Here is a 71,372-nt window from a genome sequence, read left to right on the forward strand (position 1 = left end):
CATTCCTCTTCCACAAGCTTGCTATCTCTATTCAAAGATATTTCCTGTCAACTTTCTAAATTTTCTTAGATTGGAAAAATGTATCACCCTGATCTTTTGTTAGCTCGGCTACTTCAAAATTTGATTTAAGGTGTGATTTTAAAATTTGGAGAAGAATATTTAGAGAATTCAGTTGAGTGGTGTCAGATCTTCCTTCCTGGCTCCAACCCCCCCCCCCATCTCCCTTATTTTCAGTTTCTGTCTATTTTCTACCTCCCTACTATCTACAAATATACTTATATCACATCCATCCTTAAAAAAAATCCTGATCCACCCATTCCTTCTATCATCCTATATTACATCTCACTTTTTGTACCTAAACTTCTTGGGAAGGACATCCACAATAGGCATCTATACTTTCTTGGTCTCACTCTCTTAACTCTCTACAAGTATCTTTTGTCCTCATCATTTGTTGTCTGATGAATGGGGGTCACCAATAAAGTGTGTAGGATAAAAATCCACTTTAAAAAATAGAAACTCAGGGGTGGAGCCAAGATGGTGGTATGAAGGTAGCATTTCCTGGGAACTCCCCCCCCAAAAAAACTCCAAAAGCCATCAAATTATGATGCTAACCAAAACTTAGAGGGGCAGAACCCACAGAAAGACTGAGTGATACATTTTCCCAGTTCAAGATAACTTAGAAGTTATGTGGGAAAGGTATGTTTCACCAGGACCAGGAGTTGGAAAAAGCACCAGTCACAGTGAAGCCCAGGAACAGCTTGAAGGGGAGGTGAGAGAATTCTGCTACACCATAATGAGTGTGGAGTAAGGAGCACTGGCTGCAGAACCTGCAGCAAGAGAAACCAGCCTGCACCTCCAGAGCATAGCCTACAGATGGAAAGGGGGCCAGGGAAAACTGCAGAAATTTCTCTGCTCTCCTTGGGGGCAGGACTCTGCTGTTTGCCCATGCTCAGATCCAGGTTGCAGTTTGGGCTTCCATACTAAGATAGCCAAGCAGGGCCCCTCCTTATGGCTCTAGGGCAGAGGGAAGTGCTGTGGTTATCTACATATCAAAGCACATGCAAGAGAGCATAAGACCTTGGAGGAATAAAGGTCCCAATGGGGTGTCCCCCCAAAAAAACCCCAAAGCCTTGGAAGTGCTGTAAATTAGTCTTGGGCTGAGGAAATGAGTAAACAACAGAAAAAGAAGAATCTGACCATACAAAATTATTTTAGTCCTATGGAAGATCAAAACACATACTCAGATGTCGACAAAATGGAAGCTTCCATATACAAAACCTCCAAGAGAAATAGAAAATGGGCTCAGACTATGCATGAGCTCAAAAAAAGACTTCAAAAAGCAATTAAGGGAGATGGAGGAAAAATTGGGAGGAGAAATGAGAGTGATGCAGAAAAATCATGAAAACCAAATCAGCAGAATACTGAAAAAAATATGTTAGAAACCACTTTGGGTCAAATGAAAAAGAAAAGCAAAACAAAAGGCAAATGAGGAGAAGAATGCCTTAAAAAGCAGAATTGGCCAGCTGAAAAAGGAGATAAAAAAACTCTTTGAAGAAAACAACTCCTTAAAATGCAGAAAGGAACTAAAGGAAGCTGAAGACTTTGCAAGAAATCAGGAAGAAATAAAACTCTTCCAAAAAAGCCCCAAATTAGAAGAAAATGTGAAATATCTCATTGGAAAAACAACTGACTTCAAAAATATATCCAGGAGAAATAATATAAAAATTATAGGGCTACCTGAAAGCCATGACCAGGAAAAGAGCCTAGACTTCATTTTTCAAGAAATAATACAGCAAAATTGCCCTGAGATCCTAGAAGCAGATGGTAAAATAGAAATGGAGGGAATTTACCAGTCACCTCCTGAAAGAGATCCCAAAAGAAAAACTTCCAGGAATATTATAGCTAAATTCCAAAACTCCCAAATCAAAGAGAAAATTCTAAATTCTGTCAAAAACAAACAATTCAACTACCAATGCTCCATAATCATGATTACACAGGATCTAGCAGAATCTACATTAAGGGCTCCTAGGGATTGGAATATGATATTCTGGAAGGCAAAAGATCTTGGTTTATAACTGAGAATCAACTACCCAGCAAAACTGAACATCCTCTTTCAATGAAACAAGGGACTTTCAAACTTTCCTATTGAAACAACCAGAGCTGAACAGAAAGTTTGATCTCCAAGTACAGGATTCTGGTGAACCATAGAAGGGGTGGATGAGAAGGACTAACTATGAGGAACTTAATAATATTGAACTGTTTGTATTCCTGCATGGGAAGAAGATATTGATAACTGATATGAACTTTCTCACTTATAAGAATTGTTAGTCAATGGGTAATAAAGGAAGGGAGGAAGGGAAAGGATATGAAGAAGAAGCTAAGAAATTTCACATAAGAGTCAAGAAAAAACTTTTTCAATGGAGTGGAACAGGGGAAGGCAAGGGGGGATGAGTGAACCTTCATTCTCATCAGAAATGGCTGAGAGAGGAAATAGCATACACACTTAATAGGGTGAGGAAATTTATCTTACCCTAGAGAAAAATGAGAAGAAAAGGATGGGATAAGGGGGAGTGGGGGGAGGGAAGGGGGGAATAGGTGATAGAAGAGAGGGAAGATTGTGGGAGAGGGTACTCAGCTACAGCACACTTTTGGACAGAGCCAGGATGAAAGGAGAGAGAATAGAATAAATGAGAATTGAAGCAACTTCTCTGGTGGACTTATGATAAAGAAAGCAATTCACCCCAGAGACAGAGCCAATGGAATCTGAACACAGACTGAAGTACATTTTTTTCTCTCTCACTATTCTTGAGGTTTCTCATCTTTTTTGGGGGGAGGGTGGTTTATGTTTACCCTTATAACAAAATTATTGTAATAATATAAAATAAATAAATCTAGATCCTTCATTGAAGAAAAAAAAAGAAAACCCACTCTTTGAATGGCATATAAACTGTGAGCCCATCACCATGAGGGGTCTTTGGGGGGGGGAAAAACACACACAAAAAATAAAGAGACTCCTCTGAGCAAAAAAAAAGAAATTTTTTTTGGCTTTTCTTGAGAAAAGGGCATATTCCAAGTCTCATAAAGGTAGTGAAGATCAAGGAGTTGCCCTGAATTGACAGTCAAGCAAGATTATATGGCCTAAGGCAATCCTCTCCTCCTCCCTATCATCCCTCTCTGGCTACTCATTGGTTAGTCTTCAGAGTTACATTATATTTGTGAAAATCTATCCCAACAACAAAGCAAAGGATGAAAGGTTTTCATAAAATATTACCTCACCATCCAGATGGTAAGAATAACCTTCAGGATTATCTTATTGAAATAACAGTTACTTATCAAATATGAGGTGTCTTATGAGCTTTGTTGGAATGCAAAATTTTTCTCATGGGAACAGTCTACTGTTCTCTCAGTTAAGATAGTTTTATCATCAAATAGGTGACTAACTAAAAATGCAAAGTCTCTCTGGAAATAGTCCACTATACCCCCCCCCCCCCCCAACAGAAAAGGGAAGATGTCTGGCTTGGAATGCAAGGTCTCTCTCCCTCTTTCTTCTAAGAATAGTCTAAGAGTAATAGTCTGTCTTTGTTGTAATGATTTTTAACCCTGAGAGGACTTCACTAGGAATATTAACTCTTTTTTTTAGATTTTTTCAAGGCAATGGGGTTAAGTGGCTTGCCCAAGGCCACACAGCTAGGTAATTATTAAGTGTCTGAGGCTGGATTTGAACCCAGGTACTCCTGACTCCAAGGCCAGTGCTCTATCCACTGGGCCACCTAGCCACCCCTGGAATATTAACTCTTAAGAGGGAATATCCCACTCACCAATTATAATTGAGAGATGAAGACTGAGATGTTTTTTGAATAGTGAAAGAATTCATGTATATCCCTGGAATTCAAAACTGCTCAGGATTTATTATAGGTGGCTGCAAAGTATACAACTTTTCTCCTCCTAGAGAAAAAGCAGCAGGTATTTTGAGGACAGAAGTGAATAAAAAAAGACTAGGCTAGGTTTGAGAGATAGAGACAGAGACAGACAAAGAGACAGAAGATAGGAAGCCATAAGGGCTGACTTAAGCCTGGCCACATGACATAGGGGGCCCATGGTTCTCCAGCAGGCCTAGGCCAGGAACATGTGGTCTATCTAAGAAAGAGGGAGAGAGATAGCCATTCTTGCAAGGTGAAGCTAAGGTGAAGAAGAGTGGAAAAAAAAGGGGCACCAGTACATCTCTTCCAGACTTAAATGTACTTCTATAGTGGGTTGAACAAAGGTGGTGCTTGGGCAATGGTCTAGCATCCGGTTCCAGGTGTTCTCCCATAGGCAAAGCTACATATTGGTCCTTCCTGTCCTAAGGTGCATGACCTCTAAGTTCAACATGTCAGGCCAGCAGAAGTTCGATGCATTAATGGCCAAGCTCAGGTAGTGGGAAACTGGAAGCTGGAGGAAGGTGAACCATCCAAGGTTCTCCCATCTAGAATGGAGTTACTTTGGACAACAGAGTTCTCTAGAGAGTTACAAGAAATATTTCCTTTCCCAAAATTTGTTTTTAATCATAATATCTGCTATGCCCATAACTCCCTGCATCATATTAGCTCTCTCCAAAGTTACTAATGATCTTTTAATATCAAATTTAATAAATTTTCTTAATCCTCTTTTTTGACCCCTCTTTGACCTATGATAGTGTTCTTCACTTTTTTTTTAGGTTTTTGCAAGGCAAACGGGGTTAAGTGGCTTGCTCAAGGCCACACAGCTAGGTAATTATTAAGTTTCTGAGACCAGATTTGAACCCAGGTACTCCTGACTCTAGGGCCGGTGCTTTATCCACTACCCCACCTAGCCGCCCCAAACTATGCCACCTAGCCATCCTGTGTTCTTCACTTTTATGGTAACTTTGAAGAGAGCAATTTTAGTTGAATCATGAGCTGGGAAGCCAAATTGCAGAGTTTAGAAGAGTGAGAAGAGACACTGATAATAAGTGGCTTTTTCAAGGAGTTTAACTAAGAAAGGGAGTAGAGATTTAAGATGATAATTAGTAACGATGTAGGATCAAGGGAGGGTAAGCTAAACATGTTTGTAGGCATCAAGGAAGGAGTAATTAGGAATGGAAAGATTAAATGTTAGGGTGAGTTATTAGTGAGACTAATAGAGAAGTCAATCCACTGAAGAAGATAGGAGGGGATGGTAGGGAAGATGAATGATAAGAAGGGAGGAGAGTATAGCCAGTGAAGGAGTGATGCCTTGGAAAGTATCAAAGTGTAAAGAACAGTTAAAAGATCAGACTCATCACTCTGAATTCAAAACACCTCCCATTGTATCAAGTTGACTCCCCTAAGTGAGATTCCTGTAGATATTTATTTAGTGAAAGAGCTGTGAGACTTTGAGCCTGGAATAAAGGAGAAGGAAGTCTCTCTTCTGGAGCACTTTCAGAGGAGGAGAGTGAGTTGTTATCCTTGCTTTCTTATCTTTCCTCTTCCTCTTGCCTGTTGAAGGAGGGAAGGCAATGGATTCAATGATCCTTAGAGAGCCTATAGAATTCAGCGGGAAAAATAATCTCATAGTCCACTTCTTTCAGAGAAACCAAATCAAGTACTTGCCATGAGATATTAAACCTTTAGCTTTAATTCTTGGAAGATTCCTCTATTCTCTATACAAGCAATCTGGAATCAGAGATCTAGAGAAAAAATTCAGTTTTACATATGAGTTAACTGAGGCTAAAAGAGATAAAACCTAAAATCACTGCTACTATGGTGACAAACAAACCTAGGAGTAGAACCCAGGTCTCTGATTCCTAGTTCAGATCCCACGCTGTGAATCATTGGTAAAGAAGAGATCATTAAAGCATTGGCAATGGATGAAATTTCCACAGATGAAAGTGAAGAGATGGAACATCAAGGTCTGTGCTTTAGGGGATACCTACACCTAGGGAGCAAGAGCAAAACTACAAGAGAACACTGTAGTAGAATTTAAGAAAAAAGTTTTGGAGAGAGAAAAGGATATTAATAGGACAACATAGAGGTCAATTAGAAGAAAAAGTTTTAATTTGGAAGTCAAGAAGTCATTGTTGTCCTTGTATATAGTTGTTTTTGCTAATGTGATAGTGGTGAAAGCCATACTGAAACTAGTGAAAGTTAAGGAGTGGATGGTGAGGTTATGGAGGCAGTGTACATAGTGTGTACATAGATCAAATGAGATAAAAATTGTAAAGCACTTAGCAAATAGTAAATGCTATGTAATTATTATTGTTTTATTTATTTATATTTATTATTAATAAATTATTTTTCTTATCATTATTCCAACTCCTACCTTCATCACTGGGGACTTCAACAGATCCCCTCAAAGGCCCTGGATCTAAATGAACTTCTTGAAAGGGTTTTCTTTCTGTTCATTGGTATTAGCTTGAAATTATACTCAAAGGACTTTCTTTGTGTCAGTCAAGTAAGAGGCACCATATCATCATCTTTCACTTTTCCTTGGGTTGCTTGAGACCTTCAGTTCACACTTGGTCAAAAAAAAAAATCCTTTCACTTCTACCAAGAAGCCCTATCCTTTTCCCTATTCTTATTCCTTACTCTTCCAAGTGGAAATGTTCCAGGCTTCTTTCCTTCCTCTTCCACCAATCCCATTGTCTTGCCCTTAAAGAGTTGAGCTGGGGGTGAAGCAGCTAGGTGGTGCAGTGGAGAGAGCACCAGCCACTCAACCCCATTGCCTTGCAAAAACCTAAAAGTCAATCAATCAATCAATAAGTAAACAAATAAATAAAAGAGTTGAACTGGAGCAGTAACTACAGAATAGTTGTCAGATCAATTTTTCTCTTACTTGTCTTCCAGCAACTAGTACTGTGACTGTGACTCATTTTTCTTGGACTACCTCCTCCCACAATTCTTTTGGAGTTGAGTTGATAAAAGATTGAGAGGGATGAGTTGTTAAGAATATGGTTTTCAGACCAAAACTTGGAGGAAAATCATCATTTCCAGATGTTAATATACTAGAAAACCTGGAAAATCCTCTACTTTAGTTATAATTCTGACTAGAATACCTGGCACTCTTTTGGGACTCAAGTTCACAGGATGGCTCTGCTGCCCTCTTATGGTTCTTCTAAGTCATGACTGACTGACTCCTGTATTCCAGGTCAATTCAATAAATTGGTTATTAATGAGTCTTCTGTGTACAATACACTGGGCTATGGGATCATAGTTTTGAAGCCAGAAGTAACTTCAAAATTCACCTAATCTCACCCTTTCATTTTACATTTAAGGAAACTGAGACTCAGAGAGGTTTAATAAATTGTTCAATTACAGGAAATAACTGCAATTTAAATTCAGGTCCTCTGGTTAATTCAGTATTTAGCTTCATTATGTTATTCTCATACAACTTCTCCCTTCAGCATCCTTCCCTAACTCTTATCCTGAAGGAACAGAAAAGTCAGAATCAGGGAGGAATAAGACTAAAAGGGTTCTTTTTCCCTGTCCCCTACTACCTTACTCTTTTTTTTTTTTTTTTTTTTTTTTTAGGTTTTTGCAAGGCAAATGGGGTTGAGTGGCTTGCCCAAGGCCACACAGCTAGGTAATTATTAAGTGTCTGAGACCGGATTTCAACCCAGGTACTCCTGACTCCAGGGCTGGTGCTTTATCCACTGTGCCACCTAGCCTCCTACTCCCTTACTCTTTCTTTAGTTGATTTTCTAGCCTCTAGTTTTTGTTTCCTAAAATTACTTCTTACAGGTGAACCCCAATATTCTTTGCTATAAGTCATACATAGTTTGTTTTTTCTGGAGTGTGCAAATGAGAATGTAGTCTTCTAATTCCCATTTTTATAATAGAGAAAGTATAGAGGAAGGAGACCTTGAAATGACAATTAACTAAGTTAGTCAATAAACAGTTATTAAGTGTCTTCAGTAACAGGCACTGTGCTAATTGCGGAGGAAAAAAATATGAAAAAGAAAGGCAGTTCCTGTCCTCAAAAAACTTACAATCCAATTGGGTAATTACCCTGTGTAGGCAACATGGTAGTATTCAAGCCAAGGAGTGCAGCTGAATGGGAAATGAAGTGCCCTTTTTAAATAGATGCTTTCAGAAGGATTTCCCTCTACCCCTCCAATAAGAGGGTACTGCTGAGGATAATAATGTGTCAAGAGAAAGTCTTGCTTCAAAAGTTAACAACTAAAGATTCACCACTACTGTACTGACAAAGTCAAAAGGTTCTCCAATTCCCAGCTCATGGTATTATGTCTTACACTGGGGATCATCCATAAAGAAGGGATCATTAGAGCCATGGCAATGGATCAAATTGCCATGGGAAAGAACTTTAAGGTTCATAAAATCCTTTCTTTGCAAAGAAATGCACCACTTGTAGGTAGTATCAATATTATTAATTTCACTTTACTAGTGAAAAAACTGGAATTGAGATAGGTTAAATAAACTTCTCAAAGTCATATAGTTAATAATGATCAAAGCTAACATCTGGACATGACTTCTAATTCTAAGATCAGTTTTCTTCCCATCTTATTGTCTTATTTTTTGAACATAGGGTACAGAAGCTAAGGAAAGAGAGCAGTTAATCTTAATTCATAGTGAGTGAATTTTATCACACTTTAGGGAAATCTCTTGGAAGAGAAGCGAGGAGGGGAAGAGGGAGAGTGAAAGGAAAATGAATTCTTGCTACAACAGTTAAGTTCAGATCTAGTTAGTATCACAGAAAGTCCTCTCCTGTCCTAGTAAAATACACACTATTGAAGTTGGGATTTTGACTGTAATGACCCTCTCCTGACTCTTTTCAGTGTCTCTACTCCTCACTTTACAGCTTCTAAGACCTTGGACCTTTTTGTAGCCAACTAGTAACTCCTACTGTCCAAGGATCTGAAAACTGTGATTCTAGAATTTGCACTCCCCAGAGTTCCAAGAGTTCCAGATACTTCCAAAGCCAAGGTTGAAACCAGCCATTTACAATCTGTTGTACTGTGTCTCGGAGGGTAGCCAACACTGGAAGGTGGAAATGAAGGGATCCAGGAATGGGAGCTGTGTCCTGGGTGTAGTCTTACAATTTGTATCCCACTAGGGTTTCCTGAATCTCATTCATGAGTCAGGTTTTGGGTATCTCTGGATATTGTGTCCTGAGAGTTCTGAGCTTTCATAGAAATCAAAGCTATGGCAGAACTTACCAACAGCTCTAAGAAAGTGACAGCCTGGACTAGCAAGGTCTTCTTCTACAATGCCAACACTGGCAACCACATTTAAACCTTCCTAGGCTCCTTACTTGGTTGAGTTTTCTTCTTTTTCTGATTCCCTTGACTTGGAGCTACTCAGTCAAATCAAAGAGATACCCATTAGAATCATTTCTGAATGTTGTAGCACTTGGTATTGAGGTTAAACTACTACATTAACTTTGTTCTATCCTTTAGGCCTCCTAGGCTCAGCCTAGACATAGTCTAGTCTTTTTTTCCTCCCCCAACCTCTAGGCTCAGCAAACCTCATATGTACTCAATTATCAGGGGGGCTTCTGGAGACTGCAATAAGAATCAGGGTTAGTTTTCTAAGAAAACCTATGATATTTTTCTTTATTGGGTTTTCTGTTTTCTAACTCCTGAATCCTGGAGCCTAGTTCAACTTGGGACTCAGAGAGACAAGCCCATCTGGCCTCTGACTGTCCCTGCCACTACTATTACTCTGGGATTCCTAAGAGAGTCTGGTAGTGAGAGGAATTTCTATTAGTACTAAGGCTTCCTTTTTTCTTTCTTTTTTTTTTTTTTTGCATGGCAAATGGGGTTAAGTGGCTTGCCCAAGGCCACACAGCTAGGTAATTATTAAGTGTCTGAGGTTGGATTTGAACTCAGGTACTCCTGACTCCAGGGCCAGTGCTCTATCCACTGCACCACCTAGCCGCCTCTTAAGGCTTCCTTTTCAGTCTATATTTTCCCATTTTTCTAGCTTTTGAATCTCAGGATTCAGCTCACTTAAAGCTCCTTTGTGAAAAAATCATTTTGTAGATGCAGCAGTTGGTGGGATTAAATTTTTAGATTTATGAGAATGATACTGCTGAAAGATTGGGACCAGCTGAATGGTGAGCATGAGGATGTAAAGGGATAGAAGGTGTGATATAGCCATGGGAAGATTTTAGCTCTTTTCTAGGTCTTGCAACTCAACAAACAAGTTCATCCTAAGTCCCAGAAAGATGTTTCTTCCACATCAAACTCAAAATCTGTCTTGTTGGATCAAAGTTAGACCCAAAGAAGAACTGCCCTTATTTCCCAGGGCAGGGTCTTTGGAGAAAGGATGGATAGCAAAAGAAGAGAAAAGAACATGGAGGTTAGGGGATGGACAAGATGATTTACAGTGGAGCTAGATCCAAGGAGCATGTGCCTGATTTACAAAATGATTCTAGACTTCTTAACATTTTTTTTTTACTCACTACCCTGAGGCAAATGTGTAAGTAAATCTAGCCATAGAGTGTGAAGGAAATAGAGAGGAAGCTCCAAAAGTTTTTACAGCAGCTTGTTGGTGTTCAGAGATTTTCAGATAATAGGTGAAGTTCAGGGCCCAATTTATGGGCAGCCTAGCACGTGACACTCCCATGGAAGGGCTGGACTAACAGAGGGATGAGGAGTTGAAAGGTAGGAATGTGCCAACACCCAGAGCAGAGATTCTTGGAGTCAAGAGTCACACCCTAGCCCAGCTCCCCCTTCCAGTTCCTCCAGTCGCCAGTTTGACGCCAACTTACATAAGGTTTCAGGTTGAACAGATGCCTGGCATATAGTAGACGCTTCATAAATGTTGGTTGGTTGGTTGGTTAGGGAGAGGAATAACGAAGACTTGGGAACTCTGAAATACCCTTTTCAATACACCTTCCAGTTTGAACCTCCATGCCTTCCCTTCCCTCAGTCATATCCACAAAGCGGGGGTAAAGATTGGGTCTGGGGGGAAACAAATAAACAAAAAAACCAAACCCCTCACATTGAAGTCATCTATTAGAGATATTTGGATAGAAAGCCTCGGAGTAAGGAAAATCTAGGTTCAAGTTCTGTCCCTGAAACACATTGGCTGTGTGGTCTTGGACAATCAGTTAACTTAATTCCTTATCTTTGTGCCCAAATCTTTCCCTCTTCTTAACTTCCTTATTATTGTAGAGGGTACCACCATCCTCTCAATCACTATCATTCAGATTCTGACATTTCTACCTTTCCAACAACTCTCACAACCTTTCTAGGCCCTGACATTGCTTCCAACTTGATTCAGGTCCTTATTTCCTCATGAAATAGCAATAGTTTTCTGATTGATCTCCCCACCTTAAATTTCTCTCTTCTTCAGTTCATTCTCCCCTCAGCTATCAAATTGATCTTCCTAAAGCACAATTCTGACCCCTTTCACCCCTTATTCCTTCAAGTCCAGTGATTCCCTGAAATCAAATTGATCAAATCAAATTGAATTGATCCCCAGGATCAAATATAAAGCTTTTTGTAACTTGACTCCATCTTACTTGCACAGTGTTTTAATCTCATACGCCAAATTCAGGACATTTTCACTAGCTGTCCTCCATGAACACTATCCTTTCTATTTCTACCCTTTTCAGGAAGTTTTTTTGGGACTATCTCCAATTTAGTCTGAACTTATTTGCTTTCATTGTTGCTTTCCCCATAGACTGTGAGCTCCTTCAGAGCATGGACTGTTCTTTGCTTTTCTGTATCACCTTTTCCCTGTCTCCTCATTTAGCATAGTGCCTGGCACTTATTAAATGCTTGTTGACTTAAAAGAGGGGTTTGGATTAATTATCTTCTAGTTTTAGATCTGTGATTCTTTTAAAACTTTATTCCTGATTCCTTTCCCTACAGAGAGTTGCATTGTAGAACAAAAGATTAAACTGAAATTTTTTTCCAACAATGAATAGGGTTAGGATGGACAAGATGCTCTTATTCTCTCTTTCCTTCCCTTTTGTACACTTAACATTAATTTCCATTTTTCATAGAACTCATATAATGATAAAGCTAAAAGAGATATTTCATATGATCCAGTCTTCCTATTTTTTAAGAAAGGAAATGAAAACCCATTTACCATTTGGGTAAGTGATTTATCCAAATTCACACAGCTAGCTAGTGCCATAGTCAATACTAGACTTCAAATCTCTAGTGTTTTTTTAAGCAATATAGCTACTACTCTGCTTCCTCCTCTAATCCTCTCTCTACCCAAAAAAGAGGAAAGATAGGGGAGAAGAAATGGCAAAGAAGAATTAGAAGAAGGAAGAGACAAAAAAGTATTCAAGAGAACTAAAAGTCAGAAAGTTGAAGGGTGTGCAGAGAAGTTGGAGACAGAGGATGGAATTATAAAAGAAAGGGAAAATGAGGCCTTAGGATGGAAGGTGCAGAAAATAGAAGTAACTTTCAAGAAGAATTGGAAGTTGAGGAACTAGGAGAAATGATAGAATTTCTGGGTTCCTTAAAAGGGAAAAATAAGTGATCTTTTGCAAGGAGGATTCTCTATCCTCCATGAGCAGACTTCCCTTTCACTTACTCTCCATACCCTGAAACCCGAGGGGTGAAGCAGAACTCTCCCCATTTCAAAAGTTCCCATCCAAGAGATTTTTCAGGAGCCCCTCTCCTCTTGTCCTGGGCTTATGTGAAGTCCACTGAAACCCTCTACACAACTCTGTAAGCTCCTCCTTCATGACAGTTCCAGATATGGAAACCCATTGTCCCAGGATTTCTTTGACAACCAACTACCCATGAGATGTAATGATAATAAAAGGAAAGCAGAAGAAATAACTCATATCTAGGTAGTGCATTAATGTTTACAAAGTACTTTCCCTACAAAAAATTCTTTTAATTAGTTTATAAAGTAGTATTAGTCCTCACCTTACAGAAACTGAGAAGCTAAGTAAACAGTCCAGTGTCACACAGCTAGTAGTATAAGAACATGAATGAAAATCTGAAAGGTAGGTTGCAGGTCACTATTCTCTATCCTGACTCCTAAACTGCTCTCCTTCCTCAAATTTTCCCATTTCTCCTCTATTCCTCCCCTCCTTTTTCATTCTTGTATTGGAAAATACAAGAAATAAATAAAAATAAGATAAAAGATATACTGCATCTTGTATTTCATTTAGTTGTGTATATACCATGTACTCACATTCCCATATTACACTGAAAGCTCTTTAAGAATGAAAATTTTATCTTCATCTTTGTCTCCTCAGAAACTTCACATATAGCAGACACTTAATAAATGTTTGTTAAATCCTGAACTCTACCTGGCTCAACTCATCTTACTGGGAGTTCATAGTTATGCAGGGAATTATGGGCATAGGAAATGTTGTAATTGGGGCAGAGAATAGAGCACTGGCCTGGAGACAGGAGGATCTAAGTGCAAATCTGAACTCAGACATGATAATTGCTTACCTGTGTGACCTTGGACAAGTCATTTAACCCCATTGCCTTACCAAAAAAAGTATAAGAGGAAATATTGTAATTGGAAACAAATTTTGTCATCCTTTTGCACTGTTCCTTGTAACCATTTTACTGTTAAAACACTTCCTCTTGACTTTCAATCAGACCTCTGTCCTGCTCTCACTGGTGGACCAAGCTGGATGAGGTAGGTGACAATCATCTTAAGCCACAGAAATGATATATTGGTAAAGGTCATACACTTTGGCACAGGAAAGACTAGCGCATACAGTGTTACTGTCTCTACCACTCCTTGGAGGGCTGCCCCCTGTGGTGTGCATATTGGAGAGTACCTGGAGTCGGGTACTAAACTATGTCCCAAGCTCCACCCTTGTCCAACCCACTATGAAAATGCATTTAAGAGCAGGGACCTGGAAGAGAAGTTTCTTCTGTCTTCTTTCCCTCTACCAGGATGGTCATACTTTCTCTCTCTCTCTAAGCTAGATCTATGTGCTCCCAGCCTGGAAAACTATGGTCTCTATTCCATGTGGTTGAACTCAATTGAGTCTAAGCCAGTCTTCTGGCCATTCTCCTTTCTTTCTTTCCCTTAGACACCTCTCCTGGTTCTTTGTTGTTCTCCCTTTCCTTATTTGGTTTATTAGCAGTTTACTGTCTCTTCAGAAAAAAAAAGGTTTTAACCTTTTAACCTTGCTGGCTATTTTAATGCTAAGGTTTGTAGTGATTCTTCATTTTCACAAGAGTTCTCAGTCTTTGTTGGTGATACCAGTTTCTCCGGCAGCACTGGACATGGGTTTTCATTGGTGAGATTGTGCTATTGATAGTGATTGGTGATGTTTGTCCTTCAATCCGGAAGAAGACCATGACATCAGGGTGGTGATGCTATGACAAGTATGTGAATTGTATTTGAGTGAGGGGCACTTATACTGTCACCAGCCTCACTTTCTCCTCCAGAACCATCTGAGTCCAGTGGCCAGATATGGATCAGGAAGACTGGATATGGCCCTGGATGATTAAGTGACTTGCTCAAGGTCATACAGCTAGTAAGTGTCAAGAGTCTGGGGCAGGAGTTGAACTCCCATCCCCCGATTCCAAAGCCAGTGCTCTATCTACTGCATCACCTGTTTATTGGTTGTGCTGAGGCTGCTGGTAAGGTCAAGGTTACCTTTAGAGCTGGGCTCTGGTTATGATTTTTCTATAGCTTCAGTCTCCTTGATATACCTCAGAGTGCCTTGGGGTAGAGATTTAGGAGTTTGTTTTCCTGGTAGACAGTATTTATGTTTGTCTTCTCCATCTCATACTATTATTTCAACGGTGATTCCCATCTATCCCCTTTGTGCCCTGGAGTATACCTATTATATTCCAATTTTTATTTGTTTTGGGACACTTAATAGGGCTCTGCTTCAAGGATGAGTGGGACCAGACAAGTTGAACTCCCTGAATCCCAAGGGCCTTTTTGTCCTGGGATGCCAACCAGTTCAGACTGTGACATCATTCTTGTCACCAGTTTCTGGGATTCACTGACTCATTTCAGAATGCCAGTATCTTAATTGGAATGCTTTTCTCTCTACTTATTCTTCCTGACTCCTGACTCCAAGGCTGGTGCTCTATCCACTGTGCCACCTAGCTGCCCCCTCTACTTATTCTTTAATTTTCCTTTAAAGTTATTTGTCTCCCACTCCTCTTCTATACAACCTTTATTATCCCCTCTCCATTTTATTCTAATCTCAGTGCTTTCTTCTTCTTTTTTTTTTTGCAAGGCAATGTGGTTAAGTTACTTGCCCAATGTCACATCGCTAGATTCTATTGCTTTCCAAAGACTTTATTGTCTCCATTCGTCATGCTTTCACTCTACTCCTAACACAACTCTTAGAAATCTATCCTTGGTTTCCAGTTTCTAGTGTGACTTTCTCTCATTTCTATTTAGCTCCTTAAAAATTCCCACAATTTGCTAAAAGTCAAAAGCAGAGCAGATATTGTTCTCTTAAATTGCCTCATAATAATTTTATCCTTCAAAAGAGGTATGAAAAAGGGAAAAATCTATTCAGATTCTCACTAACTGAAAGGAACTGTTGAGGGGTGAAAATAATGGAAACTTGGGAAGGAAGCTACCATTCTTTCCTAGAATTTGTGATAGAGAAAGGAAAATTGAACATACTTTGACATGTACCTAGATTTGGGGAGAACAGATTTCAGAGTTCAGAGAAAGAATGGATAGGATGACCAGAAAGGACAATGATCAGAGTTGGAAGGTGAGTGGGATAAGGTCTGAGATTTCTTCGGTAGAATATTACAGATTAGAAAAAGTTGAACTGTGTATTATATCTCTTCTGCCCCTCCTCCCCTGACAAGCAACTTCTGGGCTTTCATGACCTAAACATAGAAGTTGAAGTCTGGATGTCTATACATACATTCCTCTGGACTGGAGGAATAATTCTGTCTCTGTTTGAATTATATGCTTTTTTCTTTAGATTAGTTTACGCATTTAGATTGTGAAAACCACATTCCTCACTAATGAGGATGGGTCAGTGGGGGGGGGGAGAAAAGATCACGTTAGGATATGTGACCCTTAGGGTCTTTGTCTCTTTGCCTCATTCTCCATCTATAAGGTTGAGTGGGGGCCCGCTTCTTGAGAATGGGATAAAGCTTTTTCTCTTCATACCTTGAGAAATCTGTGAAATTTATTTAAGTGGTTACATTTGTCCCACACAAAGGGATGTGGAAAATCTGGGACTCTAATACATTGTTGGTGAGCTGTGAATTCATCCAACCTTTCTGGACAGCAATTTGGAGTTATGCCCAAAGGGCAATAAAAATGTGTATACCCTTTGATCTAGCAATATCACTACTGGGTCTATACCCTGAAGAGATTATGAAAATGGGTCAAAACATCACTTGTACAAAAATATTCATAGCAGCTCTGTTTGTGGTGGCAAAGAATTGGAAATTGAGTGAATGTCCATCAATTGGGGAATGGCTTAACAAACTGTGGTATATGTATGTCATAGAACACTATTGTTCTATTAGAAATCAGGAGGAATGGGAATTCAGGGAAGCCTAGAAAGATTTGCATGAACTGATGCTGAGTGAGATGAGCAGAACCAGAAGAACATTGTACACCCTAACAGCAACATGGGGGTGATGATCAACCTTAATGGACTTGCTCAATTCTATCAGTGCAACAATCAGGCACAATCTTGGGATATCTGAACTGGAGAATAGCATCTGTATCCAGAGAAAGAATTGTGGAGTTTGAACAAAGACCAAAGACCTTTAATGTAAAAAAAAACCCCATTATCTTATTATGTAATTTTGCTATCTGTTATACTTTATTCCCCCCTTAAATATATGATTTCTCTCTCATCATATTCAATTTAGATCAATGTATACCATGGAAACAATGTAAAGACTAACAGACTGCTTTCTGTCTGGGGTGGAGGGAGGGAAGCAAGATTGGGGGAAATTGTAAAATTCAAAAATAAATAAAATTTTAAAAAAAGAATGGATAGGATGTAATGAACTAAAATTCTGTAGGAGAAGTCAGCTAAGGAGGGGTAAGAAAATTTCAAGAATGAAATTCTTAAGGCACAAAAGGAAACAATTCCACTGAACAGGAAAAAAATGAATTTGACTGAAGAAACCAATGTAGAGACATGGAAAGCTCTTTAACCTATTAAGATTTTATTTTTCAAAAAATCATCTTTATGTGCATTTTTAGTCTTTGCCTTCATTTCTTCATTTGTAAAATGATGAAATTGAACTAGATGATCTCTAAAGCCCATTATAACTTTATGATTCTGTAAGTCTGCTATTGCCATACTCTTCTTCTTTCCAAATTTGGTACAAGTCTCTACTTTCATACGTGAACTGTCCTATAACTGCTTTGTATCCTCCCTTCTTCTCCACTGACTGTCCAAATCATGTTCTGAGCAGACTTTCAAATTGATTTCCAGAATGATTGGAACATTTCCCAGTTTCTTTTTTATAAGATTGGGTCATGCTCATATATTAATCCTATCACCTACCCTTGCTTCTGTACACAAATCTTTTTAAAATCTTATTTGGTTTTGAAAGCCTTTCTGACTCTGATCAATATAGCAAGTAAACCATGATTCCAGAAAACTAAGAAAAAATATTTCCTTATGGAGGACTCACCTCCTACCAAAGAGGTGATGAACTTAAAATATGAATATTTACAGAGCTGGACTATACATATACATACATTGATTACTTCCTCAAAACCTTCCTCAAAAGTTTTGGTGGCTACTTTATTCTCTATCACCTCCCAAACTACCCTTTGAGCAATCCTCCCAGAATTTGTCTCTCCTGCCTTAGATCTTAGAGGGTGTGGATCCCTCTTCCCCAGCTTCAGTTTTAATGAGGCTCACAAAGGTGCTTAGAGATCATTAGATAAAAAGGTAAGATATGTCACACTCTGGGTGGGGAGAATCTTGGTTCAGAGGAGCCATAAATGCCATGGTACTACTCAGATGTCTCTGTTGTCTTCTCAAGAGATGCAGGGCAGGATAGGGTAGGGGTGTGTGGCAAAGAGGAACTGGAAGGACTCTATAGCTTTAGAGGATGTAGAGGGAGAGGTTACCAAGGACTAATTGTCAAGCTAAGTGTCAGCAGCATACCACTAATATTTGAGTGACAAGTCACCCCAGAAGAGTGAGAAGGAGGGCACATCAGTCCCTAGGAAATCATGTGTTCATGTGATACCATCAAGCCCTTACTTAGATGCTCTCTGAGTGTTTCACTCAACACTCAATCTGTGGCTCACTTTCTGTCTCTCATGATCATTTTTGATAACTGTCTCTCTTAGTCTTGTTGTTTTTATATTTCCCTCTCTGCCTCTTTTTTCTTTTGGTCATTCCACATCTTTTTCCTTTGCTTTTATCTCTTTTCTAAGACTTTATTTTAGCTGTCAGTCAGTCAATAAACATTCAAAGTGTCTATTACATGCTGGAACTCTGTTAAAACTGACACGAAGGAAAGGACAATTGGTTTTCAAGGGTTTACAGTCTAAAGAGGGACACAACATGCAGATAACTATGTACAAATAAGCTATATGCAGAATAAATTGGAAATAATCACCAAAAGAAGGTACCAAAATAAAGGTTTCCTGTAAAGGTGGAATTTTATCTGGACCTTGGAGGAAGCCAGGAAAGCTAAAAAGTAGAGATGAGAAGGGAGAACATTGTGACATGAAGGTCCACTCACTGACACTAGTTTGGCTGAGACTCTCAATAACTCTGTCTCCTTCACTTTGTCTCCCTTTCTTATTCTTCCTCTATATTTTTATAGCTTTAAGGTAAGGGTGAAAGAAAGAGACCAGTAGCCACAGAGCCTGGGCCACGTAAGGAAGCTAGGTGATATAGTGGATAGTGGACTAGACTTGAAGAGATGAAGACTTGACCTTAGACACCTCTATTATTTATAATTCTGGGCATGTCACTTGATTGCTTTCAGCCTCAGTTTCTTATCTGTAAAATGGAAATAATGATTGTTGTGAGGACAAAATAAAATAATTATAAAATTCTTAGCACTGTATCTGTACATAGTATAAGTGTTAGCTATTATTATTGTTGTTATTAAAAATTGTGCTGTGCAAACCATCAAGCACTATAAAAATGCTAACTGGGTTTGGTCATCAATTTTGGAGATTCAAGAACTTGATTTTATCATGCCACTTGAGATGTGTTCTATGTGGATTATGGGAATTAATTCATGATAACCATATATCATGATATTCAAGATTTATAACTAGGCAGGAATGACAATAATCAGTGTACATGCTAAGTGGACAGAATAGTCATATTATAGAGAGACAGAGGCAAAATGGCATAGTATCGCCTCTGTAGATATTGTGCAACCCAGGGAAAGTCATTTAACCTCTTAGTGCCTATAGGCAACTCTCTAAATCTTTACCTTTCAAAGACACTGTCTACCTTCATTGGTAGAAGGAATTCCTTTATCTGGAACTTCCTTGTGTCAATAAATGAGAGGTCCAGGGCCTGTTCTCCAGAGCACATTCTTTTTAACTGAGGAACCAGTTCATTATTTGAAGATAGTTTGGTGAACCTAGAATCAGAACAAAGAGATTATCATTTTGAAATCTAAATCACAGCATAGTATATTTGGAATCATTTAGTTAAAATCATTTAGTTGAAATTAAGTTGAATTAAGGAGAGATTAGAGAAATTAAATTAAATTAAGGAGAGATTAGAGAAAAAAAACCACATGAATTGCTAATTAATCTTGGCAGGCCAGCTGGGTTAAGCAGAGGTCCAAAAGCAAAAAGAGAGCCTGAGTCTTACCCAAAATCTCCTTAAATCACCCCTCAGAATCCATGGGAAGAGGTGGTGACTTGGGAATTGCCCAAATCCTGCATCGGAGATTTTGCCTTTTGGGTAGAGGGTCTGGGATTCCAGTCTGGGCACACTCGGATCATGTTTCAGTGCCTGTATAACCTAGCTTGCCTTACCAATGAGAATGTGTCCAAGGTCAGACTGGAGGTCAAGATGGAATGTTTTAACAGAATGATAAAAAAATCATTTAGTTGAATCTCTTCATTTTATAAAAACTGAGACTGAAAGAAATTAATGACTTTTCCAATATCATAACTGTAGATACTAAAGAAATAGAGCTGTTGCTAGTGATACTTAAAAGATTTTGAAGAATGGAAGAGTAACAAAGGATTGGAAAAGGGCAAATGTTTTCCTAGTCTTCCAAAAGAGGAAGAGAATAATCTTCAAATTAGAGGCCAATGAGCTTGACTTAAATTCCTGGGAAAAACAGAACAGATTATTAAAAAGATATTTAGAGAACATTTAGAAAAGGAAATGGGGATTAAGAAAGAGCCATTTTAGCTTCATCAAGAAAAATGTTAGACTAATTTCTATTTCTCATTGTAACAGGATTACTAAAAGAACAGAGGTATGCTTTGGACATAGTTTATCTAGACTTTAGAAAAGCATTAGATAAAGTATCTTACACTATTCTTGTAGAAGAGATGGTATGATGTGGGCTTGATGATAATACAAGAACAATTACATGGTAGAAGAACTGGTTGAAGGATCAAGTACAATGATTATTTAATAGTTTCATGTCAGCTTGATAAAACTCCAAAGGAATGCTCCATCAACATGAATAAAGGCATAGATATGAATGCTTAGTAAATTTTTAGATGACTAACCCAAAGCTGGGAGGATCCAGGAACATTCTGAATGGCAGTAAGGATCTCTAAAGATACTGATGCAGAGAACCATAGTTATAGGGAATATTGAAATTAATAGGAAACAAAATTTTGTAAATCTTCACTCTTCCTCTTATCAGTCCAGTGGGGATAAGGGAGAATTGGAAAGGAGAGAATTAAAGAAATAGTATACATTGAGGAGGAATTCAAAGAAAGGATGAAATATCTATTGAATAGGGATTAAGGGAGAAGGAAGATAAAGGAAAAATAGCTGTCAAAGGTATTTGACCTATTTCCTTACATTCATAAAACCATAGATTGAAAGCTAGAGATTATTTCTGAGATCTTTGTTTTACAGATGAAGAAACTGAGACCCAGGGAGATTAAATGATTTTTCCAACATCACTGAAGTAACAGGTGGAATTTAAAGTCTGGTCCTTGGACCCTGAAATTCTATGTTTTTTTCTGTTGCATTATGAAAATTTTATTTACTGGATTCCTTTTGTTCCTGCCTTTGCCTTAGCAGTCCTACATTCATAAATCAGGCTTTCTCTCTTCTTGCCCATCAAGCCTCATTCATCTCTTCCTTGACATTGTAGGTCCAGTTTATTTCCTCCAGTGAGCCTAACTGAAAACTTTGTGCTCAGTACATCTTCATAATTTGGTAATCATAGATTTCAGATGATGACATACATGTATACTTTACCCCCTCTTATCATGATACCTGAGGATGAGGATAATGACAGGACTGTGTAATCAGACTCCTAAATGCCTACTTATACCTCAACAGGCTCAATAAAACATGTTGACTGGTTTGAAGGAGCAAGGAAGGTGTCACAGAAATGATTGACATTGTGAGATTGAAAAGGGAGTGGCATCAAGTGAGAAGTTGGAAAAAGTAAGGAAAAGCATTGATATTTGGGAAGTATTTTAAAAGGAAGAGGGATTAGAAATGGAGGGTGAGTTCTCTCTGCTTGGTCTCTCAATTATAATATGGCTAATTCTCTGGACCTCAGTTCTTTCATTTCACAGAAGTACAGAGAATTAGATCTGGAAGAGATCTTAGACATAGTCTTTTTGAGCTACCTTCATTTGCAAGGGAAGAGATTGGAGCCCAGAGAGGAGAGAAAATTTGCCCAGTGTTACATAATGGCAAAGTTGATAACCCAGGTCTCTCATCTTCCAGCCTTGAGCTCTTTTCATCCTTCTGGGCTTTTAGCTAGTCTAGTAAAATCCATCAGAGGATTTTGAATGAAAGGTGTCTTTCAAGTGGACAGCTATTCTATCCTTTAAAAACATACCCTTTTAAAAATATCTTCTTAAGCTTTTTTTTCCTAAAAAGAACATGATAGGTCATTAGAAAAGGATCTCTCTATATATTAAGACTTTTCCTAGACCAGGCATTTCCCAAATATCTGAGAGAGCAGAAAGTTATCACAAGGGGATATCATCAAATAAGCAAGGATACTTTGTGTAGACTTAATGAAGTAATCTGTATGACACATAGACAATTACAGTTATTCAAATATATGCTAATGCTTTTGTTATTGATAAAATATAAGTTCATTTGAAAGTGGGGGGAAGAATTGAAGAGAAGGAACCAGCTGATGTTGAAAAAAATGATGGTTGGTAGAGGCAAAGAACTAGACTCCATGAGCAACAAAAGTTAAATCAATTCCATTGTTTTTCTCTCCCAGGTAGTATGGGAGAATTGAAGGATATAGTGTAAGATTAGGCATTAATAATGGAAAGGGAAGGGATGAGACCTGGAATTGATACATTATATAAAGGGATCTCTCCTAAAATGCTTTGTTACCTATGTCACAGCCCTGGTACAATGAAGTAGGAATTAATAACATCCAGTAAAAGAAAAAGACATTATTAGAATGAATCAGCAGCTGGCAAAAATCAGATAGACTTTAAGTTCCACCACCTAGATTGATAGCAACTTTGAAGGTCAGGAGCTCAGTTTATCCTCTTTTTTGGGGGGGAGGGGTGCCCACTGTGTCTTGTTTAATAAATACTTGTTTTTTTTTTTTAAAAAGAAATATCAGTTTATGACATTTCACAGAATCACAGCATCTTGGAGTTGGAAGGGACCTCATAGACCTTCTAGTCCAATCTGTCCCTGGATAAGGTCCTATAAGAATGAAGTCATTAAGCCATGAGCTGGCTGATAGCTAGTATTGAAGAGATTTCTCTGGACAATTCCCAATTTGTCAATTTCCTTCCTAAAACATGACCCCAGAAAGGAACACAATGGTTTAATGATATAGTCTAACCAGATCAGAATTCAGTGGAACTGTGGCTGCCTCAATTTGAACATAACAAATTAGCTGCCATATCACACAATTGACTTAATCCAAATGTATTCTTTGCTAATAGGTCCAGATTTTTTTTTTATTCATAGGAACTATTGTCTAACTCTATTTCTCCCATTTTGTATTTGCCAAGTTGATTCTTTTAAACCCAATTGTAAGACTTTACAGATCTAGTCCATCTCACTCTGTTTCCCATCTTCAACTGAATAGAAGAGTAGAGATTTGAATCAGAAGTAGAGATGGTAAGTGAGGAGAAACTCACCAAAAATAAAGAAGTATCATTTACAAAGACAGAGAGTAAAAGAATTTGAGGCCATCTTGCCAAGGGTAGTTGTTGAATCTATTTACCCTAATACATGAAGAGGTAGAAAAGGTCAAAGAATGACATGACAGAAAGTACTGAATTCCATGTCTCAGGATGAGCAAAGTTCTGAAATTGACCTCCATTTCTAATCTATTCCTCATGATGTGAGGATCAAATTCAGAATTCCTTGAAAGTGTCTGTCTCTTCATCTAGTGAACTGAACAATGAATATCCATACTCCTTTGCCTGCCCCAAAGGGAGCATTAAGAAATTAAAACAAAATTAAATAAAACTAGACATTTCCTAAAATTCCTGGATTTTATGTTAGTCAGTCAATGAATAAACATTTATTTACTTCTTACTGTGTTCTCAGGGCTGGAGGACAAAGCAAGACAAAAACCTGGTCTAATGCTTACAATGCTAATATTCTAATGGGGGGGAGAAAATATGAAAACAACTAAGTACATGTAAGATATATACTGATAAATGATCACACAGGAAAGGCTCTAGCATTGGGGCTGTGGGCTGGGGGCTGGGAAAGATCTCTTGGAGAAGATAAGGTTTGAAATGAGTTTTAAAGGAAGTCAGATAAGCCAAGTGATTTAGGTTTCATTTTTACATTAGTTATGGGAGATTGAGGAAAGAAGCTATAGTAATAGAATCTGAGGAATGTTGGCTTACAGGTGTAAATCAAGCTAATTTACAGCTTACTGGGAGTAAGGGGAATCTCTCAATGGAGGAAGGGGATGGACTGGCACAGGAAAACAAGGGACCATAGAATTAGCAGGTCAGATGAATTAGTGAAGGAAGTGGTACCAGTAGTCAGGTTTACACATCAATGTTATTCCTTTAAAAGTCAGACTACCAGATTGTGGGGAAGGGGAGGTTTGATAAGGAATTTAAAACCATATGGGGAGAGAATTCAGCTAGGCCTTTGACCTTGGTGATACCCAGACAACTGGGGATAAGGGAGGGACTTGTCTTTCTAGAAAACAGATAAAAGTCCTTGATTTCATGTGACACGTGTGCCCATTTCTATTATGGATACCCATCCTTAAGGATGTTTTAATAAAAGATCTGCTTTGGTCCACTTAAGATGGTTCTGAGTTCTTGGTAAGGTGCTTGTTTCTTAACCAGGAAAGCCAGGAGTCAGAGTTCAGAAGGGATAGCATTCAAGGTATGAAGGATACAATTGTTGAAAAGGAGATGCAGTCCCTAATGTGAGAAAGAATAAGTAGGTCAATGTAGCTGGAGGAAAGTAGGCTGAGAAGCCTGGAAAAGGAAGGAAAGGGTCAAATTGTGAAGGACTTAGGGGACAGTTAGGTGGAGTAGTGGATAGAGCACTGGAATCAGGAGAACCTGAGTTCAAATCCAACCTCAGACACCTAATAATCACCTAGCTGTGTGACCTTGGGTAAGTCATTTATCCCCATTGCCTTAAATAAAAAAATTTAAATTTTTAAAAAAAAATTGTGAAGGACTTTAAATGTCAATCAGAATATTCTATATTTCATCTTGGAAGTAATAGGGAACTTATTGGGTGACATGGTTAGACCTTCATTTTAGGAAAATCACTTGGGCAGCCAAGTGGCTGGATTGGTCAGGGAGAGATTTGAAGTAGGGAGGAGACTAACCAGAAGGTTCTTTCAATAGTCTTCCAATGAGTAGTTGAATATTTAAACTAGGGTGATGATTCAAATACTCTCTCTCTCTCTCTCTCTCTCTCTCTCTCTCTCTCTCTCTTTCTCTCTCTCTCTCTCTATATATATATATATATATATTGACTGGAAGAATTGTGACTTATACTGTAATAAGAAAGTTAGAAAGCAAAAAAAGATTTGTAAGGGGGTTTGGGAAACTAGTGAGTTTGCAGCTAGTTTGGTGCATTTATTATGAATTGTGCTATAATTATTATGCACTGCCTATTTATTCTATGCTAAGCAAATTCTGTTTCCATGGATGGTCAATCCTTTTATGCCAAAGACAGTACTAGGCAGTCATTAAAATTCAACAAATTAAAAAGAAAGAAATGGTTTCACTAGTGTATGATGAATTAGAAAATTAAAGCTAGTTTTGATTGAATAGGTACACAAATCCCCATAATTTTTTAATAATGTCAGGATGATCCAAAGAAGTAGGGTTAATAAGGGAAAGAAAGGTGAAAACTCTAATAACCAGAGATAACATAGTAGTTACTCAATGGGACATAAGAAACTGCTAGGGTGGATGTGGGAATCTGCAGTGAATTATAATAGCTACTATTTAAATAGAGCTTTAAGGTTTGCTCATTTGATCCTCACTATGACCCTTAAGGTAGGATCAGTTATTATCTTCATTTTTCAGATGAGCAGACTTAAGGTGTCTGAGGCAGGATTTAAACTTCATGTCTCCCTAGATCCAAACTCACCATTCTATCCACAATTCTACTTAAGTTGCATAATGACCATCAATGCCTGGTGTTGAAAAATGTATTTCATTTTAAAAGTAACATCGATGTGCAAAGGGGAAAACAAAATCACTTTCTTTATCTATGCCAACCAAGAAAGAATGCCAATAAGAGATGGTGATTGCTAGTAGATGGGATTAATTACTTGACTTCACCTTAATTTACCTAGGCAGATACATATAAGACCAATCCTGACAGTCTTTGGGAGAGGAGTGTTTAAATGAATTAGAAGAATGAAAAAAATCCAGGAAAAAGGAGAGAACAATAAAGACAATTATAGAAAATAGGAAAAGAAAAAAAAAAACCAAGGTATATGTAAACAGAAACAGAAGATGGTAATACAGAAACAGAGGACTGAAATAGAGATGAGAAAAAATGTTAATTCATCCCTTCCAAAATAAACTTTGGTTATACTTCTACTTGTATTTCTATAGCTTCAAGGACAATTTCCACAGCATTTACTTATAAACCTAGATAAGTATGTATATTTTTATTATAGTATCTTTGTATTTGGGTGTCTACCTCTGCTGGGATCCTTACTGATATAAGTGTGGTCCCTCCCCTCCCCAGAGCTGTGCCTGCAGTGATGCCTAATAAAAGTGCTAGAACTCAATAAAGGTTTATTGTTGTTGTGATATTGTGATCCTTATTGACAATAAAAGTAATGACAGTGTTTCTCTGTGTGCCTTTGTGTGTGTGTGTGTGATTCTCTATCCATGTCTCTAAGTATCTGCCTTTATGAGGCCTATGAGGTTAACTAAGCATATTTTGTCAGTTATCTGTAGCTGTATCAGTGTGTATCTCTGTGTGTTTGTGAAAATGTGTCTGTCCTTGATCTACATGCAGCTAGGTCCTTATTTATTTATAAAACCCTAGGGTGTAATCAGAAAGAGGAGCCTAGCAGGAGAAGCAAAGAAATGGAGAGAAATAGAATGTGTGGGCAGAGAGGGCTGAGAAGGGAGAAAACCTAAAAGACAGATTGGCAGAGCTAGAAGGAAACAAAATGAGAGAGGCAGAGGAGCATCCAAGTGGATGGAGATAAAGGTGGAGACATGACAAGAAAAAAAAGTGACAACAAAGTACAAATGGAGACAGAGTGAGAGGTAATGAAAAGCCAAGTATACAAAGAGAGAGTTGGAAACATCCAGCCAGAGAGACTCCCAAGAATCAGAAACTTAGTGGAAAGCTAAATGGAGGATCTGGAAAATCCCATACTAGAATTCTGTTGCATTTGGACAGAGGGGTACTCTGGACTGGTGAGATTTCAGTTAATTCATGGGAGTTCATGAACTAATTTATGGGTGGGTGATATGATAGTGAAGTCTTCCCTGGAGGCCAAAAGATAATAGGAATGAGTATTTGAGTTGCATTTGGAGAACCTATATTCAAATTCTGACTTTGTTACTATCTGTGTAGTCATAGACATAATCTCTCCAATTTCTTAATCTTTGAAAGGAGAAGATTAAGTTATATGACTTTTAAGTTTCAGTCCAGCATTAAATCTATGATCCTGGGTTTTTCAGTCCAGCACTAAATCTATGATCCTGGAAATCTTTGCTTGCCTGGTGTCCTAGGTCCTAGTGTTTCGGTGTTCTGGTCCTAGGAAATGTGAATCCAAATGCCACCTTTCGTACTTGCTAGGTGGGTGACTTTAAGGCAAGTCACTTAACCTCCATATGCCTCAGTTTCCTGTAAATGGCAAGCCACTCTAGAATCTTTGCCTAGAAAACCCCAGTGAGATTACAGAGACATATTTGAATGAAAAATGACTGAAAAAAAATGAAGGAGTTAGACTAGTTAGCCTTTGAAGTTTCTCTAGCTCTATGTCATAACCAGAGACAAAAGGAACTACTAGAAGAAGAGTGAACATTTATTGAGTTTGGATGCTGCAGTTTGGAGCACCTGGGTTCAAATCCCATAGAATTGGTGAGGGTGAAAAGGACCTTGGAGTTATAGTCAGAACACATGGAAACCTAATCTTGTATCTGCTTGTATTTTACTATTTTTTGATGCTGAACAAGCCACTTAAATTTTCTTGGCCTTAGTTTCCTCATTTGTAAAAGGAGAGAATTGTTCTACATGATATTTAAGGTTCATTCTAGTTCTAAATCTAAGACGTACAACATGAAGGAGTTAGATTTCCAAGATCTCCTTTATTCTAAATCCTATGAGCCTAAAAAAAAAAGTAATTCACTCAACATTTATTGACTGTGTGTCCTTGAGACTGTGGATGCTAAAAATGAATAAAATATGATACTCGCCTTCAAGAAACTCAGAGACTTGTGGGGATATGATATGTCTTATTCATAACATAGAAATAATTATAGTAAATGGGAATATTACTAAATACCTAGCAAAATATAAGCACAGTGAGTTTATAAGCACATGAAAGTTTCAAGGAGGGAGAGATCTTTCTAACTGGAACGATCAGAGAAGATTCCATGGAAGATGAGGAATGTGAGTAATCTTGAATAGTGGGCAAGATTTAGAAAAGCAATGGAAAGTTGACAGTAAAATAAAAGAAAGTGAACAAGTGAAAGAGAACTCCAGTATGGCAAAAAAAAAAAAAATGAAGGTGGCACATAAGACATCCTACTCATAAACTAGAGTATCTTTGAGGCTAAGGAAGGTGGAGATAATGGAGATACAGAGCTACACATATGCATAGACACAACCAGAAACAAAGACAGTGTCAGAGAATGAGGTACACAAATCCTCAGGCATCTTCCAGAAACCAGTCTCCTGAACAGCAGTCCCACCCCATCCCCTACGGCCCCCAGTTGAAGGAATGCCAGACACCTGGAATGACTCATGCCTTAGAGATGCTGGTGCAAATGCCAAGAGTGCATCTGGGCAATTTGCCCACCCTTCAACTGGGCAGATGCTAGAGGTGGGAAGAGGGTATATGAAGACTCCTGGGTGGGTGGAAGGCACCAAAGAGATCCAGGGCTACTTGGTTCTGCTCTAGCTCCATAGTGCCCCCTAGTGTCCCTCTCTCTTTTGCCCTAGAGAGCCGGGTGTCTTTCCTCCCCCTTCCCCTTGGAAAGCTGGAGAACCAGAAGGGCTGTTGCGCAAGGTCTCTGCCTGCTGTTTACCTCCCGCAAGGGCCTCCTCCCTCTTTATAAAACCTGTGTGGAGCGAGGGAGAAGCAGAGAGACAGAAACTGAGGCTGGCGAAGAAAGGAAGACATTCAGAACGGAGGGAAAGAAAAGTCCAGAAGATAAGGAGGTAGAGGAGAAGAAATAGACAGATTAAATATTGTGTTGAAGTGAGCAGAAAGAGAAAGCCTTAGGGAACCCCACTGTGGGGGGTCGAAACAGCCATCAGGAGGACCCTTGCCCCAAACCCTCATGGAGGCTTCGGAGTTGGGTCCCGGGCTGGTGGAACGTTTGGAGCAGCTGTCGACTTGCCCATTATGTGGGGACCCTTTCCAGGATCCCGTGCTTCTAGCGTGTGAACACAGTTTCTGTCGCGCGTGCCTGGTTCGCCGGTGGGGCGCCCCTCCAGGGCCCGATGACATTGACACGGCGCCTCCCACCGTTTGCCCCAGCTGTGGGCTCCCATGCCCCCGCCGCAGCCTGCGGTCAAACGTGCGCTTGGCAGTGGAGGTGCGGATCAGTCGTGGGCTTCGGGAGAAGTTGGCAGAGCCCAGCGCTCGGACCGGGAGACGCCGTGGGGGACGCATCCCTACTATGGGCTGCCACGATCCACACGGAGAAGTGAGGATTTGCCCCAGGAAAGATGGGCGGACTAGTAGGAGCTAAGGACTGAGATTTAGGGCGAAGGGGGTTGAACACTGGAAAACTGTATTTTATGCCTGGATGTGGGGGCGGGAGGGAGAGAGGTCGGTGGATTTACTTGGCTTTCGAGGGAAGTTCGAGGAAAGAATGAGGTAGGAAAAGAGACTGGAAGGTCTTTTTGGAACACACTATGGTGTGCTGAAAGTTGGAAATGGGAGAGGTGAACTTGAGTAGAGGAGGATTTTGGGGAAGGGGAAGGAAGGCCGACTGCAACGGGAGACCTGGCATGAGTGACGGTTGAACGCTTGAACTCTTAAAGGGAGCAAAAGATCAAAAAATGAGGAAGGTCTAAATTCAACACTTGGAGCCTGAGAGGCAGGTGGGACCCTGTAGAGGAAGGTGAGGTGGAAAATGAGAGGTGGAAGCACATTAGATATCCGAAGCGGGAGAAACCAGGGAGTTAAGTAGACTCTTGGATGGACTATAGGAGTTCCTGAAGAATACTAGCATCAGTGAGAGAACGCTTGAGACTATATTGGCTTGGAGTCAGAAGCCAGGTTATTATTTTTGTTGATCTGCCCCTCCCAGAGTAGTAGGTAGGGATTGGGGGAGGGGAGGAGATTAGAGGGGGTGAAGTCAAGGTTGTGGGAAGCAATCTGGTGTGCAAGTTCTTTGTTTTTTTTTTTTTTTTGCCTTATATCTAGGCTACTTGGTCCCAGGCCCCCCATTCCTCCTGAGGACTCAGGTAAACTGTCCCTTGGCCTCCTTCCCTTCTTGGGACACAGAGGTGTCTAGAATCCCTGGCCTCCCTAGCCATTTCTGTCCTTTGAAGCTCAGAGATACCTAATTAGTCTTGTGGCAATTTACATAACAAGGCTAATTGCCTTCTCCTCACCTCCATTCCACCTTGGCTCAATGGAGACTGGTCAACAACCTTGCCAACAACAGATCCCTTGAGGAACCTAAGAAACCCCAAGAAACTATATGCCTCAGTCTCCTTAACCTCTGTTTGGGGTCACACCCCAGGTCTAAATATCACTCCGGGTTGTTGAGTCCCAAAGTTTGGAGAGGCTAATAAACACAATTAAGATTTTATGGTGAGAGGAGAAGCAGCTTTTATTATCAAGCCTGGGAAAGGATGGGGGAAGGAAGTGGGCAAGGTAAAAATGAAGCATTGGAAAAAATGTTTTGTAATCAGAGGCTTATAATTCCTCTAACAGCAAAGTTTAGGGAGTTGTTTGTTGTGGATAAGTTGTGGAGGATATGGGCATAATATGGTGAATGATCAAAGAAGTAAGGAGGAGCCTGGAAGGAAATGAGAATGTAAGAGGTTTGATGGAAAGGAAGACACATATTGAGGGGAATAGGAGGGAATCATACTTCTAGAGCTAGAACAAACCCTTGGAAGTCATCTAGAGCTAGAACAAGTCTTTCGTTTTACAAACGAGGAAACTTCACCCTAGAGAAGTTAAAGATGATTTCCCAAAGGCCACATAGGTAGTGGCAGAGCTGGAATTCTTACTACATTATGCTGCAGTGTATTGAGAGGGATGGAATGGGAAATCTCTAGATCAGGAGTTCTTTACCCTGATTTGCAGACTGGATAGCTTTTTAGGGGTCCATGAAAGTGGATTAAAATATATCTTTTTTATTTAACTCTTACTGAAATTTAGTATTTCTTTTAATTATTTAAAAACTTTTTTTTCCTGTGTCAATAGATTGAAAGCCATAGGAAGGAATCCATAGGTGGAAAATAAAAAAAAAATCCTAGAAAGCATTCTTTCAAAGGAGGAAATGGGATAGCACTTGAAGGATTAGTTGAGTCCCAGGATGGGGTCTTTCACAGCATCACAGCATCAAAACCTAAAGCTCATCTCCATTTTCTCTTTTACCCCACCTCTAGGATGTGAGGAAGACATGGAGAAGGTGAGATCAACTCTGGAAGTTCCTCTTTCCCTGCCAGGAGCCTCTACTTTTGAAATCAAATGAAATAATATATGAAAAATATTTCTTAAATCTTAATATAACAGCTATTATTAAAATAAGAATTATTTAGCTTCACCTGTTGGTTTTCCCTTCCACCCACTTCTCTTTTCCCCTTAAGTATCAATCATGAAGCAATGAATTCAATAATTAGAAGCAGGATATTTGGGTTTTTCAGAATGAGGGTTATGGGGCTTTCATATGTATGACTACAATAACTACATCTTTCCAGACTTGATGCCACAAAGTCCAAATCAAAGGAATCAGATGAGGACATCCCAGATTATCCTGTGGTCAAAAACATGCTCCATAGAATCACAGGTGAGTTGGGAACTGGGAAGAAGTCTAAACACTTAAAGACTAGGGTGGTTCTTCAATCAGGGAGTCCTTGGTTAATGTCCCTGTCCTTTTTCATTCTTTCTGCTCTTGCCCTTCCCCCTCAAAGACAGTTCATATTTCTAAGATCCCCATCCGTCTCCTCCAATCTACATTTCTATTTTACTTTCTTAAGGTAAAAGTAACCAAGTACTTAAAGTGACCAAGGATGGTCACACTGATATTTTTGTCAGATACTTCTCTTGGAAATACCCAGAGAAAAAGATTCACTTCTCTTGGTCACTGACCCCAATCATCATAGTTCTTCCTTCAACAGTGGTCAAGAAGTACCTCTTTTGTGTTTTCTGGCTCTCCTGACAAGCTCCTTTTCTCTCCCCACTATCACCACAAAATGTTCAGCACAGCGATTGTTTATACTGGTTTTATTGGGTAATGCCACATTCCCATTCCACTTAGGTCCATCCACTTCATTGTGTTTCCATGGGTGGGTGGGCTGGTTTCTCAAGATACCTCAGATTCCTCCCCACCCAGCTCCTCCACCTTGGGTTCCTGGTTATCATCTTCATAGTCCTGCTGGCCCAGCTCCTTCAGCCCTACCCAGATTTAGTTGAAGTCATTTGTCCTACCCTTTTCTGGGAGCCTCCTTCCCCACACCCACACATTTCCAATCAGACCCTCTATTCTTTGCTCTTGGTTCTGTCCATGATGTTCCAAATCACATTCCAAACACAACTATCATTCTCAGTCACATCCTTTTTCTTCCTCATCTGTTATCTGCTTTCAGTAATTCAACTCTTGATTTTCCAGCTCTTTCCTCAGCAACTTGACAGGTCTCTGGTCTCCCACTCCCATCCCTATGCTATCTTCACCCCTACTAAACTTATCTCAATTTTTACCCTTCATTTCTACTTTTCTGATAGGCCCCATTTGCCCTGGGTAGCAGAAAGCACACTACATTTATCAAGAAACCTAGGGTTCTAGATCTCTTCCCCACTTTTGTCTGTCAAATGAGGGTTTTTGTGATCTCTAATGGCCCTTCTAAATCCTAAGATTCTTATTTTCCTTGTTTCCCAATCCACCACCCAGCGGACTTGACTCTGGATCCTAGTACTGCACACCATCATCTCCTTGTATCCCCTGATGGTCGAAGTGTCTGTCTAGCTCCACCAGGGACACCTGTGCCACCAGATGGACCAGCCCGCTTTGACCAGCTCCCTGCTGTGCTAGGTGCACAAGGTTTCAGAGCTGGACGGCATTGCTGGGAGGTGGAGACAGCTGGCAGAACCTCTTCTTGGGAGTCCACTGATGAAGACAGAGAGAGTCACTATGCTGTAGGTGCTGCTGGAGAATCCGTGCAACGCAAAGGCCGAGTGGGGCTATGCCCTGCAGGGGCTGTGTGGGCTGTGGAAGGTCGGGGTGGCAGGTTATGGGCATTGACAGCCCCTGAACCTACACCTCTGGGTGGCGGAAGGCCTCCACCTCGGAGAATTCGAGTAGACTTAGACTGGGAGAGGGGTAGAGTGGCTTTCTATGATGGCCATTCCCTTGACCTCCTTTTTGCCTTTCAGGCATCCAGTTCCCTTGGGGAACCTGTTTTTCCATTGCTCTGCACCCGGGACCCCCAGAACCCCCTTCGCATAGTACCAGCTGATGGCTGAGTCCTTCACTTGGCAATTTTACTAAATGATTCTGAGCTCCTCAGTAAACTACTTGGGAGATCCACCTGTCTTGGATTCCCATGGCAGATTCCCAAGAAATTCCCAACTCCTTCCAGGCCATTTTCAAACCCAGTCTGTACACCTGGAAATGGAAATGAGACCCATTCTCCTAAATTTTAAATTTTCCTTTCTCAAATATGCAATAAATATTCCTATGAGAAAAGTAGTTTATAAATCTTTGAAACTATCTTCCCACTTGCCCTAGCCCACTCTAATTCCACCCACAACTTCCACAATCATTTAAATTTCTCAATAACTCAGCCCAGTTTGAGAAACTGCTTTCTCAGCAGATCCCCAAGACATTTCTGAAGTCTCTACTATTCTCCTTCTTAAAGTATAAAAGATTTTCAGGAGTATCATTCTGAGGTTGGTAATCTGTAAGATCTTTCACCATCTAAGGAGAAAGTCTTCCCATTTCTTTCAGGTCTGGCTTGATGTTATGCAAGCCCTTTCCTATGTTTTTTCCCACCTCCCATTTCAGGATGGGGTGCAACCTCTCCCCACTTGGGGGTTCTGGGCACAATCCAAATTAATCCTCCCGTAAATATTCTCTTTACTGATTAATTGGCCCCATATTTAACACATTCCGTGATGTTGGGTTATTTATTTTGAGAGCCTGTGCCAATAAATGAAATCTCAGTGAAGAGGTGGAATTGGTTGATTTTTTGCAGATAAGTGGAAGAATTTATAGGAGATAGTAAATGACCCTTCCCAGGAACTGAGTGGAGAGGGGCCTATTTGTTGGTGGTGCTCTTCTGGGCTTATTTGGGAGCAGGGAGAAGGAATATCAACAACCTTTTGATCCCTCTTTATACCTTCCTAGCTTTGCCTATGTTAGGAATTGGATACAATCTCTGCAATGGTCTCAGAAAACTGAGGCATTCAGAATTTCAGCTTCTTTTGCCAATAGTCCTAGAAAGGACAAAGAAATTAAGAGACTGCCCTCCCTTCAACCCTTTCTGAGGACATTTTGGGGAATTAAGAGAAGGATGGGGAATGGGAACTCTCTGCTGTCAGTCTCTTTGGAAGACAACATTTTTCCCAGCATACTGATGAGATTTTAAGATATAACCAGAATCCCTTTCCAGCTGATAAGAACTAGGATTGTATAATACTTTGGAATAGGTGCTTTAAGCCAGGTTAAGAGTACAGTTTGACATATTGCAACTGGCCACTAAGGGGAATGGACTCCTGGGTCTTAGATGGGACAGAGGCCTGGCAGTGAAAGCTGGGGTTATAATGAAGCCCACTCTTGAGTGTGCTAGATTCAGAGAACAGGGGATTGAGGATTGGGAGGATCTGAATCCCAGGAAAGGGAATTTGGCAGTGAGAACAGAGGGTTGTATAAGAATGGGGCTGGAGATTAGGATAAAAGATGCCTGGATCCCTGAGAACAGGGATGGTATGGAGGAAAAGGAATCAGAGCTAAGGAGGCTAGAGAAAGAGCCTAGAAGCCTGGGTTCTGGAATAGCAGCAAAGTTAGGACTCTAGGATTTTTGCCTGCCCTCCCCTCCCTATTCCCTCCAGCAGGTAGAGGAGAGGCAAGGAGAGGGGGATGGGAAGGGGTAAAGGGGAGGGGCAAACCATGGGTTTAATCCCCAAGTAGTGACACAGACACATTCAGGTCTAGATAAATGGAGGGGCAAGAGAAAGAGAGTGAAGATCAGTGCTGCATGGGCCCAGGTGGGGGTTGGGAGGGGTTAGGAAGATGGGAAAGAGTGGTTGGGGACGAGCCAGTGGTAGTGCGACGCTGTCCCTTCTGGTGGCCCCGAACACAATGAGTGTGACCACAGCCTTCATCATCTTCATCATCGCTCTCTGTGGAGCTCTCACCAAAAGCCCGAGGCTTTTCATAGATACAGCAACCTAGAATACGAGTAAGGAGGGAGGCAGAAAAAAATGGAATTCAGCTCTTCAACTTAACTCTTCCCTTCCTCTACTCTTCCCCTTAGGTAAAGTGGGATATTTCCCTTTACTTGTAGAATTGGTCCCATGAGAACTTGTGACAATAAATACCTCAGTGAAGAGGTTGTCCTTTGCAGATAAGTGGGAGATACAGAATTGCATACAATGCACTCTCAGGAACTGAGTGGAGGGATCCACTTCTACTGTCCCCCTTGGAGGATAGAATTCTTTGAAGTTCTCAATTCTCTCCTAAAATTTAGGCATTTGGTCCCTGTCTCCTGGTTCTCTCCTCAGAGCATCTGGGTCTTTCCTACTACTTGCTCTGCCAGAATGGAAAACTCAGCATATTCCAATCCCTTCTCTAGTGCTTCTTCTGAGTCCCTAACATCAGTGAACAACTGATCTGTAACATGTCTAATATTCAGGGGAGAGGTAATGTCTGGGATTTGAAGGGTTTGAGTGCTCTGGAGGGTTGGTTGAAAATGAAGATCCTGTAGGGAGATGGCTACTCACATTTTGATGAACGACGTCCTAAATGCTCATTGTCCACCGTATCACTTGACCATTCCACCTTTTTGTCTGGCTTCCGTTTTCGAAGTTTAATAGTTAGGCTACGGTTTTCCTTGGGGTAGAAGGATAGGAGAAAGAGATTGAAATGGAGTGATGAATTTCCCTATGTAAGTCCACTACATCTTGAGAGTCTCATCACTTCTCTTTTGGGGGCTTCTAGTCCCCTGCTCGTGCTATTCACACCATAAATATTGCATTATATGGGCTAGAAGGTTAAGAGATACAAGTACAAGAGTACACTCTGGGTGGTCTCTCCGTCCAATATGAAAATATTTTTTGAGGGGCAATCTCTGGACCTTGGAGAATTATGCAACAAAGAAAGATGTACAGGAGACGAGTATTACACTCTATATGTTTCTGCCCCCATTCTAATCATTATTCTTAGTTGTATACTTTCTAGTTTTAATGACATTTGAAGTTTCCTATAGAATTCCACTTGATTCCTCATGACTAATCTCTTCATCATCCTCATCTCTTTCTAAACCCCCTTCTCTCCAATCCATCTTTATATATTTCTACCTAAGTCAATGAAGGGATACTGGTGAGGGAAGGGATAGAAAGCAAGCTCTTCTCTCTTCCCCCTTAAGCCCAATTTTGACCATTCTATTCACTTATTTTCATTCTCCAGCCTAGCATTCCCTTTATCTTATTCTAATTTCAAGCTCCCCAACCTCCAGCCTCAAAGCATTCTTTCCATTGATCTCCTAAATCCATCACATTTCCCGCGTCTCCTACCCAAACAGCTTCCTGATTTCAATTCCCGCTCCTTTTCCAACCAAGTCTTCCTTGGGGTCCCTCTCTTCCAAATCTCTCTTTAGAAGAACCCAAACACTTCATCTGATCTCGATTCTCCATGTAATACTTCCCCTGTTTCCTGAAACTCCGTGATGTATTTTTCCCAAGTCCTCCAAAATTCCTCCCCACCGGCAGGGCACTGTCCCCCGTGCCCACTCAGCCTCCAGTACCCCCTTTCTCCATTCTTTTCCTCCCTCCCTTACCCCGCCCCCCCTCCGTTATCCTCTCCCAGTCTTCGCTACGTTCTCCACACCCCTGTCCTCCTCACGGGTTCGGTTGTCACGGTAACCGATGTCTCGGTGACAGTCTCGCTCAGGCCGGCCGTGGCCTCGGCCATGGCGGGGCTTGAGGGTGGGAGAAGGTCGCCGGAGGAGGTCTTGCTTTTCCTGAGTCTCCGGGTGTGCACAGGACTGGTGTCAGGAGAAGTGCAAGTCTGGGTCGAGTTCTGGCAGCTCGTCTTTGCTCTCGACTTCCCCGCCCCCGACCACAAGCGGCCCCCTTCGACTTCCGGCTCCAGACTTCCGGGTCTCACGTTCCTCCGCACCGGCCTTATCCTGTCACCAATCATCGACAGACAAAGGCGCAGGTACTCCGGAACTACTTCCGCCGAACTGATGAGCCCAGGCTGCTTGGTTAAGGTCCCCACTGGCCGGAAGAAGCAAAGCAGCCAGCAGCTGGGAAAGGCCCGATGCGCAAGCGCCTTGTGCTTCAGTGCCTGCTTGGTGCGGGGGAAGGGGCCTCTGGCACACGGGCTGGCTGCTTGCCAACCTGCTGCTGCTGCTAAGAGAGAGGATCGCTCGACTCTTGAAAGTATGACAGAGTCTTAGGGACTCACTTAAAAAAAAAACACAACCCTTCCTCATCCAATGCAGGAATTAAGGCAGAAGGAAATTGCTGAGAATGATTAAGGTTGATTAAGAATCAGAAATTTAGGTGTTTGTCCAGGCTCACAACTCACTAGTAGTGCCGTTTGGAATGTGCTGCAAGTTCTCTTAAAATACTGTTTCTTACTAGCCTCTTAACCAGTGGACATGATAATGGGGAAATTGATGGGGCCCCCATTAAGATGAGAGCTTTTTGAAAGCGAAAAACTCACGACTAGCCCTAGAGGTGGAAAAAGCCAGGGTTTTTATTTTACAAGCCTGAAAAGTGTGTCTAATCTGACATACTTTAATTTAGAATTAAATATTTCTGATCAAAAGTTGTTCCATCAGCTTCCAATTGAGTTTTGTAAGTCTGGAATGTTCACCTCTCCCCTCCACAAGGCCTGTGTTTCTAGTTATAAATCTGAAGGCAAACTCTGTCTAGGACAGCTTAGTCCTCCTCTAATTGCATCTGTAAATTTTGCTGCAAAAGCCTTTTAAACAATCAATTAAAGACCAGCCTGAGAAGGCAGGAAACTACTTTGGTTATCTAGATAATAGACTGAATAAATTCTTGTACTTATGGCATTTCTGGAAAGGGAGAAATTCCAATTTTTATATCTAGCTAATATATCTAATAACAATATAAAATATCATGTCAAAAGAAGAAACAGTACTCCTGGGGCTAATTGGATCTTTGTCATTTCTAACATAGAACAGACCTTATGGATAGGTTAGAGAATCATAAAGTAATCAATGACACCTTTACAAATGTGTAATGATTGGTTGACTGCCAAAATTTTATGATCCTTTTTAAAAATTCTATAAAAAGTGATGATTTATTTAGTTCTGTTGTTGGCATTTGCAAGGATGCCATCCATGGGTTTTGGTAAGATCCTAGAGAATTAAACTTCATTTATAAAACTTTGTTAATAAATTTTCCTTAACTTATGGAAATTATGGTTATCAAGTGATAACCATAATTTTCTTAGACTAAAAATGAAATAACAAAAATTTTATTTCTGTCCATGAAGTTTTATTCTCTGGGATCTTACTGAACCCATAGGTGGATGGTATCATTAAAGATACCCAGAGGCTACAAGGTTTGGGGGGGGTGGCTAGGTGGCACAGTAGATAGAGCACCAGCCCTGCAGTCAGGAGTACCTGAGTTCAAATCCGACCTCAGACACTTAATAATTACCTACCTAGCTGTGTGGCCTTGGGCAAGTCACTTAACCCCATTGCCTTATAAAAAAACTAAAATAATTTTTTAAAAAAATTAAACAAAATGATACCCAACCTGGAGCTTAATGAGGAAACTAATTCTAGAAATTTCACAAAGGATTGTAAAATTTTGTTAGCCAGCCACTCAGTATATAAGGGTATCATTGATTATTTTGATTCTCTAACCCATCTATAAGAATTGCTCTATGTCAGAACTGACAGAAATCCAATTAGCAACAGGATTACTGTCTTCTCTTCTGACTTGATATTTTATGTTATTATCACTTATGATAAAGACATTTGAGTTTCTTACTGTTGGGGTTTGCACCATCATAATATTGGGGTTAGCAGTGGTCTGAGGAAGAATTCACAATACATGGGCTCTCTCTCACAGGCAAGTTGGCATTTTATAGGACACTGTGAGTTGGGAGATACTCTAGCAAAGAGGCAACATACCCTCCTCCTTTATATAGGGAAAGAGGAGGAAGTAAGAGAGAAGAAATGATCTCAGACAAATTGTGGTGGGGCTGGAGGTCTGAAGTTGACTCCACTAGAAGGATAGACCTTCTAATAGTTGTTTTGTTTTTTTTAGATTTTTGCAAGGCAAACGGGGTTAAGTGGCTTGCCCAAGGCCACACAGCTAGGCAATTATTAAGTATCTGAGGCTGGATTTGAACCCAGGTACTCCTGACTCCAGGGCTGGTGCTCTATCCACTGCGCCACCTAACCACCCCATCTAATAGAGTTTTAATACAAACTTGTATAAAGGGTTTTTGTATATCCAAGAATACTACAGGTACTGGAAGCACTTGATAGATCTTTGCATAAGGTTAAAAGATAACCCAATTTAATGTATTGTGATAACAAAGACACCAGAAATCAAAGGTCTTGGGCAAGAGGTAAGAGATAAGGGTTGTAGGACCAGTCATAGTTAGAATCCTTGGTTTTAGCAAGGACCCAGGAAGGACACTTAGAGCAGGTCTGAATGTAAAGAAAGGAGCCTCATTAATTGGGATACCATCACAATTGCCCCTATAGAGACATGGGAATGAAATGCTTTTCTTGAGAGGTACTCAATCTTGGGAGAGGGATCTGATCTGGCAGCTTGCAGAGTCTAAAGAAGCAGTTGAAATTTGCTGTGGTTCCTTGAGGGGCAATGACTGACCCTCTAGAGTTAGACTAGGCAGGGGAAAAAAAAATAGAGAACCTCACAGGGAACCAGGATTTCCAACTAGTAAAGCAGAGTCCTTAATCAGCCCATAAAGCAAGGAGTTTTTATTAGAATTAATATGGATATATCTAAAGTAAATGGGGATAAGTTAGGGTTGGCACACTCAACAGTTTCAATGCCTGTGCCATGGACTGTACCTAAATCATTAAGAAGCTCTTACTCCAAGAGGGAGTGTTAAGAAGGTCTTTGGCTAGCAAGAGGGAGACAGATGACAATGTAAAGAGAAAAGGTACAGTGGCAGAAAGACTAGCAGAAAGAAGCCAGAAGCCCCAAGAACGTGGAAGGGGAGAAATAACAACTCTTTGTAGTTGCGTGACTCAGGATGTTGTCTCACAAGTTCTCCAGTGAAAAGTTATTTGTAGAGATCTTTATCTCTGGTACAAATCTCAACACAATTTTAATGAGATAAAAACTTATATGTCTATTATTAGAAAGTGAAATTTTGGAACCATGGACTGCTGATATGCATAGAAACTAGTTACAAATAGAAAATTAAAACCTCGTTTTATATTTGGTTCACTTCTGTCATTTGGAGAGTGAGATTTCACTAATATATCAACAATATAATAATATGGAGTCTAATTCCAAAAATGAATTCATTAAAAGTTGTCACATTAACCTGAGTTTTCATAATCACTTTAGATCAGTGCTTTACAAGTAAAATATTTGTACACTTTTCAATGTTTAAAATAATTCAAAATCCTTAGCTGAAAATGGATTTTCTTTAAGACTTGCTGTTTTGGGGGCGGCCAGGTGGCACAGTGGATAGAGCACCAGCCCTGGAGTCAGGAGTACCTGAGTTCAAATGTGACCTCAGACACTTAATAATTACCTAGCTGTGTGGCCTTGGGCAAGCCACTTAACTCCATTGCCTTACAAAGACTAAAAAAAACCAAACTAAAAACCAAAAAGACTTGCTGTTTTGCCTGTTAGATTTTAGATAACAAGGTTAACTAACTAGGTCTTTATAATGACCACCTAACAATGGTTATAGTAATTTACCATAAAGACCTGGAACATGAAGGAGAAGTTTCCTTATTTATTTGGATGTCAGCTTCCAGGCGAGGTTATATAGATGGGCACTGCATTAAGTCAGACTTAAGATCTGCCAGGTGAGACACTGCAAATATATTGGGGAAGTAGAGTCAGAAGAAGCCCACATCGGAACTTGTCAAACAGTTGTTCTCCTGATCTTCCCTATGGGAACATCACCTGCATTTTGCGAGTCAAAAACCTCATAAGATTGTTGGTATCATCAATCATTGACTCAAATAGCATTCTGTGATTATCATCCTGGGAGCCAGTCTCATAAGATTTTTAAATAGCAAATTCTAATATTCAAAAGTTCAAGTGAGTTCAGTTTTTAAAGATGAAATACTGGCAGCTATAATCTCAGTGATAACAGCAAGACATTATCACAGGAAAATTACAACTCATTTCATTTTTGTTGTATTCCTTCAGAGTGCTTTAAAACAAATAGCAAAAAAGATTTGGGATGTGTTCAATACCATAATCCCAAACTGCATTTAGAGAAACATATTCTATAAAACCTTATCTGTAAGTTTAACATGTTCAGTTATTACCCATGTTCAAATAGACATAAAAAACCAACAATTGCTTTCAGAGGTCTTTTAAACAATGAGAACATCTTAGGTGGCTTTTATTTCTACAGGTAAGATAAATCAGATTTCCAAGTAAGGTGACACATGAATTATTATTCACTAAATATGATGAATATAGAAACTTCATGTATTAGAACAAAGCAAATACCATAAAAATATTTCTCAACTGTAATTCTATATCTAGATGGATTTCACATTTTTGTTTCATAAACTAACATATCATTGCCTAAATATACTCATACAAATCTCAAGATGAAGAAAATGAGACTCTTCAGGAATTGAATCTTTACAATATTACTTAATTATAATTTAGATACTTCTTAATATTAACCATATAGGTAGTTGATATAACATTGCAATGGCAAATGTCCAATTTTTGTTTTTTAAGAATAGCAATTTCGGGGCAGCTAGGTGGCGCAGTGGTTAGAGCACTGGCCCTGGAGTCAGGAGTACCTGAGTTCAAATCTGGATTCAGACACTTAATAATTACCTAGCTGTGTGGCCTTGGGGAAGCCACTTAACCCCATTGCCTTGCAAAAACAAAACAAAACAAAACAAAACTAAAAAAAAAGAATAGCAATTTCTGTGAGAGTTATAAGCTTACAGATTGAAAGTTTTGTATGTAATTTCCTCTTAATTTTAAGTGAAACTCTAGTTCTCTGGATGGCATGGATAGCAGAGTGGATATATAACTGGGCAACAGCCCACAAGTAGCTCTTCTTCACTAAACTACTTGTAGATTTTATCTCCCAATTTAAATTAATAGACTACTTTCTAAAAGGAAAAAACCTTTTTTTTTTTTTTTAGGATTTTGCAAGGCAAATGGGGTTAAGTGGCTTGCCCAAGGCCACACAACTAGGTAATTATTAAGTGACTGAGCCAGGATTTGAACCCAGGTAGTCCTGACTCCAGGGCCCCTGCTTTATCCACTGCACCACCTAGCCACCCCCTTTTTTGCAAATTTCTGACTGAAATCAAATCACCTACACTTTAAAACATTCTAGCATGGGGCTAGACCCTGAAAACTTAAGATAATGATAACCTAATTCAAATGATAAAGTACTGCTAATTATTATCTTAAATTAGTTTTTAATAGTTTATCTCCAAAACTCAAAAGAATAAAAGGATTCACATTTTAAAACAGTCATTCTACTTAGAATGCTGACCAGGATAAGCTTCTAATCATCCTAGAAGTTATCATAACCCCAATTATTTAGCAGTCTAAACATTTCATATATTTTGTACTTTAACTTTCAAACTCAAGTTACCATAAACTTTCACACTTCCTTTTTAAACAAAACCAACTTCCTTATGCCCTCTTCACCATCCTTAGTACCATTGAAATTGGCACAAGACTACCCATCCAGAGATGGCAGATGGCAGAGTTAAGTGGTCAGGGGTCATTTTTACTATGGACAAGACATTCCTCCTCCCCCCTTCACCCTACGTTAGGGAACTTTCCACTTGTGTGTAAGGCCTGAGGAAAGTCACAGAGACTCCTGCTAGTCAAGGTTTGCATTTTCCACCCCTGACAGTGAGGTGCAGAAACAGAAGAGCCTGAATAACCTAGTCTTAAACCATCTAAGTTCCCTTTGCCTGGGTCTCAATGCTATCTAGTGGACCAAGAGAAACTTTTAAACCTCCAGGTAATTCTTGTATTTAGCCAACTTAAGCCAGCATAAGATTTTTTTCCAGAGCTGCTATTAGGCTTCTACACGTTATTTCTTTATTTTTGGTTGATCAATTCAACTTCTACTCCTCTATCTTTCCTTCTCCTTAAGGGAGCAGAAATGGAATGCAGCTAGGTGATGAAGTGTTTTAGAGCACTGCCCTTGTTATCTTCCTGAGTTCAAGTTTGACTTCACTCTAGCTGAGAGCTGGAGAAGGAAATGGCAAACTCCAGTATCTGTGCCAAGAAAACCCCAAATGAGGTCAGGCATGACTTAAAAATGAACAAACAAGAAGAATGCTTATATAACAAATAAAGCATTTATTAAATATAGTTAAATATGTCAGGTATATGCTAAGCAGTACAAAGAACATGCAAAAATGGTCAGTGACTTCAAAGAACATACATTCTAATCTCTGAGATGTTAATATCCTTCTTTAGTAAGACCAGTCTCCTTTGGTTGCCTAATAAGCAGAGACCCTCATGCCACTCTAGAGTTTACCAAGGCTTCCAGAGGACTCCCCCCAAATTCATCTAGGAGGCCCAGACAGGGGAATTAAGGGCATGCCTTGGCTAGGAGAGAGTCCAGTCTTCAGATGGTTTTCCTCTAAGGCCACCAAAATGTTGGGGTTTGCACCACCATAATATTGGGGTTATTGCGGGTCTGAGAAAGAATTCATGAGACACAGGCTTTCTCTTCCAGGCAAATTGGCATTTTATTGGGCACTGTGTTGGCACAGTGGGCTGAGAGTTGGGAGCTATGCTAGCAGAGAAGCATCTGACATACTCTCCTTTATATAAGGAAAGAGGAGGAAAAGAGAAGAAATGATGTTAGACAAATGGTTGTGAGTCTGGAGGTCAGAAGTTGGCCACTAGAAGGACAGACTTTTTTTTTAAGAAAGATTTTATTTGAGTTTTACAATTTTCCCCCCATTCTTCCTTCCTTCCCCCAACCCCCCCACAAAAGGCATTCTGTTAGTGTTTACATTGGTTCCATGTTATACATTGATCTCAGTTGAATGCGTGACAGAGAAATCATATCCTTAAGAAAAACAAAGTATGAGATAGTAAAATTCCATAATAATATAACGCTTTTTTTTTTCTAATTTGACGGTAATAGTCTTTGGTCTTTGTTCAAAGTCATAATTCTTTCTCTGGATACAGATGATATTCTCCATTGCAGATAGCTTAAAATTGTCACTGGTTGTTGCACTGAAGGGATGAGCAAGTCCATCAGGGTTGATCATCACTCCCATGTTGCTGTTAGGGTATACATTGTTTTTCTGGTTCTGCTCATCTCACTCAGCATCAGTTCATACAAATCTTTCCAGGCTTCCCTGAATTCCCATCCCTCCTGGTTTCTAATAGAACAGTGACATACATATATCACAGTTTGTTAAGCCATTCCCCCAATTGAAGGACATTCACTTAATTTCCAATTTTTTTGCCACCACAAAGAGCTGCTATGAATATTTTTGTACAAGTGATGTTTTTACCCTTTTTTTTTTTTTATCATCTCTTCAGGATATAGACCCAGTAGTGGTATTGCTGGGTCAAAGGGTATGCACATTTTTGTTGCCCTTTGGGCATAATTCCAAATTGCTCTCCAGAAAGGTTGGATGAGTTCAAAGCTCCACCAACAATGTATTAGTATCCCAGATTTTCTGCATCCCTTCCAGCATTGATCATTGTCCTTTCTGGTCATATTGGCCAGTCAGAGAGGTGTGAGATGCCTTGATTTGTATTTCTCTAATAAGTAATGATTTGGAACAATTTTTCATATGACTATGGATTGCTTTGATTTCCTCAGCTGTAAATTGCCTTTGCATATCCTTTGACCATTTGTCAATTGGGGAATGGCTTTTTTCGAAAATTTAACTCAGTTCTCTGTATATTTTAGAAATGAATTCTTTGTCAGAAACACTAGTCACAAAAATGTTTCCCAATTTACTACATTTCTTTTTATCTTGGTTACAGTGGTTTTGTCTGTGCTAAAGCTTTTTAATTTAATGTAGTCAAAATTATCTAGTTTGTTTTGAATGTTCTCTGTCTCTTTCTTGGTCAAAAACTGTTTCCCTTTTCCATACATCTGACAGGTAAACTACTCCTTGATCTTCTAGTTTGCTTATAATATTGTTTTTTTATTATCCATTTTGATCTTATCTTGGCATAGGGTGTGAAGTGTTGGTCTAATCTAAGTTTCTTCCATACTAACTTCCAATTTTCCCAGGTTTTTATCGAAGAGATAGTTTTTATCCCAATAGCTGGACTCTTTGGGTTTATCAAACAGCAGATTACTCTAATCATTTTCTGCTATTGCACCTGGTCTATTCCACTAATTCACTACTCTATTTCTTAGCCAATACCAGACAGTTTTGAGGACCGATGTTTTATAATTTTATATCTGGTAAAGCTAAGCCACCTTCTTTTGTACTTTTCTTCATTGAATCCCTGGAAATTCTTGACTTTTTATTTCTCCATGTAAATTTACTTACAACTTTTTGTAACTCAGTAATTTTTTGGAATTTTGATTGGTAGGGCACTAAACAAGTAGTTTAGTTTTGGTAGAATTGTCATTTTTATTATATTAGCTCGGCCTGTCCATGAACAGTTGATGTTTGCCCAGGTATTTAAATATGATTTTGTTTGTGTGAGAAGAGTTTTGTAATTGTTTTCAAAGTTTTTGTGTCTGCCTTGGCAGGTAGACTCCCAGGTATTTTATTTTGTCTGAGGTTACTTTGAATGGAATTTTTCTAACTCTTTCTGCTGTATCTTGATAGTCATATATAGAAATGTTGAGGATTTATGAGGGTTTATTTTATATCCTGCTACTTTGCTAAAGTTGCTAATTATTTCTAGGAGTTTTTTAGATGACTTTTTGGGATTCTCTAGGTATACCATGTCATCTGCAGAGTGTGAGAGTTTTGTCTCCTCCTTCCCTATTCTAATTCCTTCACTAACTGCTGAGGTTAACATTTCTAATACGATATTGAATAGTAGTGGTGATAATGGACATCTTTGTTTCACCCCTGATTTTATTGAGAATGTTTCAAGCCTATCCCCATTGCATATAATGCTTGTTGATGGTTTCAGATAGATACTGCTTATTATTCAAAGGTACAAACCATTTATTCCTACACTCTAGTGTTTTTTCTTTAATTAGGAATGGGTGCTGTATTTTATCAAAAGCTTTCTCAGCATCTGTTGATATGATCATATGATTTCTGATAGCTATGTTATTAATATAATTAATTATATTAACAGTTTTCCTAATATTGAACCAACCCTGCATTCCTGGGATAAATCCTGCTTGATCATAATGTGTTATCCTAGTGATAACTTGTAATCGTTTTTCTAAGATTTTATTTAAGATTTTTTATCTATATTCATCAAGGAGATAGATCTATAATTTACTTTCTTTGTTTTAACTCTTCCTGGTTTAGGTATCAGCACCATATATGGTGTCATAGAAAGAGTTAGGCAGAGTGCTATCTTCACCTATTTTTCCAAAGAGTTTATATAGAATTGGAACCAATTGTTCTTTAAATGTTTGATAGAATTCACTTGTGAATCCATCTGGCCCTGGAGATTTTTTTCTTAGGGAGTTCAATAATGGATTGTTGAATTTCTTTTTTCTGAGATAGGGTTATTTAAGTTTTTAATTTCCTCTTCATTTAATCTGGGCAATTTATATTTTTGTAAATATTCATCCATTTCACTTATATTGTCAAATTTATTGGCATAGAGTTGGGCAAAATAATTCTGAATTATTACTTTAATTTCTTCTTCATTGGTGGTGAGTTCACCTTTTTCATTTATGATACTAGCAATTTGGTTTTCTTTCTTTTTTTAATCAAATTGACCAGAGGTCTATCAATTGTTTTTTTTTTTCATAAAACAGCTCTTGGTTTTATTTATTAGTTCAATAGTTTCCTTGCTTTTGATTTTATTAATTTCTCCTTTAATTTTTAGAATTTCTAATTTGGTATTTAATTGGGGGTTTTTAATTTGTTCTTTCTCTAATTTTTTTAGTTGCATATGTAGTTCATTGATTTCTTCTTTCTCTAATTTATTCATGTAAGCATTTAAAGATATATCCCAACAACCACCTTGAATGTATCCCATAGGTTTGGTATGTTGTATCATTATTGTCATTATCTAGGATGAAATAATTAATTCCTTCTATAATTTGTTGCTTGATCCACTAAAATGAGGTTATTTAGTTTCCAGTTCTGGGTATATATCTCCCTGGCCAGCATCACATATGATTTTTATTGCATTATGATCTGAAAATATTTCATCTTTGTGTCTGTTGCTGGGATAAATTTCACTGAATAGATTGTATCCCCAAAAGCTCAGTCAATGGACTAAAAGGGAGGAGGGTTAGGAAGGTGGGGGAGGGTAGATTCTATATATTTTTACTTGTCTTACTCTGGGTTCAGCTCTCTCTCTTTTGCCACTTTTGGTGAGATTTTTGAGTCTGCTTTTTTTTCAAGGAAACAAATAAACAAAAAAAGATTTTATTCAGTATATTTTTTATCACACACAATTCTGATGACAAAGACTCAAGATATCAAAGGCCTTGGGCAGGAGGTAAGAGATAGGGATTGTAGAACCAGTCATAGTTAGAATTCCTGGTTTTAGTAAGGACTAGAAATGGCACTCAGAGAAGATCTGAATATTAGAGAGGGGGCTCATTAATTGGGACCTATCAATAACCAGACCAGTTTCCTGCCTTCTAAGGATGATCTTTACATAACTGTGAAAGTCCAAACTTGCATATGCAATTAGAGAAGGACTAGGCTGTTTCACAGAGTCTGCCTTCAGATTTATACCAGATCTTATAGAGGGCAGACCCTAACACTGAGACTTACAAATCTCAATTAGAGGCTGATAAAATTAAATTTTTAATCAGAAATACACAGTATAAGACTTAACTTACTTAGGTATCAGTTCTGCTGAAGTGATGCAAACTAACTGAATCCCACCACCAGATTACAGTGGTTGACATTTCTTAAAATTTTTAATGTTAACATCTCAAGAGTTTCCTCCTCTTCCCCAGCAATAAATGCCAGTGAAAATGCCAGTTATTTTCCTAGTAACTGTATTTAGTAAACTTTTTTCTCTCATACTTGGGCAGCATTTTCTTCCCTTTGAAATGGTGACACTGTAGTATGTCCTATACACTATTCAATCTTCCACCATTCACCTTTGGTTCTATTTTCCAGTAGCTGAATGAAAATAAAGGATGTCACAATACAGATTTCTTAATCTCAGATGGGTGGATTCTCACTGCTGAATTGCAAATATTTTACTCTTTCCTTATAAATTCTTCCCCATAAAGAGTGTTTCAAACTTTCTTTCCTTAAGACACTGATCCCATTCTCCTGTCCCCTCTCCCCAATAAAATTGAGGTCATTCATCCTGAATCAGTCAAGTTCTTCACTTCATTACCTCTCTGGTTCCTCCTTGTCCCCTTCTATATATCTTTACTCTAGTATCAGAGGGTCTTCAAGTTGTGCCCTTGATTTGTCTCATCTCTTGTCATCTTTGTTTCCAGACTGATTTCCTCATCAATTATCTAATTTTCTTTTTTAAAAAAATTTTATTTAAGGCAGTGGGGTTAAGTAACTTGCCCAAGGTCAGACAGCTTGGCAACTGTCTGAGGCCGAATTTGAACCCAGGTCCTCCTGACTCCAGGGCTGGTGCTCCATCCACTGTACCACCTAGCTGCCCCTAATTTTCTAATTTTCAATCTTTATATATTGGTTCCTTCCCTACTCCCTACAAACATGCCCAGATTTGCTATTACCTCAAGTTTTCAATTATATATGCAGGGTGACCAGATTTGCTATTACCTCAAGTTTTCAATTATACATACATATATATACATATATACATATATATATGTATACACACACACACACACACATATGTATACAGGGTGTCCCAAAAGACAGTGCAGTTCTAAGCTAATAAAATTACTTTGCAATAGTTTAAAATTTTATATACACATATATGTGTGTGTATGTGTATATTGTTTTACTGCAAAATCCCAGAAAGAAAAACTATTATTTCATCCACTTTCCACTCTGAATTCATCTAATCCTTTGGAATCTGGCTTTTGAATACACTGATTAATTTAAACTTCATGTTTGAAAGGTTACTAATTCTCCTATTCTTTAAAGTCAGTGACTTTTTCTCAGACTTAATCTTCGTTTTGACCTTGCGTAAGCATGACACTATTGACAGGCACCCTCTACCTTCTAGACCCTTCCTTTCCTGGGCATTCTCCTTGGGTTTTCATGACACTGCTTTTATATTTCTTTTACAGGCTGAACCCTCCCCTTCAGTCTCCAAGGATTGGCACCCTTTATGGGTGGATATAACCTAGAATTGTCTGGGCTGTTTTCAGTCTTGATCCATTAGCTTCCATGGGTTTAAGTCTTTTATGAAAATGACTCAAAAATGAAAATATTTAGTCCTTATCTTTTATATGAGATCCAGTCTTATATCACAAATTTAGCCTCAGCATGTCTAAAATAGGACTACTTCCTCCCAAATCAGTCTTTCCTATTTTTGTTTATGGTGTTTGGTCATGTCTGACTCTTGAACTCCATTTGGGGTTTTCGTGGCAAAGATACTGGAGTGATTTACCATTTCCTTTTGCTCATTTTACAGATGAGGAAAGAGATGACTTGGCCAGGGTTACAGTTAGTTTCTTAAGCTGAATTTGGAACTGGGTCTTTTTGGTTCCAGGCTGGCATCCACTGCACCACCTAGCTGCCATTTTTGTTGCTAGAATTAACTTTAAGGAAGCGCTCCTCTTCCTCATCTCCACTTCCTGTAATCCCTAGTTTCTTTTGAGGTTCCATTCACCTAAATCTACCTATCTTGCCCCAACCTCTTCGCTCACTTCTAATCTTGAATCTCCGATTGCCTTTTAGACATCTCAAACAGGATATAATGTCTAATAGGCATCTCACATTCAACATGTCTAAAACAGAACTCATCTTTTCCCCATAAACCCTAATTTTACTTAATACTATAGAGGGAAATACCATCCCTAGTATCTGAGGCTCAAAACCTAGGAGTCATTCTTGACCTGTCTTGACCTAAGACCTGTCAGTTTTATCACTGTATCATCTCTCAAATATGCTTTTGTTTTGCCTCTTACAGTGCCAGTGGTGGGTCTGATTGCTTTCTCTCCTTATTCTAAGTCATAGCTAAAGTATAGATCCAACCATATCACTCCTGTATGCAATAAATTCTATTTGGTTTTCAAAGCCCTAGACTCTTCCTACCTTTCTAATCTTCTTATACTTTATTCTCTTTATTCTTTGATGCAGAGACACTGTTATTGCTTTTTCATGAACAAGACACATCATCTCTTGGCTGTAGGAATCCTGACTTGTCCCACATTCTTGTAATGCACTTCTTCCTGTCTACTTTATAACTAAAATCTCATCTTATACAAGAAACCTTTACTAACCCCTCTTAATTCTAGTGTCTTCTGTTAATTTACATAGCTTGTTTGTAATATATTTTTTGCCTTCCTCCAATTAGATGATCAGAGAGAAGTAACTATCCTTTGCCCTTTTGTATCCTCAGTGCTTAGCATAGTGTTTGATACATAGTAGGCTCTTGATAAATGTTTAATCCTACACTATCCCTTGTTTGGGCTCTTCCTTCCCAGCCTCACATTACTTTCTATGCATTTTTTTCTCCCTTATATGTATATTATTCTTCAGTAGAGTGTAAACTCCTATAGAAGGGAATGACTGTCTGGGTTGTTTTTTTGGTTTTTGTATCCCTAGCATCTAACCAAATTTCTGGCATTTAGTAGGTACTTAATAAACTTGTGAACTGAAATGAATGAGTACTGCAATATTAAATGACAGTTCTTCTAGTACAATGTTTACTTGTTGGACAAGAATCTCTGTGTTCCTCTTTCCCTTTTCTGTTACTACCAGTATGACAATGCAGAGAGGAGCCACTGTCATAGTGAGAGCCATTTCATATTTTTTCTGCTAAATTGTTTGTGGTAGTAAAATTTCTCATCACCAAAGTGTCAAGTCTTATTAGGAATAGGCCTCTGTGTTCTTGGAACTAGGGTAGTCCTTGGAAAAGAGCCATCTGTTTCTGGGATTGCAATTAAAGCCTTTCCAGCAGAGTAGAACCTATCAGAATTTATACTTCATGGTTTCCAAGAACCCAGGGGTCACTTCTGTACAATGATGAAGTAATAACATAGTTGGACTTTGTAAAGAATAATTCCAATTGTCCAAATTATGATATACCATTGGATAAACAATCATCTGTATATATAATTCTGGGGACCTTAAAAATGGATAATAAGCTAAATCTCAAGTTGAAAAGAGGAAGAACTGGACTGCCTTTGAGAAAGTGCATAGTTCTTTTAATGGAGCCCCAAGCTTTCCTCGGAAACAAATACCCATGCTCTTAATTTTAATGGTCTTCAATGGTTTTGAGTAATACAATCATATAGTCTCTGAGGTTGAGGATTGGCCAAAGTACAACAGAGATTGTTTTCCATAGTCTTCAAGAATCCAGGTTACTTTTGTATCATGAACTTTACCATCAGAATTTTGTGGAAGAAGAATGCTGAAATACATTACAAATGAGAGAAATTATGTGGGAGAAATGGTATAAAATATGGAATCAAAGACTATGCTCTGAATGAAGTGAAATAGACATCACACAGATAGATAAACAATAAACAAATAGCCAGTGTGTTCTACCATTATCCACACAATAGCAAGCTAATGCAAGAAAGGGTCCTTGAGAGAATAAGTGAAAATAAATTAAAAAAGAATCACATGGGCTAGGCAGGGATGGATTGCAATCTGTACCACAGGAGAAAAGACCCAAATTATGAGAATGAATATAACCTTTGAAGATATTTATGTTGTAGTGCATTACAACTCTTGATCCTCACAATAATTGTAAGGTAGTATATGTTATCCCCATTTCAACAATGAGGAAAATAAGAATCAGAAAAGTTAAGTAATTTGTTACTTAATGTGTGTAATGTGTAATGGTTACACAGCTAGTGAGTGCCAGAGGTGGGATACAAACTTAGGCCATTTTATTTCTGGTTCGTTTTTCTTCCACAAGGGCACACAGTAATAATACCAAGTACTATCATTGCCTCAAACACTGCCTTGCTCTCCCCTCCTCCACTACCTTCCTGGGATTTTGACCACAAAAATTTGAATTGAAAACACAATAGAGGTTTACAGAAAATATACAGTATTAATCCCACATATAAGAGGATGAAAAAACAGGGTTTAGGTTGTCAGATAAAGAATTCTAGAGACTCAACATTTTACTAGGGATCTACCTTTCAAATGGAAGGGGCTGAGGTTCAACAAGGTAGATAGAGATCAAGAATCTTCTTTCTCTTGGAACCTAAATAAAATGGATTGTAAGATTAGACAGAAAGTACTTCCTAGCAATGAACTTGACAATCTAGAGAAACCATACATCTTTCCTATCTAATGTGTTTTCTCAGAAGACTCTTCAATTAATTTGGGCTATGTGGAAACAGTAGGAGGATGACCATGGTCAAGCTTGACCAGTGTTGAACATGCTCATTTATAATCATAGTTTTCTTATTTAAGTGTGATGAGTACCCTGTGAAATAGATCGTAAGATGAGGAATCTAAAGCTCAGACAAATTAAATGACTTATGCATGGTTTACAAAGCTAGTAAATATCTGAAACAAGATTTAAATTCAGGTCTTATGAATCCCAGGCTGGGAACACAACCAGATATGACACACTGTAGGCTATGGCTTTAACTGGATCTGGATGTGGGATTCATGTCATAATACCTCAGGGAGAAAATATTAGGGGAGAAGGAAAGAAGGAAATCTTTGCTTACCAGCAGTTAGTACAGGTATAGAAGACAGTCTGCCCTTCATCAGCTGAACGCATCTGCTGGGTGTAATATGTCATTCCTTCATGACCACAGTTGGAGCACTGCCTGTCAATCTGAGAAATTAGGAGATCAGGAAGAACTCATAGTTCCCTACTCAAATAGTGGTTCCTTAGTACCTATAGGATTTAATACCAACTTCTTAGCCAGGGAATTGTGGTTACATTATCTTATACTATTCTCTTCTGCTCTACAGCAAGACAAAATGGACCAACAACTTGCTATTTTGTGATCTCATCTTGCTCTCTTTGCACCTCCATGCCTAATTGCAGACTATTGCTCATATCTAAAATATATTCTACTTTAATATATTCTACTTTATATACACCTATTCTTCTTTTCCTTTAAGGTTCAATGGGTACAAGGGAAAGGACACTGAATTTGGAACTGAGATAATCTCTAAAGTTCCCTCCCTCTCTGGTAACCTGACATTTACAACTCCTCTATGAAACTTTCTCTTATCCTTCAGATGAAATTGATCTCTATTTCCTTAAATTTTCTTGTTGCATTTTGTATTGTCTTTACCAGTTCATTTTGCCTCCACTTATCATATGAGGGTCTCTATCATATCTAATGATATGAAGCAGTATACTGAAAAGATAATATTTATTGAATTTCCTGACACGATCCAAATATGTTAAGACTTCAAGATCTAACTTTCCATGGACCCATGTATCTAAGGCAAAATGCCTTTCCCTACTCACCACTGGGCCCTGGAACTCGGTTCCATCTTCTTCTGACACCATGAAGGCTGTTGTTCTCAATTTGTGGAAGACGACTGAGGTCTCCACCACCTTCCTCTCGAACTCTGTAAAGGGAGGAGAGGGACTGCTCGATGCTCAGGTACAAGGTGGGATCCTGCACCGCCCCCACCCCCACCCCTTTCTCCGTCCCTAGGATGGCCCATCCTCCGGTTCATGACACATTTAAGACTTGCCTCTGGATCCTCTTAAAACTCTGTACCGAGAATCCGAGCTCGTTAAAGTCTCTTATTTCAGAGGGTGCTTACCCTGCACGTCTATGGAGAAGCTACACCTGGGGCAAGTCACTGTGTCCGAAGTACCAGGGAGAGGCAAAACTGAGCCGCATTCGGGGCAAAAGTCCGAGTCCGAATGGAAGCTGGAGGAGGCTGAAGTTAGATTCATGGCGAAGAGCTGGGAGGAAAAGAGAAAGATGTGGCCAAGGTCGAGACTCTCCCGCCTGCCCTCCGCCCATGATTCGGGCTCTCACCGCCCTTCTTCTCTCTGCCAGGACTCACTCTGTCTCTCAGGTTTCTGGCTTCAGGAACTTGTATGCCCCGGCAAACCCCGGATCGGAATTGAGGGAAGAAGGATCAGATCAAGACATTAATTCGAACAAAGCGCCTCGGCTGAGGGAGAGGGTCTTGTTCAGGACTGGCTACCGGCGTCACAGGGAAAACACACGACTACCTCCCGAACCCTAGCGCGTCGCAGGCTTGTGACGTCAGCCGCACGTTCAGCTGACGCTCGGCTCCGCCTCCACGGAAGTTTCCGAAGTATTTCCGGACTCCAGCTCCCCGCCCGCCAGTTCTTCACCAGATCGCTTCGGCATTCTGGCTGTACGGTTCACAGCTCCCGAAGTCTTGGACCCCACCATTTTGGTGCAGGAGCCCAGCACGCTACTATGCGATGTGTTCCCCCCCCTCTTCTTTCCTAATCCGGTAATGTCAGAACCTTTCAGAGAGGGGAGAAAGTATTGAGCAGGAGATAAGTAATTTGAAATACGAGACACCGGCAGATTGAAACGCAGAAAAGACAGTGACACAACTTTGAAGGGAGATCAAAAATGACTGAGAGAAGTCATTAGATTTGATAATGGGTTATTTCGAAAATAGTCAGTTTTGATTAACGGGAAAGGCTGAGATTTGAGGGTGGTCGAGGGGTGCCTCTCAGAAAGTGAGGGGTGGGGCTGTATCTTTGAAGGGGATTCAGTATCCCAACCATGGACTGATGATCATTCACTTAGTAACTTCAGGAGGTCATTCTTTGATCCCCACCCCAGGTCTCAGTCATCACTTTGGATACACAGTCACTAGGATATAATGAAACACTTGGAGTTAGGAGATTTAATTTTTAAATTCAAACCTAAAAAATTTATTGGTTATCAAGTACAGCGTCTTTCTTGAAAATTTTGTATTCATACTTTACCAAAAATGAGTACAGTACTACATAAATGTCAATTGACAGATCCCTTATATGCTACCTTCACTAAAAAGGGGAAGAAGCAGAGGTCATAAAGTAGAAAGAACAATGTCTCTGGAGTCAGGATCTGGGTTTAAGTATGACTTTTGATAAATATACTCATATATAAGGGAAATAAATCTGCTGGAGTGGGGGAAGAATTGAACTTTTTATTAATGGATCATGTAAGACATGGGTGCCCCCAATGTAAGGCTCCCCAAGGTACAGTAATGTCTGCTATTATATGGTTTTGGAAACTCTCTCCCCTCATACCTGAATTTTCATAGACTCTCATAGAGTTACATTCTAAGAGAACCACTCATTCCATGACATGCCTCTAGTATGATCCCCACTTGATCATACAATATATGTTATGTTGATGAACTCCTGGGGGCATGTGGATTACCATGCACAAACCTAATTGCACAAACTCAGTTGGGTTAGGTCAATACCTCTAAGTCAGCCTTGACTGGGTGGGGACAGGTTCCTCCTAATCTTGGGCTATTTTCTTTGGATGAGATTGGAAGATCTCTCCTAGTTCTGTGATTGACTGGGGTCACTCCCCTTTGTAATGTATTTCTTAGACAGCTTCCACCCTATGGAGACCAACAACACCACACATTCCTTTCACACTCTTCTTCTGGAGAAATGGCAAACTACTACAATACCTTTGTTAAGAAAATTCAAATGTCATGAAGACATGACTGAAATGATTAAACAACAGCAACAAAAACTTTCTTGACTATTTCTTCAACTATAAAATAAGGTTAAAGTAGAAGTCCCCATCTCTAGGGCAGTAAATATGTGACTACAACTTGAACTTAATTTCCTATCATCCCCCCTCCTCAAATACTGAGTACACTTGAGATGTGGATTTTTCTTGGGAGGAGCATAATGTCCTTCTCTGGATTGTTTTTTTTTATGGGTCAAAAGGTTTATGCTACTGCTTCAGGCAAAATAGTAATTATATCTGAACTTCTCTCTACTGAGCAGTATATAAGAGAGACACAGGTTCCTTAACTTCCCTGGGCATTAGTTTTGATTTCTGTAAAAATGGAAGACCATATATCAAATAGTGACTGGATACTTTGTCAGGTATGGGTAATTTCTGTTCAGGTGCAGATGGAGTAGATGACCTCTTTGAAATTTTCCAAATATGATTTTTGGAAAGGCTGGACAAAGCAGGAGAGACAAAAATCCCATTTCTGGAGTCCAAGTCGTTCAGTGCTGAAAGAAGCCATTGTTACTAGATGATAGAGTATTTATTAAAGTATCTGCTGAATGCATGGTGCTTGGTTTTGGCTCAAATGAAACTTTTCAGGCTTGCAAAGAAGTATTTGATTGGGATGCAGAGGAAATAGAGAAATGTTCCAAGAAACTTGACCACAATGGACTCTATCACTATCTGCTATATAACTTTAAAAATGGAGCCCTTTAGTGTTGGGGGATATAATCTCAGATAACTCATTCTGTTAAGAGTAGCAGGAGATCAGAACCCAGAGCTTAGCATCATTTTACCTCTTCCCCCACCCCAAACCTTCAATTTTATAGAGAAAATGCCAGAAGCAAAGAAGGAAGGAGGATTTCAATGAGACAGTATAAAAATTTGGGAAGGATAGGTGATTTAGGTATTCACCTGCAGCATCACTCTTGGAGGTCCCTGTGGTTAACTAAGTACATCGTGAGTTGTAATGATATTATTCAATTTTAATGGCATCCACTTTGGCCACCAAATCAGTTGATCTATTACCAAGCATTTATTAATTACATTTGCTTTCGTAACTGTAATTTTTGATGTTTAGTTGTTTTTCAGTTGTTTCTGAGTCTGTGGAATCTCACAGACTCAGTTAAGTACAAGGACCTCCGAGAATGATGCTGCCTATGTGAGTATAATAATACTTAATTAATCCTTATATAGGAGACAGCTAAGTAGTACAGTTAGAGCACTGGATTTGGAATCAGGAAGATTTATCTTCTTGAGGTCAAATTTGACCCCAGCTACTCCGTAGCTATGGGACCCTGGGCAAGTCACTTAACCCTATTTGTCTCTGTAAAATTCTATAAAATGAGCTACAGAAGGAAATGGCAAATTACTCCAGTATCTTTGCCAAGAAAACCTCAAATGAGGTCATAGTCATTGACTGACAAATGATCAAAGAAGAAGAATGCTTATGTAACAAATGTAAGCATTTAATTAATATATTTAAATGTCAAGTATATACTAAACCTTGGGAGGGGAGGGTCAAAGAACATGAAAAAATGGTCTGTGACCTCAAAGAGCATTCATTCTAATAGGGAAGACAATATGCATTAAATAAGCACATATAGACTAGAAAGAGGGTAGTCTTTCAGGCAAAGTTTAGCAACTGTGAAGAGACCAAGAAAGGCCTCCTACTGAAGGTAGAATTTGAAGTAAATCTTGAAGCAGGGATTCTAAGAGGTGTGGAAGTGAGGAGATCATGAAGGGCAGCCAGTACAAAGATGGGAAGATGAGGGATAGAACTGAAATGTGTGAGGAATGGCAAATAGGCTGGACTGTAGAAGTGTGAGTAATGTGTAAAAAATTGGTATTGTGGAAGATCTAACTCATGTTGGAATGAATTGATGTTCTCATAGATTGTTAGAATGTCAGTTAACAAAATATATACTTGACCATATCATAGAAAGGATATTTAACAAGCATACTCCAGGATTGTAGCTTGCATAGACCAGGTACTCTCTCATCTCCATGTGAAAATTTGTCTGGTCACCAGGGCAGAATGTGGTGATTTTACACTCACAGGGCACACCTATCAATTGTGAAGGGCCATGATTCTACATGGTGTGTAATTGGGAAACTACAGCATTATGATTAGAGGCTATTGCAAGGGAAACATAACTTGAATGCCCCTAGCCCCCCCCCCCCCATCAAGTTCTTGGGACAATTTTGCTGTCTTTTAGTCCTAATTCATGTTATAGGGGAGAACTCTTGATAGGCAGTGATCTTACAACTGAAAAGCTAGGAAGAGGCCAGGTTGTGAAGGATTTTAAATGCCAGATTGAGGTTACATTTAATTCTAGAGATAATGGGAAACTTTTGGTGTTTCTTTAATGGGGGGAGGGTCAGGAGCAATGACATCAAACATACACTTTAGGAAAATCACTATGTCAAAAATAGAGTAAGGAGATATTTGAGGCATAGAGTCCAAGGAAAAGACTGAATATTACAGGAGAACACATAAGAGGTGATGAGAATTTCAACTAGGGTTGTGGCTGTGTTAGTAGAGAAAATGTCTAAGGGGATATCAGTTTTGTTATATGTAAATCAGGGCTGTCCAAAACATGGCCCTTGGGCCACGTTCAGTCTGCAATGTGATTTTTATGTGGCCCATCTGTGGGTTTTAATTTTCACAAGTGAAAAAATAAAATAATAATTTACATGGAATGCATATTAGGTTTTTTACTTCCATCACTAATAAATAATCTAATTAATGTTAATCTTCTTTGGTGTTTTTAAACAGTATTGCAGATGGAACATTTCACATGAAATTTTCAATCAAACTGTGGGATGTGTTCCATCTGAACAATGCAGACTAGTCAGTATGCACCTATCTTTATACTGTTGTGCTGTTGCTTTGCTATTTTGTGTTTACCTTTGCCTGTCATATTTAAGATGCCATTCCCCCACTTTCTAAGAAGTTAAAAGTACCCTGACTTTTCCTAGGTCTTGCTAAACCTAAGGTAAGACTGTAGTCTTATTTAAGCTATTATATCAGTGGACTTTATTTTTTATTCTGGGAGAGGTCCTTGAATAATTATTTTATTTTAATGCAGCCCTAAGATAACCTAAGGTTGGACAGTCCTGATTTAAATCATTCAAATATTCAACATGCAATCTCATGTAACCTCAGACTAGGCCAGTGATGACATAGAACAATGTTTGTGACCTTCACTTGTGTTGCCATAAACCTGCTCCATAAATAAACCCATGTCAATAGCAACTTCTCATCCTAGGGGATGTCTGTAGATAATTCAGAGTATCAGAGAATGAATTACTCTCTTGACTGATGATTAAGAGTTAGGAAATGGAAAGGTTGGTAATTACAGCTTTAAAGAGCAGATTGGGGCAAAGAAGAATCACAGATTGTGTAGATTTCTGCAGATTGAGGTTCAGAGGTCGAGGACCAAGAGGCTATATAGAAGGAGAAAGAACTGGAATATCTAGAGATTAGAAATGCACCAGAAAAGAAAGGAAAATTTAAGAGTGGTGGATCTAGTGTGGAAATATGGACTAGTGGAATACCAGAAAAGAAGCCAAGTTCTTCTCTATCCAGATCCACACTGCCAGACTCAATATGGGTAAAGTTAAGTCCACAAGAGAAGTAAGTAAAATTTTTTGATTGTTATTTGGATTGTTATTCCATTTTAGAAGAATTTGGGGGGTAAAATTTTCCTTCTCCACCTCAGAAAGGGCAGAAGTATCTATTTTACAATTTTTTCCTCTAATCTTGCTTCCCTCACCCTAATCCCCACTGAAGGCAATCTGATAGACTTTACATCATGTTCATGTTACATATATATATATATATATATATAAATTGGATGTTTTGAGAGAGAAATCATATCCTTAAGAAAAAAATAAAATTGAGATAACAAAATTACATAAGATGATAACTTTTTTTTTTAATTAAAGGTAATAGTATTTGGCCTTTGTTCAAACTCCATACTTCTTTCTCTGGATATAGATGGTATTGTCCATTGCAGATACCACAAAATTGTCCCTGAGAGTTACAATGATGGAACGAGCAAGTCCATTAAGATTGATCATCAAGGGGCAGCTAGGTGGTTCAGTGGATAGAGCACCGGCCCTGGAGTCAGGAGTACCTGAGTTCAAACCCGGCCTCAGACTGTGTGGCCTTGGGCAAGCCTCTTAAGCCCCATTTGCCTTGCAAAATTGTTAAAAAAAAAAAAAAGATTGATCATCAGCTCCAAGTTGCTGTTATGGTGTACCATGTTCTTCTGGTTCTGCTCATTTTGCTCAGCATCAATTCATGCAGATTCTTTCAGACTTCTCTGAATTCCCATCCCTTGTGGTTTCTAATAGAACAATAGTGTTCCATAATGTACATTTACCATAATTTGTCCAACCATTCCCTAACTGATAGGCATTCACTCAGTTTCCAATGGGAAAAAACCCCTTACCTTAAGAAGTACCCTTATTTACAGTTACTTATCAGATTTATTTCACTTTTAATTTATTTTATTATATATAACATTTATCATTTATTTATCCATTATTTATTTACAATATTATCAATTATTATTTATTATTACTTAATAATTATTATGTACAAGTTACGTAGGATTTCTTGACCTGGATGTGGTCAAACTTTGTGATAGAATTTACTCACTATCTGAGATATAGAAAGTTTCCTAAGTTCTAATCCTTATGTCTTTTTCATTGTCTAGACTATTCTGGGCAAAAAATGTACCCAAGACCCTTGTTATTGCTATAGCTCATCAATCTCTACTAGGAAAAAAAAATTGTGGTAAGTTAATTAGTGTAGCACTATGTAAAAGAGAGCTTTAGAATCTTCAATTAGAAAGTTTCTGTGCTAGCAAAATTTCCCAGCTCTTTTTATATATAGTTTGCAAAACAATATTAATATTTACAGAGTGCTTTAAGGTTTGCAAAGCACTTTACAAATATCATCTTATTTGATCTTCATGACTTTATAGCTTTCTGAGAGATAGGTGATATGATGCTCATTTTGTTGATAAGGTAGAAGACAAGTTAAAGTGACTTGTCTAAGGTCACACAGTGCTATTTAAATGTTTTGAGCTCGGTTCAAAATATTGGGTTAAAAAGTCTCACAAATAATGTTTATATGTTTATTTTTGTCAGTGAGGCCTCAAGATGTAAACTCTTGGCAGTGAAAGTTAGACCAAACCTAACTGCTAATTTTACTAGATGTAGAGAAAGCCAGTCAGTATCTTTTCTTCTTTAGGAGCCTTCACTGACTTCCCTTTTATGCAGCAGTGCAGAAAAATGCAAAAAAATAAAAATAATCACTTTATTTTGACAGAGTGTAGTTTACACACTCCAGCAGCAAGAAATCTCTTAGCTCAAAGACGTAAAAAGAACATAAGACACTCTCCAAAGAAAAGGCTATGTCTTCTGACTCCCAACTTGCTAAAGCAGAGACTAACTACAAGAATAATGGAGAAATGCAAATTAAAACAACTATGAGGTATCACCTCACACCTTAGCCAATGTTGGGAGGTTGTGGAAAGATTGGAACATATGAATGCATTGTTGGTGGAGTTGTGAATTGATCCAAACATTCTGGAGAACAATAGGGAACTATACTCAAAAAGCAATAAAAATCAATTGAAAAAAATAAAATTCTGTTAGTATATAAGGTGACAACCATGAACTAGAACATCAGATATCCGAGGGTTTGGAAGTGGCATCTGGAGGAAGAGATGATATTGGTAACTGCTGGAGTGTGGGGAATAATGGGGAGGGGGATGATGAAGAGGAAATAAATCTAAGACCCTTGGGGATCAAGTTGAGAAAGGAGTAGAAGTTAGCTATGGATATCTGATAATGGCTAATAATCAACAAAAATAATTTATGTTATGAAAAGTAGATTTTCCTATAAATGGTCCCCCAGAGCCTATTGTGAAAGAAAGCTGGGTTGATAAGCAATATAGCTTATACCTGTGCATAAACCATTACTGTTCTAAAGAATAAATTTTACATAATCTCTGACATGTTTTTCTTTTTTGTAAATACTAGGTATGGTGAATTTCTATGAAGGGAGTGAACAAATCAGTCTACATAGTTTTCATTTTATGGAGTGTTTTTATTTTAAATCTAAACTTTTGATGGTCCTGTATTTAATAAACATATAAGCACAGAAAACAAAATGGATTATGCATGGTCATGAATTTATTATGTGCAATTTGCATTTTAAAAAATTATGAATCCATGTTATTTTCAAAACTGTTTTGATTGTTGCTATATCAGTCCATTTTTGTATACTTGTAGCCAAAAGGGAAAAATTATATAAATCATATTAAAATTACAGTTCAGTTCAAAACATTAGGTACCTTTTAGATGCAAAGTAAAAATTCTAGGTCTCCAGGTGGTATGGATAAAGGATAGGATGAGGAAAGAAGTTACAAAAGCAGATACGTTTATACATATGGACTTAACCTGAGTAGAGGTTTCAGAACTGAAGGTTTGTGGGGCAAGTAGTCTTTATCCCAAAGCTGAAAAGGCTTCTTCCATATTATCACTCCAGATTCATCTTTCTCAGGTTAGCACTCCAGCATCTCATTCTCCATCCTCCTATGTAGTTCTCTATAACTTGATTCTCTCCTTAATAACCTGTTTACTTTGCACTTAATTCACAACAGTTTTTGGAAACAGGTAGTATAAATTTATAGATGGAGAATTGAAGTGACTTGTCAATGTTTGGTGGTGTAGTGCAGGGCTGTCCAACCTTAGCTTATCTTAGGGCTACATTAAAATAAAATAATTATTCAAGGGCCTCTCCAAGAATAAAAAAATACAGTACACTAATATAATAGTTAATTTGTAGTCTTACCTTAGTTAGGTTCAGCAAGACCTATGAAAAATCATGGTACTTTTAACTTCTTAGAAAGTAGGGGAAGGGCTACCAGGTGGCACAGTAGAGAGAACACAGGCCCTGGAGTCAGGAGAACCTGACTTCAAATCCTACCTCAGACACTTAATAATTGCCTAGCTGTGTGACCTTTGGGCAAGTCACAACCCAATTGCTTAAAATGACAAAAAGTAGAGGGATGGTAGATGAAGGTAAACACAAAACAACAAAGCGACAACACAAAATATACTAGTCTCCATTGTTCAGATGGAACAAATCCCACAGTTCAATTAAAAATTCCATGTGATATGTTCTGTCTGTGAAACTGCTTAAAAACACCAAAGAAAAATAACATCAATGAGACTATTAGTGATATAATTAAAAAATTTAATACACATTCTGTGCAAGTTATTTTATTTTTTTTCCACTCATGCAAAATAAAACCCACAGGCAGACCACATAAAATCAGCCCTGATGTAGTGGATAGAGTTGGACCTGGGTTTGAATCTTGCCTCAGGCACTTATTAGTTGTGTAATCGTGGTTTAGTTAGTGAAAGGTGAATTTTATAATTTCTGTAACACGTGGCTGGAAATTCACCTTTCACATAAAACCTCTTTTTTTAATCAGATTAAATTAGGTTCTCTAATTTGATCTAGAGTTCTAGAGTTATGGTAGGCCTAGAGGTCCACTTTCACTTAGAAACCTTTAATCGAATCAATTTAGCAATTGAAAAGGGTGTAAGCTTAGAGAGGTTTACTGCCTTACTTGAATACAGAATAAAAACTTCCCTTCTTAATCTCATCAATCAGGATCCCCTCCAGTTATTCCCTTGCCTCTTCCAGCCTTGCTCCTATCCCATCCTACTTTGAAAGGCTATACCCTTCTTTGATTGGACAAGTTGGAGATGACCTTTCAGATCATGCCTTCTGATTGTTAATGAAGACAAGAGTAGGCTTGGTGAGTCTGGCTCTCCAGTTGGATGACACTTCCTTCAAGCTCCAGGCCTGTGGATTTATAGAAATATCAATAAATGTGCTTTGATCCAGCAATACCACTACTTGGGTCTATACCCTGAAGAGAAAATGAAAGAGGGTTAAAAAAGAACATCACTTGTACAAAAATATTTATAGCAGCTCTGTTTGTGGTGGCAAAGAATTGAAAATTGAGTGAATGTCCATCAATTGGGGAATGGCTGAGCAAATTGTGCTATGTGTATGTTATGGAACACTACTGTATGATTAGAAACCAGGAGGGAAGGGAATTCAGAGAAGCCTGGCAGGATTTGATGTTGAGTGAGATGAGTAGAACCAGAAGAACATAGTACACCCTAACAGCAACATGGGAGTGATGATCAACCGTAATGGACTTGCTCATTCCAAAAGGTCAACAGTCAGGGCTGTCTGCAATGGAAAATGCCATTTGTATCCTGAGAAAGAATTGTGGAGTTTGAACAAAGATCAAAGTCTATTACCTTTATTTTAAAAAAGATGTTATTATGTAATTTTGCTATACCTCATGCTTTATGTTTCTTCCTTAAGGATATGATTTCTCTCTTATCACATTCAACTTAGATCAATGCATACCATGGAAACAATGTAAAGACTAACAGTCTGCCTTCTGTGCGGGGTGGGGAGCAAGATTAGGGGAAAAATCTTAACATTAAAAAATAAATAAAATCTTTCTAAAACAAATTAACGTGCTTATTAATCTAATTTTTTTTTTAAGATTTTTCAAGGCAATGGGGTTAAGTGGCTTGCCCAAGGCCAGCAGGCTAGGTAATTATTAAGTGTCTGAGAGCAGATTTGAACTCAGGTCCCTCCTGCATCCAAGGCCAGTGCTCTATCCACTGTGCCACCTAGCCACCCCTTGTTAATCTAATTCTTAAGGCCAAAACCCTTGGTAACGTTTGACCTTAGTTTAAGATAAACTCTGGGAAGGTTAACACATATTTATTCTCATAGGTCAAAACTCAGTGAGGACAGTCTCATTTTAGGAAGTCACTTAAACATCACTTACCCTCTGCCTGCCTAAGTTTCTACATCTGTAAAGGGCTAATAGTAGCACCTACTTTCTAGGATTATGGTAGGATAAAAGGAAATAAAATTTTTAACATGCTTTAAAAACCTTAAAACACATGCCATCTATGTTAAGCTTCTGATGAATCCAGTATATGGTGTTTCTACCTGAGAGTCATCCCACTCTCACTTTGTTTCAGTTCTTCCTCTCCAGTTCAGTGACAGGATCCTTCACACTCAGTCACTTGTATTCCCTTAACATCTCACTCTCCCTGCCCTCACTAAGTCCTGTACTGTCTTATTAGGCTCTCTCCGCATTATTCCTGAATCTGTAAATTAACCTTCTCCAGGTAAGGCCTTGACCTGCCTAATCCTAGTTCTTTTCTTTCCTAGGGACTAGCCTCTGGTGCCACCCTTTAGGAGCCATGCCTCCTTTCTATTGACTCACAAAGGTGTATGTTTTGAGTCTGACTCTTAGTTGGAGCCCTGCCTCTAGCACCTGCTTGCTTTGTGCTCTTAGTCTGGTAAAAACAGGAAAAGGAAGTGGGTGGGTCAGATAGGGCAGCAATACTGCCTAGCCATTAGCTGACTCATGAAATGAAGGGAGCATAGATGGTGGTGGTTCTCAGGAGGATTGTGAGCTGTGGGAGGTAATGCACTTCTGGGAAAGCCTGTCAGTCCCCACAAGAGAGGAGGATGTGTTGTGGTGTCTGCCTTCAGGCTTGAAATAACAGCAACCCTTATTTGAACTGCAGTTCCTTGGGCCTCGACAGTGAATAGGCCTACTGTGTAGGTTGGGAAGAGGGAAGAGGCCACCAGCAATTTGAGGAGAGAGAAGAGAGAGTCATAACTGGAGAGGAAAGAGGGCAAAAGGGAAAGAGTGAAAAAAGGGAGGAATTGAATTGGGGTTGCCCAGTTTCTCCTCCATCTCCTTCCATGATATTTTCTGGAGAGAGGGGTCAGAGATGCAGAGATACTTCATGCCAGAGGGATCTACTGTCCCACCTGAAGGCTCAGAAAAATATTGATTTTGACACCCACTTACTCCACACACATTCCTGCTTGTCATACAGAAAGCTGTAATGAGGTGGTGGGCTTGAGGGGTCAGTAGGATGGGATGGACTATTCTCATAAACATACTAATCTACATCAACTGAAGCATGGTAAATTCTGCTCCAGCCCTTACCTTGCTCTGTGTATGTTTCTGCTTCAATTATATTTTGTGTAAACAACATATTGTTGGATTTTGTTTTTTAATCTGGTCTGCTCTCTACTTCCATTTTATGACTTAGTCCATCCCATTCACATTCAGTTTTGATAATTATGTACTCACTCTCTCTCTCTCCCTCTTCTCTTATCCCTCTCAAGTCCTTTTTTTTCCCTGATCAAGCTTCCTCAATCAGCCCTCTCTTCTATCACCTCTCCTCACTACTCTCCCTTCCCCCCAACCTTTATGTCCTTCCCCTTCTACTCTTCTATAAGGTATAGATAGATTTCTATATCTGAGGTATATGTTATTCCCTTTTTGAGAATTGTTCCTCTTTTCCTCCTCCACTGGAAAAAATCTTCCTTTAATGCCTCTTTTAATGTGAGATAATTTACCCCATTTTATCTTTCCTTTGCCCTATCTCCAAGTGCACCCCTCTTTTTCACTCCTCACTTTTATTTTTTTTGAAATAATTCCATCATATTCTCACATTGGTGCTCTTTGTATATGTATTCTCCTTCTAACTGTCCTAGTAAGAAGTTCTTATGAATTACAAGAATCATCTTCCCATATAGGAATGTAAACAGTTTAAACTTATAAAATCCCTTATGGGGTGGCTAGGTGGCACAGTGGATAGATAACTGGCCCTGAAGTCAGGAGTACCTGAGTTCAAATCCGGCCTCAGATATTTAATAATTACCTAGCTGTGTGGCCTTGAGCAAGCCACTTAACCCTATTTGCCTTGCAAAAACCTAAAAAAAACCCCCTTATGATTTCTCTTTCATGTTTATCTTTTTATGCTTCTTTTTAGTAGTATTTGAAAGTCAGATTTTTCTATTCATTCAGTTCTTTTCATTCAGGACTGCTTGAGAGTCCTATATTTCACTGAATATCATTTTTCTTCTTGAAGGGTTTTGCTGAGGAGATGATTCTTGGTTGTAATCCCAGCTCTTCACCCTTAGAATTATCATTTCAAACCTTCTAATACATTAATGTAGAAGCAGCTAAATCTTGCATTTTCCTTACCTTGATAGCTCTATGATATTTGAATTTATTCTTTCTGGCTGTTTGCATTATTTTATCTTTGACTTGGAAGTTCTGGAATTTGTCTGTAATATTCCTGGGAGTTTTTAAAAAAGATTTTATTTATTTTGAGTTTTACAATTTTCCCCTAATTTTGCTTCCCTTCCCCCACACCCCACAGAAGTCAGTCTGTTAGTCTTTACATTGTTTTCATGGTATACATTGATCTAAGTTGAATGTGATGAGAGAGAAAGCATATCCTTAAGGAAGAAAAATAAAGAATAAGAGATAGCAAAATTGCATAAGAAGATAATGGATTTTTTTTTTAAATTAAAGGTAATAGTCTTTGGTCTTTGTTTAAACTCCACAATTCTTTCTCTGGATACAGATGGTATTCTCTATTGCAGACAGCCCAGAATTATCCCTGATTGTTGCACTGATAGAATGAGCAAGTCCATCAAAGTTGATCATCACCCCCATGCTGCTGTCAGGGTGTACAATGTTTCTCTGGTTCTGCTCATCTCACTCAGCATCAGTTCATGCAAATCCCTCCAGGCTTCCCTAAATTCCCATCTCTCCTGGTTTCTAATAGAACAGTAGTGTTCCATGACATATACCATAATTTGTTAAGCCATTCCCACTAGTACAGTTTTTCAGTCTATGTCTTCCTTTAACTCTTTCAACTTCTCTAAGAATTTGGATACTATACCATTGGATACATACATAGTTAGTATTGAAATTATTGTCTATGGTAACTTTTAGGATGATATAAAATCCTTATCTCTTTTAACACTGTCTATTTTTGCAGCTGCTTTGTCTGAGATAAGGATTGCAACTCCTGCTTTTTTTCACTTCAGCTGAAGCAAAATATATTTTTCTCCAACCTTTTACTTTTACTCTATATGCATCTCTCTGCTTTAAATGATTTTCTTGTAAGCAGCATATTGTAGGATTCTGTTTTTTAATCCACTCTGGTATTGGCTTATGTTTTAGGTTAGAGTTCATCCCATTCACATTCAAAGTTATAAATAGTAGCTCTTTATTGCCCTCCATGCTATCTTCCTTCTGTTTGTATTTTTCCCTTTATCCATATTCCCACCTTCAGTGGGAATACCACCACCTTCAGTGTATTTGCCCTCTTATATCAACCCCCTCCCCTTTCTTTCCCCTTTCCTTTTCCCCTTCTTCCCTTCCTTCTGTTAGTTCCCCTTTTTTTCTCCCCTTCCCATCCCCCCTCCCCTTTTCCCCTTTTAATGCTTGAAAGGTAAGATAAGTTTCTTAACTGAGTGTGTGTCTAAGTTAACTTTAAGCTAAGTCTGATGAGATGAAGATGCAGGTGGTTCTCACCTCCTCTCTTCTCCTCAATTACAATAGTTCTTTTGCACCTCTTGATGTTATGAGATTTAGCCCATTCAGTCTCCCTTCATTCTCCCTTCTCCTTACTGTCCCTCTTTTTAAGGAGGTATTGTTTTTAAATCATTCTATGTGAGTCATAGAAAAGTTATGAGTGTCCATCATTTCTAGCTAAGTATACTCTCTCTAATAGAGTTACAGTTCTTGAGAGCTATGAGATTCTTTCTCCCAAGAGGGTATATACACAGTTTCATCTTATTGGATAGCAGTATTTTTAGCTTTTCATGTATCTCTTGAGCCACCTGTTTGATGTCCAAATTTTTATTTAGCTCTGGCATGAAATTTTTTTTAAGATTTTATTTTAGTTTTACAGTTTTCCTCCTAATCTTACCTCCCCCCGCCATGGAAAGCAACCTGTCATTCTTTATTTTGTTTCCATGTTGTACATTGATCCAAATTGAGTGTGTTGAGAGAGAAATCATATTGTAGGGTTCTGGTTTTTAATTCACTCTGCTATTTAAGGGGGAGTTTGTCCCATTCACATTCAAAGTTATGATTACTAATTCTTTATTGCCCTCCATGCTATTTTCCCTCTGTTTGTATTCCCCCCCTTTCCCCCTTATCCATATTCTCCAGTATTTTGTTTCTGAATATCGTCCCCTTCAGTGTGTTTGCCCTCCTATATCACTCCCTCCCCTTTCTTTCCCCTTTCCCTTTTTCCTTTGTCCCTTCCCTTCCTTTTGGTAGTCCCCCCTTTCCCCCCCCCTTTCTCCATCCCCATTCCCCTTTTCCCCCTTTTAATACTTGAAAGGTTAGATATTTTTTAAGTTAACTAAGTATGTGTAAATTGACTTTAAGCCAAGTTTGATGAGAAGAAGATTCAGGTGTTTCTCATCTCCTCCCTCTTCCCCTCTGTTATCATAGGTATTTTGTACCTCTTAATGTAATGAGATTTACCCCATCCAATCCCCTCCCTCCTCCCTGTCTCCTTCCTGTCCCCCTTTTTAAGGAGGTAGTGTTTTTAAAAATCATTCTATCTGAGTCATAGAAAATTCTGAGTATCCATCACTTCTAGCTAAGTATATTCTATCTAATAGAGTTAAAATTCTTGAAAGTTATTAGTCTTTCTCCCAAGTGGGGTTAAAGCCAGTTACATCCCATTGGATAGCAGTCTTATGGATACGTCATGAATGTCCATCACTTCTGGCTAGGTATATTCTCTCTATTAGAGTTACAGTTCTCAAGATTTATGAGGATCTTTTCCCCCATGCTGAGATATAGCCACTTTCAACTTGTTGGATAGCAGTTTTTTTTTCTTTTACCACCCCCCCCCTTTTTTTACCTTTTCATATGTCTCTTGAACCTCCTGTTTGATGTTGTTCAAATTTTCTATTTAGCTCTAGTTTTTTCATCAGGAATTTTTGGAATTCTTCCGTTTTGTTAAATGTCCATCTTTTTCCCTAGAAGAGAAGGCTCAGCTTTGCAGGATAGTGGATTCTTGGCTGCATTCCAAGCTCCCATGCTCCATTACTTCTGGCTAAGTATATATTCTCTCTAATAGAGCTACAATTCTCGAGAGTTGTTAGTCTTTCTCTAAGGTAGTGATTTAGGTTGTTTCATCTTATTGGATAGCAGTTTTTTTCTTTACTTTTTTTTAACCTTTTCATGTGTCTCTTGAGCCTCCTGTTTTATGTCCAAATTTTCTATTTAGTTCTGTTCTTTTCATCAGGAAATGTTGGAAGTCTCCCAGTTCATTAAATGTCCATCTTTTCCCATGGAAGAGAAGGCTCAGTTTTGCCAGATAGTGGATTCTTGGCTGCATTCCAAGCTCCCTTGCTCTTTCGAATATCTCATTCCAGGCCCTTCAATCCCTTAATGTTGTTGCAGCCAGGTCCTGCATAATCTTTACTGTGGGTCCTTGGTATTTAAATTATTTCTTTCTGGCTGCTTGTAGAATTTTCTCTTTTATCTGATAGTTCTGGAATTTGGCCACAACATTTCTTGGTTTTCATTTTAGGATCTCTTTCCTGAGGGGATTGATGTATTCTTTCAATAACTATTTTATCCTCTGGTTCCATGATATCAGGGCAGTTTTCCATCACTAAATCCTGTAAGCTTAAGTCCAGGCTTTTTATTTTTCTTCATTATTTTCAGGAAGTCTGATAATTCTCAGGTTGTCCCTTCTCAATCAGTTTTCGAGGTCAGTGGTTTTGCTGATGGGGTATTTTACATTTTCTTCTATTTTTTCCATCTTTTGGTTTTGTTTAACAGAATCTTGTTGTCTCATGAAGTCATTAGTTTCCACAGATTCCATTCTTTATTTTAAGAGAAGAATTTTCTTCATTTACCTTTTGCAGTCCTTTTCCAATAGGTCAATTCTATTTTTGAAGGAGTTTTCCATTTGTCCAATTGATTTGAGAGAATTATTTTCTTTTTGCATTTGCCCAATTGAGGATTTGAGAGAATTATTTTCTTTTTGTATTTGTTCAGTTGTGTTTTCCAACTGGCCAATTCTGCATTTTAAAGCATTCTTCTCCTCCATAAATTTTTGAACTCTTTTATCCATTTGACCTGTGTTGGTTTTTAACATGTTATTTTCTTCAGCATTTTTTTTTTTGGATCTCCTTGACTAGGCTGCTGACTTCTTTTTCATGTTTTTCCTGCATCGCTCTCACATTTCTTTTCCCAAATTTTCTTCTAT

At 38.8% G+C, this 71,372-nt stretch overlaps 3 protein-coding genes across 6 annotated transcripts; 1 reads left to right on the plus strand and 2 right to left on the minus strand.

Moving 5' to 3' along the window:
- The first annotated feature begins 28,595 nt into the window (after positions 1-28,595).
- RNF39 (ring finger protein 39) lies at positions 28,596-35,024 on the plus strand. 3 transcript variants are annotated; one of them, XM_074236824.1, is made up of 5 exons: positions 28,596-29,360; positions 31,285-31,307; positions 31,597-31,685; positions 32,787-33,031; positions 33,269-35,024. In XM_074236824.1, exons 1-5 carry the CDS (start codon positions 28,992-28,994, stop codon positions 33,356-33,358), a joined length of 816 nt encoding a protein of 271 aa, XP_074092925.1. In that variant the 5' UTR covers positions 28,596-28,991; the 3' UTR covers positions 33,359-35,024. The 3 variants fall into 3 exon arrangements, with proteins under 3 accessions (XP_074092925.1, XP_074092923.1, XP_074092924.1); XM_074236823.1 differs by adding an exon at positions 30,086-30,126 and having other exon boundaries at positions 29,156-29,360; positions 32,787-35,023; XM_074236822.1 differs by having other exon boundaries at positions 28,598-29,360; positions 32,787-35,022.
- Positions 33,994-37,254, minus strand: PPP1R11 (protein phosphatase 1 regulatory inhibitor subunit 11). Of its 2 annotated transcripts, none has more exons than XM_074236825.1 (3): positions 36,942-37,254; positions 35,837-35,945; positions 33,994-35,284 (listed from the first exon to the last, which is right to left on the minus strand). In XM_074236825.1, the coding sequence occupies exons 1-3, from the start codon at positions 37,023-37,025 to the stop codon at positions 35,082-35,084; spliced, it is 396 nt and encodes a 131-aa protein (XP_074092926.1). In that variant the 5' UTR covers positions 37,026-37,254; the 3' UTR covers positions 33,994-35,081. The 2 variants fall into 2 exon arrangements, with proteins under 2 accessions (XP_074092926.1, XP_074092927.1); XM_074236826.1 differs by having other exon boundaries at positions 36,957-37,242.
- Positions 37,255-51,700: 14,446 nt separating this feature from the next.
- Positions 51,701-54,725, minus strand: POLR1H (RNA polymerase I subunit H). The gene is made up of 6 exons (XM_074236827.1): positions 54,517-54,725; positions 54,268-54,412; positions 53,963-54,066; positions 53,205-53,314; positions 52,662-52,729; positions 51,701-51,922 (listed from the first exon to the last, which is right to left on the minus strand). Exons 2-5 carry the CDS (start codon positions 54,401-54,403, stop codon positions 52,705-52,707), a joined length of 375 nt encoding a protein of 124 aa, XP_074092928.1. The 5' UTR covers positions 54,404-54,412; positions 54,517-54,725; the 3' UTR covers positions 51,701-51,922; positions 52,662-52,704.
- Positions 54,726-71,372: the final 16,647 nt, after the last annotated feature.

This window comes from Macrotis lagotis, chromosome 5, assembly GCF_037893015.1.
Source record: "Macrotis lagotis isolate mMagLag1 chromosome 5, bilby.v1.9.chrom.fasta, whole genome shotgun sequence".
NCBI lineage: Eukaryota > Metazoa > Chordata > Mammalia > Peramelemorphia > Peramelidae > Macrotis > Macrotis lagotis.

Bases quoted from the DNA above. Each gene is read 5' to 3' on its own strand.
- POLR1H (XM_074236827.1), bottom strand. From the start codon at position 54,403: ATGAATCTAACTTCAGCCTCCTCCAGCTTCCATTCGGACTCGGACTTT. The intron at 53,315-53,962 runs GTGAGTAGGGAA...CTAATTTCTCAG, and splicing joins CCGAGTTCCAGGGCCCAGTG to ATTGACAGGCAGTGCTCCAA. The intron at 52,730-53,204 runs GTAAGCAAAGAT...CATTTTATTTAG, and splicing joins TATACCTGTACTAACTGCTG to GTTCCAAGAGAAAGAAGATT.
- PPP1R11 (XM_074236825.1), bottom strand. From the start codon at position 37,025: ATGGCCGAGGCCACGGCCGGCCTGAGCGAGACTGTCACCGAGACATCG. The intron at 35,946-36,941 runs GTGTGGAGAACG...TTCTACCCCAAG, and splicing joins AACCCGTGAGGAGGACAGGG to GAAAACCGTAGCCTAACTAT. The intron at 35,285-35,836 runs GTGAGTAGCCAT...CTCGTATTCTAG, and splicing joins AGGACGTCGTTCATCAAAAT to GTTGCTGTATCTATGAAAAG.
- RNF39 (XM_074236822.1), top strand. From the start codon at position 28,992: ATGGAGGCTTCGGAGTTGGGTCCCGGGCTGGTGGAACGTTTGGAGCAG. The intron at 29,361-31,284 runs GTGAGGATTTGC...CCCCACCTCTAG, and splicing joins GCCACGATCCACACGGAGAA to GATGTGAGGAAGACATGGAG. The intron at 31,686-32,786 runs GTGAGTTGGGAA...TCCACCACCCAG, and splicing joins CATGCTCCATAGAATCACAG to CGGACTTGACTCTGGATCCT.